This window comes from Pongo abelii, chromosome 15 (genome assembly GCF_028885655.2).
Source record: "Pongo abelii isolate AG06213 chromosome 15, NHGRI_mPonAbe1-v2.0_pri, whole genome shotgun sequence".
Lineage (NCBI taxonomy): Eukaryota > Metazoa > Chordata > Mammalia > Primates > Hominidae > Pongo > Pongo abelii.
Window position 1 is genome coordinate 6,325,685 of NC_072000.2, and position 72,089 is coordinate 6,397,773.

The window sequence follows — 72,089 nt, forward strand, 5'->3', positions numbered from 1 at the left end:
TTCCATTCCATTCCATATTCCATTCCACGTTCCATTGAACGTTGCATTTCACATTCCATTCCACTTACCTTTCCACGTTCCATTCCAAGTTCCATTCCACTCCATTCCACGTTCCATTGCACATTCTATTCCATTCCATTCCCCTTTCTAATGCACATTCCATTCCACATTCCATTCCACATTCCATTCCAATACAGTCTATGTTCCATTTCACGTTCTATTCCACAGTCCATTCCACATTCCATTCCACGTTCCATTCCATTCCATTCCATTCCATTTGATACCACATACTTTTCCACATTGCATTCCATTACATTCCTCATCCCATTGCACGTTCCGTTCCATTCCATTCCAAGTCCCATTCCATATTCCATTCCACATTCCATTCCATGCTCCATTCCACATTCCATACCATTCCATTCCATTCAATTCCGCATTCCATTCCATTCCCTCCCACATTCTATTCCACATTTCATTCCATTCCATTCCACATTCCATTCCATTCCTTTCCACATTTCATTGCATTCCATTCCCCATTCCATTTAGTATTCCATTCCACATTGCATTCCACATTCCATTTCACGTTCCATTCCACGTTGAATTCCAAGTTCCATTCTACGGTACTTTCCATTCCATTCCACGTTCCATTGCAAAATCCATTCCATTCCATTCCACTTTCTATTCCACATTCCATTCCACATTACATTCCTTTCCAATCCACATTCCATTCTATTCCAGATTTCATACCATATTCCTTTATATTCCATTCCACATTCCATTCCATTCCATTCCACATTCCATTCCACATTCCCTGGCATTACATTCCACATTCAATTCCACATTCCATTCCACATTCTCTTCCAATACATTCCACTTTCCATTTCACTTTCCGTTCCACAGTCCATTTCACTTTCCATTCCACCGTCCTTTTCACTTTCCATTCCACGATAGTTTCCCTTCCATTACTTTCCATTCCACATTCCATTCCACATTCCTTTGCACATTCCATTGTATGGTGCATTCCATGTTTCATTTCACCTTCCATTACATCCCATTCCACGTTTCATTCCATTCCATTCCACGTTCCATTCCACATTCCATTCCATAATCCATTCCATTCCATTCTATTCCATTCCACATTCCATTCCACATTGCATTCCGCATTTGATTCCACAGTCTATTCCGATCCATTCCACATTCCATTCTATTCTATTCCCTTACATTCCACATTTCATTACATTCCATTCCACATTCAATTCCATTCCATTCCATTCCACATTCCATTCCATTCGGTTAAATTCCACATTCCATGAATTCCATTCCACAATCCATTCCATTCCATTCCACATTCTATTCCATTCCATTCCGTTCTCTTCCACATTCCATATCACTTCATTCTATTCCACATTCCATTCCTTTCCATTCCACATTCCATACCATTCCATTCCACATTGCTTTGCTTTCCATTATATATTCTATTCCATTCCATTCAACATTCCATTCCATTCCATTCGACTTTCCATTCCATTCTATTCCACATTCCATTTCACAAACCATTCCACATTGCATTCCATTCCATTCCACATTCCGTTCCACATTCCATTCCAACTTCCATTCCATTCCATTCCACATTTCATTCCATTCCATTCCACATTCCATTCCATTCCACATTCCATTCCACTTTCTATTCCTCGTTCTATTCCACATTCCATTCCACGTTTGATTGCAATCCATACCATGTTCCATTCCACTTTCCAATCCACGTTCCTTTCCATTTCATTCCACTTTCCGTTCCACTGTACATTCCATTCCATTCCACTATCCATTCCATTTTCCTTTCCATTCCATTCAACTTTCCTCTCCTCATTCTATTCCATACTCCATTCCACATTGCATTCCATTTCATTCAACATTCCATTACACATTCCATTCCAAATTCCGTTCCATTCCACTCCATTCCATTCCACTTTCCATTCCACAAACCATTGCTCGTCCCATTCCATGTTCCATTCCGTGTTCGATTCCACGTTCCATTCCACGTTCCATTCCACATTCCATTCCATTCCATTCCACATTCCATTCCATTCCATTCCACATTCTGTTTCACATTCCATTACATTCCATTCCATGTTCTCTTTCACATCCCATTCCATTCCATTCCACATTGCATTCCACATTCCATCCACATTTCGTTGCATTTCATTCCACATTCCATTCCACATTCCATTGCATTCCAACTCACATTCCATTCCACATTCCTATCCATTCCATTCCAGTCCACATTCCATTCCACATTCCTTTCTCATTCCTTTGCATTTCATTTCACATTCCATTCCACGTTCCATTGCATTCCAATTCACATGCCAATACACTTTCCATTCTATTCCATTCCATTTCAGATTCCATTCCACATTCCATTCCACGTTCCATTCTGCAGTTCATACCATTCCATTCCACATTCCATTCCATTCTTTTCCACATTCCATTCCAAATTCCGTTCCACATTCCATTCCCTTCTATACCACATTCCATTCTTTCCATTCCATTCCATTCCATTCCATGCTCCATTCCACTTTCCATTAAACTCTATTCCACATTGCATTCCTTTCCATTCCACATTCCATTCAATTCTATACCACATTCCCTTCCATTCAATTCCATTCGACGTTCCATTCCACTTTCCATTAAGTTGTAATACACATTCCATTCCATTTCATTCCACATTCCATCCCATTCCAATCCACATTTCTTTCCACATTTCATTTCATTCCGTTCCACATTCCATTCCACTTTCCATGCCTTTCAATTCCACATTCCATTCCATTTCTTTTCATTCCATTCCACATTTCATTCCATTCCATCCCATTTCATTCCATTCCAAATTCCATTCCAAATTCCATTCCATTCTATTCCATGTTCCATTCCACACTCAATTCCACATTCCATTTTACATTGCATTCCGTTCCATTCCACATTCCATCCCACGTTCAATTCCACAATCCATTCCACGTTCCTTTCCCCGTTACATTCCATGTTCCTTTCCATTCCATTTCAAGTTCCATTACACATTCCATTGCATTCCATTACATTCCAATTTTCATTCCATATTCCATTGCAGTTTCCATTCCATTGAATTCCACTTTCCATTCCATATCGCATTCCACGTTCCATTTCATTCAATTCCGCATTCCATTCCACATTCGATTGCATTGCATTCCAAGTTCCATAACACAGTCCATTCCACATTCAATTCCACATTCCATTCCGTTCCATTCCACATTCCATTCCACAATCCATTCCACATTCCATTCCACTATCTATTCCACATTCCATTAAATTCCACTCCACATTCCATTTCACATTGCATTCCACATTCCATTGCATTCCTTTCCACATTCCATTCCACATTCCATTCCTCATTTCATTTCACTTTCTATTCCACGTTCCAGTAGATTTAATACCATGTTCCATTACACATTCCATTCCATTGCATTCCACATTCCATTCCATATTCCATTCCACATTCCATTCCAGAATCCTTTCAGTTCCTTTCCACATTCCATTCCACATTCCATTCCACATTCCGATCCATTCCATTCCACATACATTCCACATTCTATTCCACTCCATTCCACATTCCATTCTCATTCCATTGCATTCTATTCCACATTTCATCCCACATTCTATTCCATTCCATTCCTCATTCAATTCCACTTTACATTCCACGTTCCATTCCACCTTCCATTCCATACCATTCCACGTTCCATTCCATTCCAGTCCACGTTCCATTTCATTCCGTTCCACATTTCATTCCACATTCTATTTCACTTTCCATTCCACATTCTATTTCACATTCCATTCCATTCCATTCCATTCCACATTATATTCCATTCCATTCCCTTCCGTTCCACATTCCATTCAATTCCTGTCCGCATTCCATTCCATTCCATTCCTTTCCACATTCTATTCCATTCCATTCCATTCCATCTTCCATTCCATTCCATTAAATTCCACATTCCTTACCATTCCATTCCACATTCCATTCCATTCCATTTCGCATTCCTTTCCACGTTCCATTCCATTCAACTCCCTTCCACATTCCATACAATTCCTTTCTGTTCCACATTCCATTTCTTTCCAGTAAACATTCCATTCCATTACATTCCATTCCACAATCCATTCCCTTCCATTATACATTCCTTTCCATTCCATTCCACATTCCATTCCACATTCCATTCCATTCCATTCCATTAAATTTCACATTCGATTCCATTCCTTTCCACATTCCATGGCAATCCATTCCACATTCCATTCCATTCCACTCCATTCAATTCTTTGTTCCACACCTTTCCTCTCTATTCCAAATTCCATTGCTTTCCATTCCACATTCCAAACCATTCCATTCCATTCCTCATTGCGTTCCTTTCCATTCTACATTCTATTCCATTCCATCCCAAATTCCAATCCATTCAATTCCATTCCATTCCACATTCCATTCAATTCCATTCCACATTCCTTTCCATTCCATTCTACATTCCATTAAACGTTCCATTCCACGTTCCATTCAATTCCGTTCCACGTTTCATTCCACTCTGTTTCACATTCCTTACCTTTCCATTCCTTTCCATTCCGCATTCTGTTACATTCCATTCAGCATTCTGTTGTCATTACGTTTCATTCCATTCCACATTCAATTCCACATTCTATTCCACACCATTCCATATTCTATTCCACACCATTCCACATTCTATTCCACACCATTCCACATTCCATTCCATTCCGTTCAATTCCATTCCACATTCCATTCCTTTCCATTCCACATTACCTTACACAATCCATTCCAGTTTATATTAGAAGTTTCAGTCCAAGTTCCATTCCACGTTCCATTCCATTACATTCAATGTTCCATTCCGCATAACATTACTTTGCATTATACTTTCCATTACACATTCCTTTCCACAATCCATTCTACATTCCATTGCGTTTCATTCTACATTCCATTCCACATTCCTTTCCACATTTCATTGCGTTACATTGCACATTCCATTCCACATTCCATTTCACATTCCATTCCACGTTCCATTACATTCCATTACACATTCCTTTCCACTTTCCATTAAACATTCCTTTTCACATTCCATTCCATTCCATTCCTCATTCCATTCCACATTGCATTCCATTCCAGTCCACATTCCATTCCATTCCATTTAAGCATTCCAATCCATTCCTTTCCACGTTTCTTTCCACATTCCATTCCATTCTTTGCTATACCACATTCTATTCCACATTCCATTCCACATTCCATTCCTTATTCCTTTCCACATTCCATTCCACATTCCATTCCTTATTCCATTCCACAACCCATTCCATTCCATTACACGTTCTATTCCACGTTCCATTCCATATTCCATTCCACAATCCATTCCACGTTCCATTCCATTCCATTCTACGTTCCATTCTACTTTCCATTAGACGTTCCAATCCATTCCATTTCACTTTCCATTCTACTTTACATTTGAGGTTCCATTCGGCGTTCCATTCCCCGCTCCTTTCCATTCCATTCCATATTACATTCCACATTCCATTCCATTCCATTACACACTCCATTCCTTTCCATTCAACATTCCATTCCATTCCATTCCACGTACATTCCACGTTCCATTCCACTTTCCACTCCACGTTTCATTCCACTCCATTACACGTTCCATTCCATTCGTTTTCACGTTCAATTTCATTCCATTTCACATTCCATTCCAGATTCAATTTCACATTCCATTGCAACTTCCATTGCATTCCATTCCATTCCACATTCCATTTCAATCCATTCCACTTTCCATTCTATTCAATTCCACATTCCATTCCATTCCATTCCACATTCCGTTGCATACCATTCTGCATTCCATTGCATTCCACTCCATTCCATATTCGATTCCATTAGATTTCAGATTCCATTCCATTCCATTCCACATTCTATTCAACATTCCATTCAACATTCCATTCCATTCCATACCACATTCCATTCCATTCCATTCCACTTTCCACTTAATTTCATTCAACATTCCTTTCCATTCCGTTCCATTCCACATTCCAAACCATTCCTTTGCACATTTCATTCCTTTCCATTCCACATTCCATTACATTCCTTTCCACTTTCCATTCCATTCCATTACACATTCCCTTCCACGTTCCATTCCCTTCCAATCCACATTCCTTTCCATTCCATTCCACGTTCTATTACACGTTCCAATCCACATCCCAATCCACTTTCCATTTCAAGTTCCATTCCATTCCAATCCACCTTCCATTCTACATTCTATTCCGTTCCATTCCACATTCCATACAATTCATTTGCATTCCATTCCACATTCCATTACTTTCCATTCCACATTCCAATCCATGGCATTATGCATTGCATTCCAAATTCCATTGCATTCCACTTCCCATTCCACATTCCATTCCATTCCATTTCACATTACTTTCCACTTTCCTTTCCACGTTCTGTTCCATTACATTCCACGTTCCATTCCACATTCCATTCCATTCCTTTCCACATTCCATTGCACAATCCATTCCTCATTCCATTCCATTCCATTCCACGTAACATTCCACATTCCATTCCATTTCACTGCACTTTCCATTCCACAGTCCATTACATTCTATTCCACATTCCATTCCACATTGCATTCCAAGTTCCATTCCACATTCAATTCCACCTTCCAGTCCATTTCATTCCACGTTCCATTCTATTCCATGGCATAACATTCCATTCCATTCCATTCCACTTTCCATTCCATTGCATTTCATTCCATTCCACATTCCGTTCCATTCCATATTGAATTCCATTGCATTCCAGATTCCATTGAACATTCCATTTCGCATTCCTTTCTAAAATCCCTTCCGTTCCATTCCACATTCCATTCCTTTCCATTCCACTTCCCATTCCACATTCCGTTCCATCTCATTCCACAGTACGTTTCAAATTCCATTGCATTCCATTCCACATTCCATTTCACATCCCATATCACGTTCCATTCCACGTTCCATACCTTTCTATTCCACATTCTATTCCATTACGTTCCACATTCCATTCCATTCCATTCAATTCCATTCCACACTCCATATCATTCCATTCCACATTCCATTCCATTCCATTCCACATGCCATTCCACATCCCATTTATTTCCAGTCTACCTTCCATTCCACATTCCATTCCATTCCATTCCACATTCCAATACATTCCAATCCACATTCCTTTCCACGTTCCATTCCATCCCATTGCCCATTCTATTTCACATTCCATTCTACATTCCATTGCATTCCGTTGAACATTCCATTCCAGAATCCATTCCATTACATTCCACGTTACATTCCACGTTCCATTCTACATTCCTTTCCAGGTTCCATTCAGTTCCGTTTCCCATTCCATTCCACATTCCGTTTCATTCCATTCCACATTCCATTCCATCCCACTCCACATTCCATTCCACATTCCTTTCCATTCCATTCCACATTCCATTCCACGTTCCATTCGATTCCAATTTACGTTCCATTCCACGTTCCATTCCACATTCCATTCCACATTCCGTTCCACATTCCATTGTGTTCTATTCTACATTGCATTCCACATTGCATTCCACATTCCATTCCACTTTCGATTCCATTACATTGCACTTTCCATGCCACATTGTAATCCATTCCATTCCACATTCCATTCCAAAATCCATTAGACATTCCAATCCATTCCATTCCACATTCCATTCATCATTCCATTCCACTCTATTCCACATTCGATTCCATTCCTTTCCACATTCCATTTCACTTTCCATTCCACGTTTCTTTCCCCATTGCATTGCATTCCATTCCACATTCCATTACACATTCAATTCCACATTCCATTCCACATTCCATTCCATTCCATTCCACATACCATTCCACATTCCATTCAATATTCCATTCCCCTTTCCATTCCATTCAGTTCCACATTCTATTCAATTGCATTCCATTCCATTCCACATTCCATTGCATTCCATTCCACATTCCATTCTATTCCATTCCGCATTCCATTCCATTTCATCCCACATTTCATTACACTTTCCATTACATTCCATTCCACATTCCATTCCACGTTACATTCCATTCCATGTCACTTTCCATTCCCCGTTCCATTGCAAGTTCCACGCCATGTTCCTTTCCACGTTCGATTCCACATTCCATTCCATTCCATCCTATATTCCAGACCATTCCATTCAATTCCATCCCAAAATCCATTCCATTCCATTTGACATTCCATTCGCATTCAACTCCACATTCCATTTCGTTCCATTCCACATTCCAATCCACACTCCATTCCACATTCCATTCCACATTCCATTCCGTTCCATTCCGGATTGCATTCCACATTCCATTCCACATTCCATTCCACATTCCATTTTGCATTCCATTCCTTTCCATTCCATTTCATTGCACATTCCATTCCATACCAATCAATATTCCGTTCCATTCCATTCAAACTTGCATTCCATTCCACATTCCAATGCATTGCCCTTCCCATTCCATTCCATTCCACATTCCTTTCCACATTACACACCATTCCATTCAAGATTCCATTCCACATTCCATTCCTTTCCATTACACATTCCATTTAAATGTCTATTCCAAATTCCATTCCACTTTCCATTCCACAGTCCATTCCACATTCCATTCCATTCCATTCCACTTTCCTTTCCACAGTCCATTCCACATTCCAATCCATTCCATCTCACCTTGCATTCCATTTCATTCCATTCCACATTATATTCCATTCCACATGCCATTCCATTGCATTCCATGATCCATTCCACATTCCATTCCACATTAGATTCCCTTACATTCCACATTCCATTCCACATTCCATTCCACATTCCAGTCCACATTCCATTCCTTTCCTTTCCACATTCCATTCCACATTCCATTAATTTCCATTACAAATTCGTTTTCACTTTCCATTCCACGTTACTTTCCACTTTCCATTGCACTTTCCGTTCCACATTCCATTCCATTCCATTCCACATTCCATTCCACATTCCATTCCATTCCATTCCACATTCCATTCCATTCCATATTCCATTCCAAATTCCATTTCATTTCATTCCACATTCCATTGCTCATTCCCTTCCACATAACATTCCATTCAATTCCACATTGCATTCCCTTCCATTCCACGTTATATTCCATTTCATTCCACTTTCCATTCCTCATTCAATTGCACATTCCCTTCCACATTCATTTACATTACATTCCACTTTCCATTCCAGATTCTCTTCCATTCCGTTACACATTCCATACCACAATCGATTCCCTTCTACTCCACGTTACTTTCCATTCCATTCCGCATTCCATTCCACATTGCGTTCCACGTTCCATTCCATTCCATTCCTAGTTCCATTCCACCTTCCATTTGAATTCCATTCCGTGTTCCATTCCACTTTCCATTCCATTCCATTCCAATTTCCATTGCACATTGCATTCCATTAATTATTCCATTCCATTCCATTCCAGATTTCGTTCCATTCCATTCCATTCCAATTTCCATTCCACATTCCATTCCATTAATTATTCCATTCCATTCCATTCCATTCCAGATTTCCTTCCATTCCATTACACATTCCATTCCATTCCTTTCCACATTGCATTCCATTCTATTCTAATTTACATTCAATAGCATTCTATTCAATTGCACATTCCATTCCATAGACCAATCCCTTCCATTGAGAATCCTATTCCATTCCATTCCATTCTGTTCCATATTCCATTAAATTTCATTCTGTTCCACATTCCATTCCCTTCTATTACACATTCCATTCCATTCCATTTCACATTCTATTAAATTCCATTCCACATTCCATTCCACAATCCATTGCATTCCATTCCACATTATATTCCATTCCATTCCACATTTCATTCCAGGTTCCATTCCATTCCATTCCACATTTCATTCCAGGTTCCATTCCATTCCATTCCGCATTCCTTTCCACATTCCATTCCACATCCCATTCCATGTTCCATTCCAGGTTCCATTCCACTTTCCATTCCATTCCATTTCACCTTTCACTCCATTCCATTCCACATTATATTTCATTCCATTCCACATTGCATTCCACATTCCGTTTCACCTTCCATTCCATTTCATTCAATTCCATTCCACATTCCATTCCATTCTATTCCGCATTCCATTATATTCCATTCCACGTTCCATTACATTCCATTCCACATTCCATTCCATATACCATTCCACATTCCATTCAATATTCCATTCCCCTTTCCATTCCTTTCAGTTCCACATTCCATTCCATTGCATTCCATTCCATTCCACTTTCCATTGCATTCAATTCCACATTCCATTCTATTCCATTCCTCATTCCATTCCATTTCATCCCACATTTCCTTACACGTTTTATTCCATTCCATTCCACATTCCATTCCGCGTTCCATTCCACTCCATGCCACTTTCCATTCCATGATCCATTGCGAGTTCCAAGCCATGTTCCTTTCCAAGTTCGATTCCACATTGCATTACATTCCATCCTCTATTCCACACCATTATATTCGATTCCATTACGCAGTACATTCCATTAAATTTGACATTCCATTCACATTCAATTCCACATTCCATTTCATTCCATTCCACATTGCATTCCACATTCCATTCCACATTCCATTCCACATTCCATTCGATGTTCCATTCCTATCCATTCCATTTCACATTCCATACCATTCCATTCAAAATTCCATTCCATTCCATTCCACATTCCATTGCATATTCCTTTCCATTCCATTCCATTCCACCTTTCATTCCACATTCTTTTCCATTGCATTCCACATTCCATTCCATATTCCATTCCACATTGCTTTTCACATTTCATTCCCTGTAATATTCCACATTACATTCCACATTGCATTCCACGTTCCATTCCACGTTCCATGCCATACCTTTCCACGTTTCATTCCATTCCATTCCACTTTGCATATCATTCTATTCCAGGTTCCATTCCACATTTCATTTCCCCATTCTAATCCCCTTTCCATTGCGTTCCATTCAACTTCCAATTCTATTCACTTCCACATTACTTTCCATTCCATTACATTCCATTCTACATTCCATTACATTCCATTCAACATTCAATTCTATTCCATTCCATTCCACATTCTATTAAATTCCATACCACATTACCCTTCATAGCATAACACATTCCATTCCATTCCATTCCATTCAAGTCCACATTCTATAACATTATTTTCAATTCCACATTCTATTCCATTCCATTCCACATTCCATTCCATTCCAATTCATTCCATTCCACATTCCATTCCATTCCAATTCATTCCATTCCATACCACATTCCATTCCATTTCACTTTCCTTTCCATTCCATTCCATTCCATTCCACATTCCATTCCATTCCATTCGACAATCCATTCCTCATTACATTGTGTTCCATTCCACATTTCATTCCACATATTTTTCCACATTTCCTTGCGTTACGTTGCCCATTCCATTCCACATTCCATTTCACATTCCATTCCACCTTCCATTACATTCCATTCCACATTCCTTTCCCCTTTCCATTAAACTTTCCTTTTCACATTCCATTCCATTCCATTCCACATTCCATTTCACATTGCTTTCCATTCCAGTCCACATTCCACTCCACATTCCATTCCATTCCATTTCATTCCACATTCCATTCTACCTTCCATTCCATTCCATTCCACGTTCCATTCCACATTCCATTCCATTCCATTCCACATTCTATCCCATTCCATTTCATTCCACTCCACATTGCATTCTATTCCATTCCACATTCTATTCCACATTCCATTCCATTCCATTCCACATTCCGTTCGACATTCCATTTCATTCCATTCCATTCCACTTTCTATTCCATTCCATTCCACATTCCATTCCACATTCTATTCCACTCCGCATTCCACATTCCATTCCACTTTCCATTCCACGTTTCATTCCACGTTCTATTCCAGGTTTCATTTCATTCCATTCCAAGTTCCATTGCACATTGCATTCCTTTCTATTCCCATTTCTGTTTCACTTTCTTTTCCACATTCCGTTCCACATTCCATTCCAACACATTCCACGTTCCATTTCACCTTCCATTCCACCGTCCATTCCACATTCCATTCCACGTTCCATTCCATTACATTCCACATTCCACTCCACTTTCCATTCCTTTCCATTGCACGTTCCATTCCTCATTCCATTGCACATTCCATTCCACGTTCCATTCCATAATCCATTCCATATTCCATTCCACTTTCCATTCCATCCCATTCCACGTTCCATTCCGCATTCCATTCCATTCCAGTCCACCTTCCCTTCCATTCCATTTCATTCCATTTGGTTTTCCATTCCATTCCATTCGACCTTCTATTCCACATTCCATTCCATTCCATTCCAAATTCCATTCTACATTCCATTCCATTCCATTCCAGATTCCATTCCATTCATTCCACATTCCATTCCACATTCCATTGCAAATTCCATAACACGCTGCATTCCACATTCCATTCCATGTTCTGTTACAAATTCCATTCCATGTTACATCCCATTCCATTCCAGATTACATTGCGCATTTCGTTCCATAACATTCCACTTTCTATTCCACATTCCATTCCACATTCCATTCCACATCCCATTCCGTTCCATTCCACATACCATTCCACTTTGATTTGCATTGCATTCCATATTCCATTCCACATTACATTACAATACTTTCCACGTTCTTCGTCACGTTCCTTTCACAGTCCATTCCACATTCCATTCCACTTTCCATTCTATTCAATTCCACATTCCATCCACTTTCCATTCCTTTCCATTCCACTTTCAATTCCACATTCCATTGCATGTTCCATTCCACGTTCCATTACACACTCCATTCCACGTTCCATTCCCTGTTCTATTCCACATTCCATTCCATTCCATTCCACCTTCCATTCCACATTGCATTCCCTCCCATTCCACGTTCCAATCCATTCCATTTCACGTTGCATTCCACATTCCATTCCACATACTATTCCACAATCCATTCCTTTCCACTCCATTACATTCCACTTTCCATTCCACATTGCATTCCACATTAATTTCCACATTCCATTCCATTCCATTCCACAATCCATTCCACATTCCTTTCCACATTCCATTCCAGATTCCATTCCATTCTACATTCCATTCCACATTCCAATCCATTACTTTCCACATTCCATTCCAAATACCATTCCACATTCCATTACAATAATTTCCACGTTCCATTCCTCTTTCCATTCCATTCCATCCCCTGTTCCATTCCACATTCCATTGCACATTCCATCCCACGTTCCATTCCACGTTCCATTCCACATTCCATTCCATTCCATTCCACTTTGCTTTCCATTCCACGTTCAATTCCACATTCTATTCCACATTCCATTCCACATTGCACTCCATTCCTTTCCACATGCCACTCCACATTCCATTCCACATACCATTCCATATTCCATTCCATTTAATTCCACCTTACATTCCATGCCATTCCACATTCCATTCCGCATTCAATTCCTTTCCATTCCACATTCCATTCCACATTCCATTTCATTCCATTCAATATTCCATCCAACATTACAATCCATTCAATTTCACAATCCATTCCATTCCATTCATATTCCATTCCACGTTCCATTCCACATTCCATTCCATTCCTTTCAACGCTCCATTCGTCCTTCCATTCCACGTTCAATTTCACGTTCAATTCCACTCCATTCCACCTTGCATCCACGTTCCATTCTACGTTCCACACCATTCCATTCTATTCCATACCGCATTCCATGCCATTGCATACCACATTCTATTCCGCAATCCAATCCATTCCATTCTCATTCTTTCCCCTTCCATTACACATTACATTCCACATTCCATTCCACCTTCCATGCCACGTTCCATTCCACATTCCATTTTGCTTTGCATTCCATTCCATTCCGTTCCATTCCGGATTCCAATCCATTCCGTTACACATTCTATTCCACATTCCATTCCATTCCATTCGACTTTCCATTCCACATTACTTTCTATTCCATTCCTTTCGATTCGACATTCCATTCAACATTACATTCTATTGCATTCCACATTCCACTCTTTTCATACCACATTCCTATCCTCTCCATTCCTCGTTACATTCCACTTTCCATTCCACCTTCCATTCAACATTCGATTCCACTCCGTTCCAAATTCCATTCCATTCCATTCCACGTTCCATTCCACACTCCATTCCACATTCCATTCCATTCCATTTGATTACACATTCCATTACATTCCACTTTCCATTCGAATTTCCATTCCACATTCCTTTCCACTTTCCATTCCATGTTCCAATCCATACCATTCCATGTTCCATTCCATTGCATTCCACTTTCTATTCCACTTTCCATTCCACATTACATTCCACAATCCATTCCATTCCATTCCATTCAATTTCAAGTGACATTACACATTCCATTCCACATTTCATTCCGTTCCGTTCCACATGCCATTCCACATTCCTTTCCACATTCCATTCCACATTCCATTCCTTTCCATTCCATTCCACATTACATTCCGCATTCCATTACACATTACATTCCACATTCCATTCCACATTGCATTCCATTCCATTGCACTTTCCATTCCATTTCATTCCACGTTCCATTCCACGTTCCATTCCTCATTCTATTCCACATTACATTCCACTTTTCATTCCATTCCATTCCACCTTCCATTCCTTTTTCCATTCCATTACATACCACGTTCCATTCCAAATTCCATTGTCCATGCCATTCGAAGTCATGCAACATGACATTTCACTTTCCATTAAACGTTACTTCCAAGTTCCATTCCGTTCCATTCCACATTCCATTGCACTTTCCATTCCACATTCTGTTCCACGTTCTGTTCCACGTTCCCTTCCACATTCCGTTGTACATTCCATTCCAATTTCCATTCTGCATTCCATTCCATTTTCCATCCCAAGTTCCATTCCAGGTTCCATTCCGTTCAATTACATTCCCATTTCCGTTCCATTCCATTCCAAGTTCCATTCCACATTCCTTTCCACATTTCATTCCACGTTCCATTCCACATTCCATTGCACATTCCATTCCACATTCCCTTCCACATTCCATTTCACATGCCATTCCATTCCATTCTATTCCACTCCATATTCCATTCAATTCCATTCCAAATTCCATTCCATTCCTTTCCACATAACATTCCATTCAATTCCAGATTTCATTTCACATACCATTCCACATTGCATTCCATTCCATTCCACATTCCTATCCACATTCCATTCCACATTTCATTCCATTCCATTGCACATTCCATTCCATTCCATTCCACATTCCATTCCACATTCCATTACATTCCACATTCCATTCCACTTTTAAATTGTAGTTCCATTCCTCATTCCATTCCACGTTCCGTTCCAATCCATTCAATGTTCCATTCCACGTTCCTATCCACGTTCCATTCCATTCGATTCCACTTTCCATTCCACATTCCTTTCCATTCCCTTCGACGTTCCACTCCACATTCAATTGCATTTTCCATTCCACATCTCTTCCATTTCATTCAACATTCCATTCCACATTCCATTCCCCATTCCATTCCATTCCACTCCATTGCATTCCACTTTCCTTTCCACATTCCATTCCCCACCCCATTCCACGTTCCATTCCATGTTTGATTCCACGTTCCATTCTACATTCTATTCCGTATCCATTCCACATTCCATTCAATTCTATTCCACATTCCATTCCACATTCCATTTCATTCCATTCCACATTCTATTCCACATTCCATTCCACATTCTATTCCACTTTCCTTTCCATTCAATTCCACGTACCATTCCACTTTGCATTCCAACCCTTTCCACGTTCCATTGCACATTCCATGCCACGTTCCATTACACATTCCATTCCACCTTCCATTTCACATTCCATTCCACATTCCATTACGTTCCATTCCACGATGCATTCCATAATCCATTCCATTCCATTCCGCTTTCCATTCCATACTCCATTGCACGTTCCATTCCGCGTTCCAATCCATTCAAATCCACGTTCCATTCCACATTGCATTCCATTTCATGTTCCATTCCACATTCCATTCCACATTCCATTCCACATTGCACTTTGTTCCATTCCACGTGCCAGTCCACATTCCATTCCACATTCCATTACACATTCCTTTGTATTCCATTCCACATTCTATTGCATTCCATTCCACATTCCATTTCACATTCCATTCCATTGCGTTCCACATTCCATTCCACATTCCATTCCATTCCATTCCACATTCCAATCCATTCCATTCCACATTGCATTCCATTCCATTCCACATTCTAGTCCACATTCCCTTCCACATTCCATTCCATTACATTTCACCATCCATTCCATTCCATTCCATGTTCTATTCCACGTTCCACTCCAGATTTCATGCCACATTCCATTAAACATTCCGTTCCACATTCCATTCCATTCCATTCCACATTGCATTCCACTGCAGTCCACTTTCCATTCCACATTCTGTTCCATTTCATTCAAACTTTCCAATCTATTCCATTCCAAATTCCATTCCAACTTCCGTTCCATTCCACTTTCCATTCCACATTCCATTCCACACTCCATTCCACACTCCATTCCATATCATTCCATATTCCATTTCACATTCCATTCCATTCCATTCCACGTTCCATTCGACATTCAATTCCACATTCCATTCCACATTCCATTCCACATTCCATTCAGTTCCACATTCTGTTCCACATTCCATTCCATTGCATTCCACATTCCATTCCACATTCAAATCCACATTCCATTGCACATTCCATTCAATTCCGTTCCACGTGCAATTCCATTCCATTCCATTCCACTTGCCATTCTACTTTAAATTCCCCATTCCATTCCACTTTCCATTCAACATCGCATTTCATTCCATTCCACTTTCCATTCCACATTCCATTTTACACTCCATTCGAAGTTCCATTCAACATTCCATTCCACGTTCCATTCCACTTTCCATTACATTCAACTTCCATTTCACTTTCCATTTTATTCCATTCCATTCCACATTACATTCCAAATTCCATTCCACATTCCATTCCCCGTTCCATTCCACATTCCATGGCCCATTCCATTACACGTTCCATTTCACATTCCATTCCATGTTCCATTCCACGTGGCATTCCATGTTCCATTCCAATCCATTCCACCTTCCATTCCATTCCATTCCAATTTCCATTCCACATTCCATTCGACATTCCTTTCCATTGCATTCCACATTCCATTCCACATTCAATTCCATTCCATTCCATATTCAATTCCATTCCATTCCACATTAGTTTCCAAATTCCGTTCCATTCCATTACACTTTCCTATCTACATTCCATTCCATTTTATTCCACTTTCCATTTCACATTCCATTCCACATTCCATTCCACATTGCATTCCACATTCCCTTTCACATTCCATTCCGTTTCATTCCACATTCCATTCCACATTCCATCGCATTCCATTCCACTTCTCATACCACATTCCATTCCACATTCCATTCCATTCCATTCCACATTCCATACCACATTCCATTCCATTCCATTCCATTCCATTCTATGTTCCATTCCATTACATTCCACATTCCATTCCACACTCCATTCCGCGTTCCATTCCATTCCATTCCACGTTCCATTCTACTTTGCATTAGAAGTTGCATTCCATTCCATTCCACGTTCCATTCTACATTCCATTAGAAGTTCCGTTCCACGTCCCATTCCACGTTCCATTCCATTGCATTCCACATTACATTTCATATTCCATTCCAGTCCATTCAACATTCCATTCCATTCCATTCAATATTCTATTTCATTCCATTCCATTTCATTCCATATTCCATTGCATTCCATTCTATTCCACATTCCATTCCATTCCGGTCCAATCCACTTTCCATTCAACGTTCCATTCCACGTTCCATTCCATTTCATTTCACTTTTCCTTCTATTCAATTCCATTCCATTCCACATTCCATTCCACATTCCATTCCCTTCCATTCCACATTCCATTCCCTTCCATTCCACATTCCATTCCATGTTCCTTTGCAAGTTCCATTCCATGTTACCTTCCAGTACATTCCATTCTATTCCATTCTGAATTCCTTTCCATTCCATTCCAAATTATATTCGAGATTCCTTTCATTGCATTCCACATTCCATTCCATTCCATTCCACATTCCATTACTTTCCATTCCACATTGCATTCCAGGTTCCATTCCTCATTCCTTTCCACGTTCCATTCTGCGTTCCACTTCATGTTCCATTCTACGTTCCTTTCCATTCCATTCCAAGTTCCATTCCATTCCATTCCACGTTCCATTCTACTTTCCATTAGACCTGATATTCCATTCCATTCCAAGTTCCTTGTTACTTTGCTTTAGTGCTTCCATTCCATGTTCCATTCCACGTTCCGTTCCATTCCATTCTACGTTCCATTCCATTCCATTCCAAGTTCCATTTCATTCAATTCCACTTTCCATTCCACATTCCATTTCACATTCCATTCCACCATCCGTTACATTACATTCCGTTCCACATTCCATTCCTTTCCTTTCCACTTTCCATTCCTTTCATTTCCAAATTCCATTCGATTCCATTACATTGCATTCCACTTTCCGTTCCATACCATTCCACATTCCATTCCATTCCATTCCACTCCACACTCGAATCCATTCCATGTTCCATTCCACGTTCCATTCCAGTTTCCATTATATTGCATTCCATTCCATTCTGGTGTCCTTTCCATTCCATTCCAAATTATATTCAACATTCCGTTCCATACCATTCCACATTCCATTCCATTCCATTCCACTCCACACTCGAATCCATTCCATGTTCCATTCCACGTTCCATTCCAGTTTCCATTATATTGCATTCCATTCCATTCTGGTGTCCTTTCCATTCCATTCCAAATTATATTCAACATTCCGTTCCATTCCATTCCACATTCCATTCCTTTCCATTCCAAATCCCATTCCATGTTCCATTGCACTTTCCATTCCACGTTCCATTCCACATTCCATTCCATTCTATTCCACGGCCCATTACACTTTCCATTCCATCTTCCAATCCACGTTCCATTCCATAACATTCCACATTCCATTCCATTCTATTCCATTCCACATTCCATTCCACATAGCATTATCTTCCTTTCCACATACTTTTCCATTCAATTCCACATTCCATTCCATTCCTTTCCATATTCCATTCCACATTTCATTACCGTCCTTCCCACATTCTTTTCCATTGCATTCTACATTCCTTTCCATGTTCCATTCCACGTTCCATTTTGCGTTCAATTCCATTCCATTCCATTCCATTCCATTGAATTCCATTCCGAATTCCGTTCCATTCCATTCCAGATTCTATTCTACAATCCATTCCATTCGATTCCACATTCCATTCCACATTCCTTTCCATTCCATTCCATATTCCACTCCGTTCCATTCCACATTGCATTCCTTTCCATTCCACGTTACATTCCACATTCCATTCCACCTTCCATTACACATTCCATTCCATTGCATTCCAAATTCCATTCCTTTCCATTCCACATTCCATTCAAATTTCCATTCCATTAAATTCCACCTTCCATTCCACATTTCATTGCCCATGCCATTTCACATTCCATGCCACATTCCATTTCGTGTTCCATTCCACGTTCCATTAAGAGTTCCAATCCATTCCATTCCACGTTCCATTCCACATTGCATTACTTTCCATTCCACATTCCATTTCACTTTCCATTCCACATTCCATTTCATTGTATTCCGCATTCTATTCCACATTCTATACCATTCCATTCCACATTCCATTCCACATTCCATTCCGTTCCATTCCACATTCCAGTTCCTTCCATTTCACATTCCATTCTACATTCCATTCCACTCTGCAGTCCCCATTCCTTTCCACTTTCATTTGCATGTTCCATTCCAAGTTCCATTCCACGTTCCATTCAATTCCATATGACGTTCCATTGCACATTCCATTCCATTCCACTCCAATTTCTATTCCACATTCCATTCCGTTACATTCCAATTCCATTACATTCAATTCCGCATTCCATTCCACATTCCATTCCACTCCAATGCATATTCCATTCCACATTGCCTTGCATTCCATTACACATTCCATTCCACATTCCATTCCAATACTTTCCAAGTTTCATTTCACGTTCCATTTCACAGTCCATTCCACATTACTTTCCACGTTCCATTCCATTCCATTCCACGTTCCACTTCAGTTTCCATTCCTTTCCATTCCACGTTCCATTCCACATTGCATTGCACGTTCCATTCCACGTTCCATCCCGTGTACCATTCCACGTTCCATTCCATGTTCCATTCCACGTTCCATTCCCTTCCATTCCACGATCCATTCCACTTTCCATTCCATTCCATTCCACGTTCCATTCCACATTGTATTCCATCCCATTCCTAGTTCCATTCCATTCCATTACACGTTCCATTCCTCATACCATTCCACATTTGATTATACAATACATTCCATTCCATTCCATGTTCCATTCAGCATTCCATTTCACATTCTATTACTCATTCTATTCCGTTCCTTTCCACATTCCATTCCACATTCCTTTCCTCATTCCATTGCACATTCCATTCAATTCCATTCCATTCCATTAAATTCCATTCCATTCCTTTCCACATTCCATGCTACATTCCATTTCACAGTCCTTTCCACATTCCTATCCATTCCATTGCACATTCCATTCCACATTCCATTCCACTTTACATTCCACTATCCTTTCCATTCCATTCCACTTTTCATTCCACTTTCCATTCCATTCCTTTCCACGTTCCATTCCACATTCCATTGCACATTGCATTCCACGTTCCATTCCACATTCAATTACATGTTCCATTCCACGTTGCATTCCATTCTATTTCACAATCCATTACACAGTCCCTTCCATTCCATTTCACTTTCCATTCCACATTCCACTGCACGTTCCATTCCACATTCCATTGCATGTTCCATTCCATTCCATTCTGCATTCCATTCCACATTGCATTCCATTACACATTCAATTTCCCATTGCATTCCACATTCAATCCCACATTGCACTCCTTTCCATTCCACGTGCCACACCACATACTATTCCACATTCCATTCCACATTCCATTCCATTTCATTCGACATTCCTTTCCATTTCATTCCACATTCCTTTCCGTTCCATTCCACATTCCATTCCACATTCCAATCCATTCATTTGCACATTCCTTTCCATTTCATTCCACATTCCATTCCACTTTCCATTCTACGTTCCATTCCATTCCATTCCAGTCTCCATTCCACCTTCCATTCCACGTTCCATTCCAAGTTCCATTCCACGATCCATTCCATTACATTCCACCTTCCCTTCCACGTTCCATTCCAGATTTCATACCACATTCCATTGAACATTCCATTCCACATTCCATTCCATTCCATTCCACATTCCATTCCACATTTCATTACGTTCCAGATTCCATTCAAAATTCCATTCCACATACCATTACACAACCCATTCCATATCATTCCACATTCCATTCAGCATTTCATTTCATTCCATTCCACGTTGCTTTCCACATTACTTTCCACATACAATTCAACATTCCATTTCACATTCCATTTCATTAAATTCCATTCCATTCCACTTTCCATTCCATATTCCTTTCCACATTCCTTTCCATTCCATTCCACTTTCCATTCCACATTCCATTCCACATTCCATTCCATGTTCCTTTACATTCCATTCCACTTTCCATTCCATTGCTTTCCACATTCCATTCCACGTTCCAGTCAACGTTCCAGTACACTTTCTATTCCATTCCATTACATGTTCCATTCAACGTTACATTCCATGTTCCATTCCATTCCATTCCATTCTGGATTCCTTTCCATTCCATTCCACATTATATTCGCATTCCATTCCACATTGCATTTCACATTCCATTCCAATACTTTCCACGTTTCATTTCACGTTCCATTTCACAGTCCATTCCACATTACTTTCCACGTTCCATTCCATTCCATTCCATGCCCCATTGCACATTCCGTTCCATTCCATTTCACATTCAATTCTACATTCCATTCCACATTCCATTCCAGATTCCATTCATCATTGCATTCCACATTCCATTCCATATTCCATTTCATTCCATTCCACATTCCATTCCACAGTCCATTCCATCCCACATTGCATTCCATTCCATATTCCTTTCCTTTCCATTCCACATTCCATTGCACATTCCTTTCCATTGCTCATTCCATTCCAATCCACATTCCGTTCCATTCCATTGCACATTCCATCCCGTTCCATTTCACATTCCATTCCATTCCACACCACTTTTCATTCCATTCCAGATTCCTTTGCATTCCATTCCACATTTCATTCCATTCCATTCCATATTGCCTTCCATTCCATTCCAAATTCCATTCCATTAAATTGCACATTCCATTCCACATTCCATTCCATTCAATTGCACATTGAATTCCCCATTCTATTGCCTTCCATTCCACATTATATTCCATTTCAATCCATTCCATACCTCATTCCATTCTATACCAATAAATTCCACATTCCATTCCTTTCCATTTCACATTCCATTACATTCCATTCAATTCCATTCCATTGCACATTCCATTGCATTCCACATTCCATTCCTTTCCACTCCATTCCACATTCCATTCCACATTCCATTTCATTCCATTCCACATTCGATTCCATTCCATTCCACATTCCATTTCATTCCATTCCATATTCCATTCTACTTTGCATTCCATTCCATTCCACATTACGTTGCACACTCCATTCCATTCCATTCCATTCCACATTCCACTCCATTCCGTTCCACATTCCATTCCATTCCATTCCACTTTCCATTTCTTTCCTTTCCACATTACATTCCACTTTCCATTCCACGTTCCATTCCACAATCAATTCTACGTTCCATTCTATGTTCCATTCCAAGCTCCATTCTACGTTCCATTTCTTTCCATTACACGTTCCATTCCATTCCATGTCACGTTCCATTCCACTTTCCATTAGACGTTCCATTGCTTTCTATTCCACGTTCCATTCTACATTCCATTAGAGGTTCCATTGCACATTCCATTCCAGATACCATTCAACTGCATTCCATTCATTTCCATTCCATTCCATTACACATTCCATTCCATATTCCGTTCCCGTCCATTCCACATTCCTTTCCATTCCACATTCCATTCAACATTTCATTCCACATTCCATTCCATTCCATTTAAATGTTCCATTCGTTTCCATTCCACCTTCCATTCCATTCCACATTTCATTCAACCTTCCATTCCACATTCCATTTCACATTCCATTCCAAACCATTCCACATTCCATTCCACATTCTGTTCCATTCCATTTCACCTTCCATTCCATGTTCCATTCCACATTTAATTCCACATTTCATTCCGCCTTCCATTCCATTCCATTCCACTTTCCATTTAAAATTCCATTGCATTGCATTCCACATTCCATAACTTTCCATTCCATTCCACGTTTCAAACCATTCCATTCCATTCCACATTCCATTTTTTCAATTCCACAGTCCTTTCCATTATATTCCAAAATCAATTGCATTCCATTCCATTCCGCAATCCATTCCACGTTACTTTCCCTTCCATTCCACATTCCATTCCATTCCATTCCATTCCTATCCACATTCCATAGCATTGCATTCCATTCCACATTCCATTCCATTCCATTCCACATTCCATTACACATTCCATTCCACATTCCATTCCGCAGTCCATTCCATTCCATTCCACTTTCCATTCCATTGCAATCCACGTTTCATTCCACATTTCATTCAATTCCATTCCACATTCAATTCCACATTCCATTCCACATTCCATTACATATAATTCCTTTCCATTGCACATCCCATTCCATTCCATTCCACTGCATATTCCATTCCATTCCATTCCACTTCCAATTCCTTTCAATTCCACATTCCATTCCATTTCATTACTTTGCATTCCACCTTCCACACTATACCATTCCGCATTCAATTCCATTCCATTCCATTCCATATTCCATAACGTTCCATTCCACATTCCATTACATTCCATTCCTTTCCACATTCCATTCCATTCCACTCCATTCCATTCCACTTTCCACATCATTCCATTCCATTCCACATTCCATTAGTTTCCATTCCACATTCCATTGCATTCCATTCCACGTTTCATTGCATTCCGTTCCATATTCCATTCCACATTCAATTCCCTTCCATTCCACATTCCATTCGATTCCATTCAGCATTCCATTCCACGTTGCATTCCTTGTTTCATTTAATGTTCCATTCCATTCCATTCAAGATTCCAGAACACAACGTTCCTTTCCATTCCGGAATCCATTCCTTTGCATTCCACATTCTGTTCCTCATTCCATACCATTCCATTCCATATTCCATTCCACATTCTATTCCATTCCATTCAACTTTCCATTCCATTCCATTCCACATTCTATTCCTTTCCTTTCCACATTTCATTCCACATTCCATTCCACGTTCTATTCCTTTCCATTACACATTCCATTCCCCTTTCCATTCCATCTCATTCCACTTTCAATTCCACATTCCATTGCCCATGCCATTCCACGTTCCATTCCACATTCCATTGCACATTCCATTCCACGTTACAATCCAAGTTCCATTCCATTCCAATCCCGATTCCATTCCACATTCCATTAAATTCCAGGTTGCATTCCATTACACTCCATTCCATTCCACTTCACATTCCATTCCACATTCTATTCCACATTCCATTCCATTACATTCCACTTTCCTTTCAATTCCATTCCACGGTACATTCCCTGTTCCATTCCACGTACCATTCCATTCAATTCCACATTCCATTCCGTTACATTCCACGTTCCATTTCACATTTCACTGCACATTCCATTTCATTTTCCTTTGCATTCCATTCCACATTCCATTCCATTCCTTTCCACATTCCATTCCATCCCACATTGCATTCCATTCCATCCGCATTCCATTCCTTTGCTTTCCACTTTCCATTCCCTTCCACAATCCATTCCACATTCTATTCCACATTCCATTCCATTCCACTCCATTCCATTCCATTCCATTCCGCATTCCATTCCATTCCATTCCATTCTGCATTCCACTCCATTCAATTCCACATTCCATTCCATTCCATTCCACATTCCATTCTTTTCCATTCCACATTACATTCCACTTTCCATTCTACGCTCCATTCCGCATTCCATTCCACGTTCCATTCTACGTTCCATTCCATTCCATTCCACTTTCCGTTACCTTCCATTGCATTTCCATTACCTTCCATTCCACATTTTTTTCATTCCATTCCACATGCCATTCCACATTACCTGACCATCCATTCCACATTTTTTCCATTCCATTACACATTGCATTCCATTCCATTCCACTTTCCATTCCACATTCCATTACCTTCCATTCTCATTCTTTTCCATTCCATTTCACATTCCATTCCACCTTCTATTTAACATTCCACATTCCACATTCCATTCCATTCCATTCCGCATTCCATTCGACATTCTTTTCCACATTCCATTCCATTCCATTCTATTCCACATTCCATTATATTCCATTGCTCGTTGCATTCCATTCCATTCCATATTGCATTCCACATTCCATTCCACATTCCATTCCACGTTCCATTCGTTTCCATTACATTCCACTTTCCATTCCCTTCCATTCCACATTCCATTCCATTCCATTCCATATTCCACTTGACATTCCATTCCATTCCACATTCCATTTCACAATCCATTCCATTGCATTGCACAGTGCATTCCACTTTCCATTCCACATTCCATTCCACACTCCATTCCACGTTCCATTCCACATTCCATTGCCTTCCAATTCACATTCCATTCCACATTCCTTTCCATTCCATTACAAATTCCATTTCACATTCCAATCCTTTCCATTGCATTCCACATTCCATTCCGCATTATATTCCCCATTCCATTCCACATTCCATTCCACTTTCCATTCCACGTTCCATTCTCATTCCATTGAATTTCGTTCCACGTTCCATTTCATTTCGTTCCACATAGCATTCCACAATCCATTGTATTCCAATTCACATGCCATTCCACATTCCATTCCATCCCATTCCACATTCCATTACACTTTTCATTCCACATTCCATTCCGCCATCCATTCCATCCGATTCCACTTTCCATTCCATTGCAATCCACATTTCATTCCACATTTCATTCCATTCCATTCCACATTCCATTGCACATTCCATTCCACATTCCATTCCACATTCCATTCCATTCCATTACATAATCCATTCCACATTTCATTCCATTCCATTCCACATTACATTCCATTGCATTCCATTCCATTCCACATTCCATTCCATTCCATTCCATTCAAATGCACTTTCCATTCCAATTTCCTTTAAATTCCATTCCACATTCCATTCTATTCGATTCCACATTCCATTCCATTCCAATCCACGTTTCATTCCACATTTCATTCGTTTCCATTCCACTTTGCATTCCACACTGCATTAAAATTTCCTTACCAGGTTACATTCCACATTGAATTCCACATTTCATTCCACATTCCATTTCACTGCACATTCCACTCCGCATTCCATCCCATTCCACTCCACATCCCATTCCTCATTCCATTCCATTCCTTTCCACATTCCATTCCGCATTCCATTCCACTTTCCTTTCCACCTTCCATTCGGTTCCATTCCATGTTCCATTCCACATTCCATTCCATTCCATTCCACATTTCATTCCATTCCATTCCACATTCCATTGCACATTCCATTCCACATTCCATTCCACATTCCATTCCATTACATTACATAATCCATTCCACATTTCATTCCATTCCATTCCACATTCCATTCCATTGCATTCCATTCCATTCCACATTCCATTCCATTCCATTCCACATTCCATTCCACGTTCCATTGCACTTTCCATTCCACAATCCATTCGATTCCTTTCCACGTTCTATTCCACATTCAATTCCACATTCTTATCCACATTCCATTCCGTTCCGTTGCACATTCCATTCCACATTCAATGCCACCTTCAATTCCTCCTTTCTTTCCAGGTTCCATTCCACGTTCCTTTTCATTCCATTTCACGTTCCATTCCATTCCATTTCAACTTTCATTGCACATTTCAATCCACTTTCCATTCCACGTTCCATTCCATTCCATTCCATGTTGCATTCGATTCCATTCCACGTTCCATTCGACATTCCATTGCATTCCATTTCAAGTTCCATTCCACATACCATTCCACATTCCATTCCACATTCCATTCCACCTTCCATTCCGTTCCATTCCACATTCCATTCCAGAATCCATTGCACATTTCATTCTACTTTGCATTCCACATTCCATTAAAGTCCATTCCACATTACATTCGGTTCCATTCTACATTCCATTCCACATTCCATTCCATTCCGTTCCATATTCCATTCCATTACACTCCACATTTCATTGCACATTTCCTTCCATTCCATTCCACATTTAATTCCAAGTTCCATTCCATTCCATTCCACGTTCCTCTCCACGTTTCATTCCACTTTCCATTCCACATTCCCTTCCGTTCCATTGCGCATTCCATTCCACATTCCATTCCACATTCCATGTCAGTCCATTCCATATTCCACTGTCATTCCACTGCATTACATTCCACATTCTATTCCACATTCCATTCCATTCCATTTCACTTTTCATACCACATTCCATTCCATTGCATTCCACATTCCATTCCACATTCCATTGCATGTTCCATTCCGCGTTAAATTTCACGTTCCATTCCATTCAATTCCACGTTCCATTCCGTTCCATTCCACGTTCCATTTCATTCTGTTCCACATTCCATTCCACATTCCGTTCCACATTCTTTTTCAATTTCCTTTCCATTCCATTCCTTTCCATTCCACATTCCATTCCATTTCATTCCACATTCCTTTCCACATTTCATTCCTCATTCATTTCCATTCTATTAAACAAACCATTAAACAAAAGAATCCATTCCACATTCCTTTCCACATTCCATTCCATGTTTCATTCCATTGCATTCCATATTCCAATCCATTCCATTCCACATTCCATTCCATTCAAATCAACATTCCATTCCATTGCATTCCCTTCCATTCCAAATTCCATTCCATTCCATTCCACTCAATTCCACAATCCATTACATTGCATTCTGCATTCCATTCCATTCCATTCCTTTCAATTCCACAATCCAGTCCATTCCTTTGCATTTCACCTTCCATTCCATTCCATTGCACATTCCTTTCCATTCCTTTAAACAATCCATTCAACATTCTATTCCATGTTCCATTCCGTTGCATTCCGCATTCCAATCCATTCCATTCCATTCAAATCCACAATCCATTCCATTGCATTCCATTCCATTCCACATTCTATTCCATGGCATTCCACATTCCTTTCTATAACATTCCATCCAATTCCACATTCCAGTCCATTCCATTGCATTCCACATTCCATTCCATTCCATTCCACAATCCATTCCATTCCACAATCCATTCCATTACATTCAATTCCATTCCATTCCACATTCCATTCCACTTTCCATTCCACGTTGCATTCGATGTTTCATTCCACGTCCCATTCCATATCCCATATTCCATTTCTTTCTATTCCTCATTCCATTCCACTCCATTACAAATTCCATTCCATTCCATTCCACATTCCTTTCCACGTTCATTCCATTCCATTCAACGTTCCATTCCATTCCATTCAAAGTTCCATTCCATGTTCCATTGCAAATTGCATTCCTTTCCATTCCACATTCCATTCCATTTCATTCCACATTGTATTCCATTGCATTTCACATTCCATTGCACGAACCATTCCACGTTGAGTTCCATGTTCCATTCCACGTCACATTCCACGATCAATTAATTTCTGTTACAGATTCCATTCCATTTCATTCAGCATTCCTTTCTATTTCATTCCACGTTCAATTCCACCTTCCATTCCACTTTCCATTCTACATTGCATTCCAAATTCTCTTCCATTTCTTTCCACATTTCATTCCATTCCATTCCAGGTTCCATTCCACGTTCCATTCCATGTTCCATTCCACATTCCATTCCACATTCAAATCCCTATTCCATTCCATACTTTCAAAGCACCATCCCACAATTTCCAAATTCCATTCCACTTTCGATTCCATTCCATTCCACGTTCCATTCCATATTCCATTGCTCATTCCACTCCACATTACATTGCTCGTTCCATTCCATTTTCAATTCCACATTCCTTTCCATTCCATTCCACATTCCATTCCTTTGCATTCTACATTGAATTCCACATTCCTTTCCATGCCATTCCACATTCCTTTCCATGCCATTCCACATTCCTTTCCATGTCATTCCACATTCCCTTCCGCATCCCATTCCACATTCCATTCCATTCCATTCCACATTCCATTGCATTTCTCTCCACATTCCATTCCATTTTCCAATTCACATTCCATTCCTTTCCCTTCCACTTTCCGTGCACATTCGTTTGCATTCCAGTCCATATTCCATTCCTCATTCCATTCCATTCCATTCAACATTCCATTCCATTCCACATTCCATTCCATTCCAAATCACATTCCATTCCATTCCATTCGACATTCCATTCCACATTCCATTCCAAATTGCATTCCACTTTCCATTCCACATTCCATTCCACTATCTATTCCTCCTTCCATTTGACGTTCCTATCCATTCAATTCGACTTTCCTTTCCACTGCCATTCCATTCTATTCCACTTTCCATTCCACATTCCATTGCACACTTCATTCCAGTTTCCATTCCACATTCCACTCCACGTTTCATTACACGTTCCATTCCAAGTTCCATTCCACGTTCCATTGCATTCCATTCTGCGATCCATTCCGCATTCCATTCTATTCCATTCTACATTTTATTCAACATTCCAGTCCATATTCCATCAAATTCCATCCCACCTTGCATGCCATTCCACATTTCATTCCATTCAATTCCACATTTCATTCCTTTCCATTGCAATCCACATTCCATTAAATTCTATTCCGCTTTCCATTCCATTCTATTCCATTTCATTCCGCATTCCATTCCATTCTATTCCATTTCATTCCGCATTCCGTTCAATTCCATTCCACATTCCATTCCGTTCCATTCCACTTTCCATTGCACATTTCATTCCACATGCTATTCCAAGTTCCATTCCATTTCATTCAATATTCCATTTCAGTCCATTCTACTTTCCATTCCACGTTCTCTCCCATTCCATTCCACATTACATTCCATTCCATTCCACATTACATTCCATTCAATTCCTCATTTCATTCCATTCAATTGCATTCCACATTCCATTCCATTCCATTACACATTCCATTAAGTTCAATTCCGCATTTCATTCTATGCCATTGCATTCCACATTCCATTACATTCCATTCCCATTCCATTCCATTCTATTCCATTTTGTTCCACATTCCATTTCATTCCATTCCACATTCAATTCAATTCCATTCCACATTCCATTCCACATTCTATTGCACTTTCCATTCCATTTCAGTCCACATTCAATTCCATTCCATTCCACCTGCCATTCCATTCCATTCCACATTCCATTCCTTGTTCCATTCAATTCCTTTCCACATTACATTCCTTTCCATTGCACATTGCATTCCGCATTCCATTCCATTCCATTCCACATTCTATTCCACATTCCATTCCATTCCATTCCACATTCCATTCCACATTCCATTCAACATTCCATTCCACATAACATTCCCTTCCATTCCCAATTTAATTTCACATTCCATTCCATTCCATTGCACACTCCATTACACTTTCCGTTCCTCATTCCTTTCCCTTCCATGCCACATTACATTCCAAGTTCCAATCCATTCCTTTCCACGTTCCATTATATTCCATTCCAGTCCACTTTCCATTCCACGTTTCATTCCACATTCCATTCCACATTCCATTACATTCAATTCAACATTCCATTCCTTAACATTCCACTTTCAATTCCACATTACATTCAGTATTCCATTCCACGATACATTCCACATTCCATTCCACATTCCATTCCACATTCTATTGGATTCCAATCCACACTCCATTCCACAAATCATTCCACATTCCATTCCACTTTCCATTCCACATTCCATTCCACATTCCAATCCACATTCCATTCCATTCCATTCCACATTCCATTACATTCCATTCCACATTCCATTCCAAATTCCATTTCATTTTCCATTCCATTAAATTCCATTCCTTTCCATATTTCATTCATTTCCAATCAACATTGAATTTCATTGCATTCCATGTTCCATTCCATTTCACATTCCATTCCATTCCATTCCAATTTCCATTCCATTCTCTTCCACATTCTATTGTACATTTCATTTCACATTCTATTCCCCATTCCATTCCACATACCTTTCCATTATATTCCACATTCCATTCCATCCCAGTCTGTTCTTATCCACATTCCATTCCATTCCATTCCAAATTCCCTTCCAAATTCCATTCCACATTCTATTCCATGTTCCATTCCTTTCCATTCCACATTCCATTGCATTCCATTCCAGTTCCCATTCCATTCCATTCCTCATTCCATTCCACATTTCATTCCATTCCATTGAACTATCCATTCCATTGCATTCCACATTCCATTCCACATACCATTCCCCATTCCATTCCACATTCCATTCCACGTTCCATTCCATTGCATCCCACATTTTATTAAATTCAATTCCACATTCCATTACATTCAATTCCACATTTCTTTCCATTCCATTGCAATCCACATTCCATTCCATTGCATTCCCCATTCCATTCCATTCCATTACACATGACATTCCATTCCGTTCCACTTTCCATTCCATTCCATTTTGCTTTCCATTCCACATTCCATTCCACATTCTACTCCACCTTCCATTCTACATTCCATTCCATTGCATTTCACATTAAATTCCATTCAATTATTCATTTCATTGTACTGCATTGCTTTTCAAATTTCATTCTATTCCATTCCCATTCCGTTCCATTCAATTCCATTCTTTTCCACATTCCATTCCATGCCATTAGGCATTCCATTCCATTCCATTCCACATTCCATTCCCCATTCTCTTCCACTTTCCATTAAATTTCATTCTGCATTCCATTCCATTCCATTCCACAAGGCATTCCATTCCATTCCACATTCCATTCCATTCCATTCCACATTCCATTCCTCATTCCATTCCATTCCATTCCACATTCCATTCCATTCATTTCAACTTTCCATTCCACATTCCATTCCACATTCCATTCCATTATATTCCACATTTCATTCCATTCCACATTCCATTACACACTACATTTTATGTTCCGTTCCATTCCACTTCACATTCCATTCCACAGTCTATTTCATTCCATTCCACATTCCATTCCATTCCATTCCACGTTGCATTCCACATCCCATTCCATTCAATTACACATTGCATTCCACATTTCATTCCATTCCATTCCGCGTTCCATTCAACGTTCCTTTCCACATTCCATTCCATCTTCCATTCCACTTTACATTTCATTACACATTCCATTCCACATTCCATTCCACATTCCATTCCTCTTTACATTCCATTCCATTCCATCCACTTTCTATTTCATTCCATTCCACATTGCATTCCTTGTTTCATTCCACATTGCATTCCACATTTCATACCATTCCATTACAAATTCCATTCCATTCCTTTCTACATTCTATTGTTCATTCCATTCCACTCCATTCCATTCCACATTCCATTCCACTTTCCATTCCATTGCATTCCACATTCCATTCCACTTTCCATTCCATTGCATTCCACATTCCATTCCACATTCCCTTCTAAATTAAATTCCACATTCCATTGTACGATGCATTCCACATGCCACTCCACGTTCCATTCCAATTTCCATTCCAGGATCCATTTCATTCCATTCCACGTTCCATTCTACGTTCCATACCATTCCATTCCACTTTCCATTCCATTGCATTTCACGTTCCATTTCATTCCATTCCATGTTCCATTCCAGATTCCATTTCACATTCCATTCCAGCTTCCATTCCTTTCCATTACCCATTCTGTTCCCCATTCTTTTCCATTTCATTCCACCTCACATTCTATTCAATTCCACATTGTTTCCATTCGATTCCATTTCATTCCACATTCAATTAAGTTCCATTCCACTTTTCATTCCCGTCCATTCCACATTCGATTCCGTTCCAATCCATTCCATTGCATTCCACATTCCATTCCCTTCCATTCTACATTCCATTTCATTGCATTCCACATTTCATTCCATGTTCCATTCCACGTTCCATTCCACGTTCCATTCCATTCCATTCCACATTCCAAACCAATCCATTCCATTTCATTCCGGATTCCATTCCATTCCATTCCTCATTCTTTTCCAAACACCATTCCATTCCACTCCACATTCCATTCCATTCATTTCCACATTCCATTCCTTTCCAATCCACATTATATTCCACATAACATTCCGTGTTCCATTCCACAGTCCATTACACGATCCATTCCATTCCATTCCACGTTCCATTCCACGTTCTATTCCTCTTTCCATTGTACATTCCAGTACACGTTCCATTCCATTCCATTCCTAGTTCCATTCCATTTTTCAATCCATTGCATTCCACGTTCCATTCCACATTGCATTCCATTCTATTCCACATTAAATTCCATATTCCATTCCATATTGAATTACATTCTATTCCACATTGCTTTCCACATTCCTTTCCACATTCAATTCCATTCCATTCCACTTTCCATTCCAGATTGCTTTCCACTCCAGACCACATTCCATTCCACATTCCATTCCATTCCATTCCATTCCAAATTCCATTCCACATTGCAATCCATTCCATTCCACCTTCCATTCCTCGTTCCATTCAAGGTTCTATTTCACATGCCATTCCGTTCCATTGCACGTTGCATTACACATTCAATACCAATCCACTCCACATTGCAATCCACGTTCCATTCCACATTCCAGTCCAATTTCGATTACATTCCATTCCATAATACATGGCGTTCCATTCCATTTCACATTCCATTCCATTCCGTTTCACATTCCATTCCATTTGATTACATTCCACATTCTATACCATTCCATTCCACATTCCATTCCATTCCATTTCATTCCAAATTCCACTTTATTTATTCCACATTGAATTCCATTACATTCCACATTGCATTCCATTCCATTTTACTCCACCTTCAATTCCATTCCTTTGCATTCCATTCCAAATTCCATTCCAGATTCCATTCCATATTCCATTCAATTCCATTCCATTCCATTCCACATTCCATTTGACATTCCATTCCACATTCCGTTACATTCAATTCCACATTCCATTCCACATTCCTTTCCATTGCATTCCACAGTCAATTCCACATTCCATTCCATTCCATTCCACATTCCATTCCGCATTCCATTCCATTTCATTCCACATTAAAGTCCACATTCCATTCCACATTGCATTCCAAATTCCCTTTCATGTTCCATTCTACAGTCAATTCCTCATTACATTCCAATATATTTCACAGTCCATTCCGAATTGCATTCCATACCATTCCAGTTTCCATTCCATTCCTTTGCACGTTCCGTTCCATTCCATTCCACGTTCCATTCCACATTCCATTCCACATTCCATTCCACAATCCATTCCGTTCCATTACATTCCATTCCACTTTCCATTCCACATTCCATTCCACATCCCATTCCACATTCCAATCCATTCCATTCCACATTCTATTCCACATTCCATTCCACATTCCCTTCCACATTCCTTTGCATTGCATTACACATTCCATTCCACGTTCCATTCTATGTTCCATTCCACGTTCCATTCCAAGTTCTATTCCATTCCATTCCCCGTTGCATTCCATTGCATTCCACGTTCCATTTCATCCCGTTCCACATTTCATTGCACATTCCTTTTCACATTCCATTCCACATGACGTTTCTCCTTCCATTCCATTCCATTCCATTCCATATTCCATTCCATTCGATTCCACATTCCCTTGCATTCAATTCCGCATTCCATTCCATATTCCATTCCACCTTCCATTCCATATTCCACATTCCATTCCATTCTTTCCATTCCATTCCACATTCTATTCCATTCCTTTCTCTTCAAAATTCCATTCCTTTCCATTCCACATTCCATTCCATCATATTCCACATTCCATTCCATTCCATTCCACATTCCACTACATTCCATTACATTCCAAATTCAATTCCATTGTACAGTCCATTCCATTCCATTCCAAATTCTATTCCATTCAATTACACAGTCCATGCCACATTCCACTCCACGTGGCATTCCACGTTCCATTCCTCGTTCCATTCCACTTTCCATTCCCTTCCATTCCACATTCCATTAAATTCCATTCCACTTTCCATTCCACGTTCCATTCCACGTTGCATTCCACGTTCCATTCCTTTCCACTCCACATTCCATTCCATTTCATTCCACATTTCATTCCTTTCCATTCCACTTCATTCCACATTCCATTCCGCATTCCATTCCCTTGCATTACAGATTCCATTTCATTCCATTCCACATAACATTCCACGTTCCATTCCAGTTTCCATTCCAAGTTCCAATCCATTCCATTCCACATTCCATTCCACACTGCTTTCCATCTCAGTCCATATTCCATTACACATTGCATACCATTCCATTTAAACATTCCATTCCATTCCATTCCACATTGCATTCAACATTCCATTACATTCCACATTCCATTCCACATTGAAATTCGTTCCATTCCAGATTCCATACAAAACAATTCCATTCCATTTCACATTCCATTTCATTCTATTACGCATTCCATTACACATTCCAATCCATTCCATTCCACATTGCATTCCACCTTCCATTCCACTTTCCATTGCATTCCACTTTCCTTTCCACATTCCATTCCATTCCATCCCACATTGCATTCCACATTCCATTCCATTCCTTTCCACTGTCCATTCCATTCCATTCCACTTTCCATTCCACATTCCATTGCATTCCATTCCACTTTCCATTCCAACTTCCTTTCCAAATTCCTTTTCACATTCCATTCAATTTGATTCCATATTACATTCCTTTCCATTATACATTCCATTCCACATTCCATTCCATTACCTTCTACATTCCATTCAACATTCCATTCCTTTCCGCTCCATGTTCAATTCCATTAGGTTCCATATTCCATTATATTCAATTCCATTCCACATTCCTTTGCATTCTATTCCATTGCACATTTTATTCCACTTTCCATCCCATTCCATTCCAAATTCTATTCAACATTGCATTCCGCTCAATTCCACATTAATTTCCTTTCCATTCCACATTCCATTCCATTCCATTCCATTCCATTCCATTCTCTTCCACATTCCATTCCATTCCATTGCAATCCATGTTCCATTCCATTCCATTCCACTTTCCACTCCATTCCGTTAAACATTCCATTCCAAACCATTCAATTCCTTTTCACCTTCCTTTCCTTTCCATTCCACATACCATTCCATTGTATTCCACTTTCAATGCCACATTCCATTCCACGTTCCATTCCATTCCATTGCATTCCATTCCATATTCCACTCCGTTACATTACGCATTCCATTTAATTCCATTCAACATTCCATGGCATTCCTTTAAATATTCCATTCCAATCCATTCAACATTCTATTCCGCATCCCATTTCATTCCATTCTTCATTCCATTCCACATTCCATTCCATTCTATTCTATGTTCCATTCCATATTCCATTCCATTCCACATTCCATTCCATTCCATTCCAGAGTCTATTGCAGATTGCATCCCATTCCATTCCACGTTCCAATACACAATCCTTTCCATTCCATCTCACATTCCATTCCATTCCATTCCATTCCACAATCCGTTCCATTACATTGAATTCCACGTTCCAGTCCATTACATTGAATTCCACATTCCATTCCATTCAATTCCACATTCCATTCCATTCCATTCCATTCCACATTCCATTCCACATTCCAATTCATTGCATTCTATATTCCATTCACATTCCATTCCTTTCAATTTCTCATTCCATACCACATTCCATTCAATTTCATTCCACATTCCATTCCACATTTCATTCCATTCCATTCCACTTTCCATTCCATGTTTCATCCCATGATCCGTTCCATTCCATTCCACATTCCATTCATTTCCATTCCATTGCACTTTTCATTCCATTCAACATTCCATTTCTCATTCCACTCCATTCCATTCCACATTCATTTCCACTTTCCTAGCCTTTCCATTCCATTATGTTCCACATTCCATTAAACCTTCTAGTCCACTTTCCTTTCAACTTTCCATTCCACACTCCATTCCATTCCATTCCTCTTTCCATTCCATGTTTCATCCCATGATCCATTCCTTTCCGTTCCACATTCCATTCATTTCCATTCCATTGCACATTTCATTCCATTCAACATTCCATTTCTCATTCCACTCCATTCCATTCCACATTCGTTTCCACTTTCCTAGCCTTTCCATTCCATTACGTTCCACATTCCATTAAACATTCTAGTCCACTTTCCTTTCAACTATCCATTCCACACTCCATTACATTCCATTCCACATTCCATTCCATATTCCATTCCATTCCATTCCACATTCCATTAAATTCCAATCCACATTGAATTCCATTCCATATCCATTCCATTCCACATTCCATTCCATTTCATTCCACATTCCATTCCACATTTCATTCCATTTCATTCCACATTCCATTACATTGCATTCCTCATTCCATTCCATTCCATTCCATTTCCCATTCCATTCCGTTCCAAGTTCCATTTACATTCTACATTCTACATTCCATTCCACATTCCATTCTACATTCCATTCCACATTCCATTCCTTTCCATTGCATATTCCATTCGACTTTCCATTTTATTCCATTCCACATTCCATTTCACATTCCATTACTTTCCATGCCACATTCCATTCCTTTCCATTCCATTCCATTAAACATTGCATTCCACTTTCTGTTACTTTCCATTCCACGTTCCATTCAACATTCCATGCCACATTCCATTAAAATCCATTCCACGTTCCATTCCATTCGATTCCACGTTCCATTCCGCATGGAATTCCTGTTTCCATTCTAAGTTGCATTCCATTCTATTCCACGTTCCATTCCGCATCGAATTCCTGTTTCCATTCCAAGTTGCATTCCATTCTATTCCACGTTCCATTCCGCATCGAATTCCTGTTTCCATTCCAAGTTGCATTCCATTCTATTCCACGTTCCATTCCATCTTCCATTCCATTCCATTCCATTCCACATTCCATTCAACATTCCATTCCACATTCCATTCCACGATCCATTCCATTCCACCATCCATTCCACATTCCATTTCATTCCATTCCACCATCCATTCCACATTCCATTTCATTCCATTCCACCATCCATTCCACATTCCATTTCATTCCATTCCACATTCCATTCCACATTGCACTCCACATTCCACTCCACATTGCTCTCCACATTCCATTCCATTCCATTCCATTGCAATTTCCATTACACTTTCCATTCCACATTCCATTTCATTCCATTCCACATTGCACTCCACATTCCATTCCATTCCATTCCATTCCAATTTCCATTCCAATTTCCATTCCACATTCCATTCCACATACCATTCCATTCCATTCCACGTTACATTCCACGTTCCATTCCATTCCATTCCACTTTCGATTCCACATTCCATTTCTCTTTCCTTTCCATTCCACATTCCATTCCAAATTCCATTGCATTCCTGTCCACATTTCATTCCGCTTTCCATTGCATTCCATTCCGCATTCCCCTCCATTTAAATGCACATTCCTTTCCACATTCCATTCAATTACATTGCTCATTCCATTCCACATTCCATTCAATTCCATTCCACATTTCATTCCACTTTCCATTCCATTGCATTCCACATTCCATTCCACTACCAATTCCACATTCCATTACACGTTCCTTTCCATTCTATTCCACTATTATTTCCAAGTTCCTTTCCATTCCATTCCACGTTCCATTGCGCATTCCATTGCACATTCAATTCCACCTTCCATTGCACCTTCCTTTCCACGTCCCCTTTCATTTCATTCCACGTTCCATTCCATTTCACTCACGTTCCATTTCACTCAATTCCACGTTCCGTTCTACATTCCATTTCACATTCCATTCCACATTCCATTTCAAATTCCATTCCATTCCATTCCATTCCACATTACATTCCATTCCAATTCACTTTCCCTTCCATTACATTCCACATTCCATTCCGCGTTCCATTCCACGTTCCATTCCACTTTGCATTCCACGTTCCATTTCACTTTCCGGTCCATTAAATTCCACATTGCATTCCACATCCAATCCCATTCCATTCCACATTCCACACAAACCAATTCAATTCCATTCCACATGCCATTACATTCCATTCCACATTCCATTCCACATTCCAGTCCATTCCATTCCACATTGCATTTCATTTTCCATTCCACATTCCATTGCATTCCAATTTCCATTCCACATTCCATTCTATTCCATCCCACATTGCATTATACATTCCACTCCATTCCTTTCCACATTCCTTTCCATTCTATTCCACTTTCCATTCCACATTCCACTGCATTCCATTGCACGTTTCATTCTACTTTCCATTCCACGTTCCATTCTACCTTCCTTTTCACATTCCATTCCGTTTATTTCCACGTTGCATTCAACACCATTCCACCTTCCACTTCATTCCATTCCACATTCCAATCCACATTCCATAAAACTTTCCATTTCTCCTGCATTACATTCCATTCTATTCCATTGCACATTTCATAAAATACCATTCCGCATTCCATTCCACATACCATTCAATTCCATTCCACATTCCATTCCATTCCATTCCACATTTCATTGCATTCCATTCCAAATTCCATTCCATTTCATTCCACATTCCATTCCATTCCATTCTATTCAACATTCCATTCCATTCCTTTCCACTTTCCATTCCACATTCAAGTCCATTCCATACTACATTCCATTCCACATTGAACTCCACGTTCCATTCCACATTCCATTCCTCGTTGCATTCCATTCCATTCCACGTTCCATTCCATTCCATTCCACGTTCCATTCCATGTTCTCTTCCATTCAATTCCACATTCGATTCCACATTCCATTCCATTCCATTCCACATTCCATTGGACATTCCTTTCCTTTCCACTTCACATTGCATTTCACTTTCCATTCCATTACATTCCATTCCACATTCCATTCCACATTCCATTCCACGTTCCATTGCATTCCTTTGAGCGTTCCACTACCCTCCATTCCTCGTTCCAATACATTCCATTGCACATTCGTTTCCACATTCCGTTAGACTTTCCATTTCACATTCCATTCCATTACATTCTAATCCACATTGCATTCAATTCCAATCCACATTCCATTCGCTTCCATTCCACGTTCCATTCCATTCCACATTCCATTCCATTCCATGCCATATTCCATTCCGTTACATTCCACATTCCATTCTATTCCATTCCACATTCCATTCCACATTCCATTCCACATTCCATTCCACATTCCATTCCACATTCCATTCCATTCCATTGTATTCAACATTCCATTCCATTCCATTTCACTTTCCATTCCATTCTTTTCCACATTCCATTCCATATTCCATTTCACATTCCATTCCACGTTCCATTCCTTTCCATTCTACATTCCATTCCATTCAATTCCAAATTCCTTTCCATTCCATTCCATTCCTCATTCCATTCCATTCCATTCCACATTCCATTCCATTACATTGTATTCCATTCTACATTCCATTCCATTCCATTCCACGTTCCATTCCACATTCCTTTCCACGTACCATTCCACGTTCCATTCCACGGTCCATTTCACGTTGCATTCCACATTCCATTCCATTCCATTCCACGTTAAATACCATTCCATTCCATAGTCCTTTCCACGTTCCATTCAATTCCATTCCACTTTCCATGCCTTTACATTTTACATTCCATTTCACTTTCCTTTCCATTTCATTCCATATTCCATTCCTCATTCCATTCCATTAAATTAAACATTCCATTCCACCTTCCATTCCACATTCCATTTCACATCCCATTCAATTCCAATCCACTTTCCTTTCCATTACTTTCCACATTCCATTCCACATTCCATTCCATTGCATTCCACATTCCACTCAACATTCCATTCCATTCCATTCCACATTCCTTTCCACATTCCATTCCATTCCATTACACATTCCATTCCATGTTCCATTCCAATTTAAATTCCATTCCGTTCCATTCCGTTGCACTTTCCATTTCATTCCATTCCACATTCAATTCCACATTCCATTTCACATTCCATTCCATTCCATTACACATTCCATTCAACATTCCATTCCACATTCCATTTCTTATTCCTTTCCACCTTCCATTTCCCATTTGCTTCCATTACATTCCATTCCACATTAAAGTCCATTTTCCTTTCCATTCCATTCCACATTCCAGACGACTTTCCATTCCATTTCATTCCACATTCCATTCCATGTTCCCTTCTATGTTCCATTACACGTTGTACTCCATTCCATTCCACATTCCATTCCATTCCATTCCATGTTGCATTTCATTCCATTCCACGTTGCATTCCACATTACGTTTCACATGCCGTTCCAAATTCCATTTCACATTCCACTCCATTATATTGCATTACCATCCACATTCCATAACATTCCAATGCACATTCCATTCCTTTCCATTCCACGTTACATTCCATTCCACATTCCATTCCATTTCATTCCACATTCCGTTCCATTGCATTCCACATTCCTTTTCACATTACATTCCGCATTCCATTCCACTCCATTCCACATTCCACTCCATTCCATTTTGCATCCCATTCTATTCAATTCCACATTCCATTCCATTCCATTCCAATCTGAATTCCATTCCAATTTAAATTACACGTTCCATTCCATTTCATTCCACCTTCCAATGCAATCCATTCCACTTTCCAGTGAATTCAATTCCACATTCCTTTCCATTCAATTCCATTCCATTCCATTCCATTGTGCAATCCATTCCCTTCCATTCCGCATTGCATTCCATTCTATTCCATTCCATTGCCTTCCAAATTCCATTCAATTCAATTCCATTCCTTTCCATTCCACATTCCATTGCATTCCATTCCACATTCCATTCCATTCCATTCCACTTTCCATTCCATTCCATTCCACATTCCATTCCCTTCCATTCAATCCCATTCCGCATTCCATTCTGTTCCATTCTGCACTCCATTTCATTCCATTCCTTTCCATTCTAAATTCCGTTTCATTCCATTCCATTCCACAGTCCATTCCATTCGTTTCCACATACCATTCCATTCCATTCCACAATCCATTGCATTTCATTCCAAATTCCATTCAACATTCCATTCCATTTCGTTTAATTATCTTCTATATTCCATACCATTACATACCATATTCCATTCCATTCCATTCCACATACCTTTCAAATCCACTGCACATTCCATTCCACTTTCCTTTACACATTCCATTGCACTTTCCATTCCACGTTCCATTCTGCATTGTATTCCGTTTGAATCCACATTCCATACCATTTCCTTCCATTACATTCCACATTCCATTTCATTCCATTCCATTCCAAATTCCATTCCATTCCATTCCATTCCATTCCATTCCATTCCATTCCAGATTCCATTCCATATTCCATTCCATGTTCCATTCCACATTCCATTCCACGTTCTTTTCCACGTTCCATTCCAGGTTCCATTCCGCATTCTATTTCACATTCAATTCCATTCCATTCCATGTTCTATTCAACGTTCCATTCCTCATTGAATTCCAGTTTGCATTGCACGTTCCATTCCATTCCATTCCACGTTGCATTCCATCTTTCATTCCATTCCATTCCATTCCATTCCAGATTCCATTCCATATTCCATTCCATGTTCCATTCCACATTCTATTCCACGTTCTTTTCCACGTTCCATTCCAGGTTCCATTCCGCATTCTATTTCACATTCCATTCCATGCCTTTCCACATACCATTCCACATTCCATTCCTTTCTATTCAGTATTCCATTCCACATTCCATTCCCCGATCCATTGAATTCCACATTCCATTCCATTCCATTCCATTCCATTCCACATTCCATTCCACATTGCACTCCACATTCCATTCCATTCCATTCCTTTCCAGTTTCCATTCCACTTCTCATTGCACATTCCTTTCCCCATACCATTCCGTTCCATCCCACTTTACATTGCCTGTTCCATTCTATTCAATTCCACTTTCGATTTTGCATTCCGCTCCACGTTGCTTTCCATTCCACTTTCCAATTCCAATTTCCATTGCATTCCTGTCCACATTCTATTCCACTTTCCATTCCATTCCATTCCACATTCCCCTCCTTTCCAATCCACATTCCATTCCACATTCCATTCGATTTCTTTGCTCATTGTATTCCACATTCCATTCCATTCCATTACACATTCAATTCCACATTCCATTGCATTCCTTTTCACATTCAATTCCAAATTCCATTCCATTCAATTTCACTTTCCATACCACGACAATTTCCACATTCCATTACACGTTCCTTTCCATTCCATTCCACGATCCGTTCCACGTTCCATTCCAATGCATTCCACGTTCCATTCCGCATTCCATTGCACATTCCATTCCATGTTCCATTCCAACATCAATTCCACGTCTCATTTCATTCCATTCCACATCCAATTTCATTCCATTACACGTTCCATTCCATTTCATTCTACGTTTGGTTTCATTCAATTCCAAATTCCATTCTACATTCCATTTCACATTCCATTCCACATTCCATTTCACATTCCATTCAATTCCATTCCATTCCATTCCACATTCCATTGCATTCCAATCCACACTCCCTTCCATTACATTACACATTCCATTCCACGTTCCATTCCACTTTCCATTCCACGTTCCATTTCACTTTCCATTCCATTCCATTCCACATTCCATACAAACAAATTCCATTCAATTCCACATTCCATTACATTCCATTCCACATTCCATTCCGCATTCCAATCCATTCAATTCCACATTGCATTCCACTTTCCATTACACATTCCATTGCATCCAATTTCCTTTCTCCATTCCATTCCATTCCATCCGTCATTGCCTTCCACATTCCGTTCCATTCCTTTCCAGATTCCATTCCATTCTATTCCACTTACCATTCCACATTCCATTGCATTCCATTCCAGTTTCCATTCCGCATTCCATTCCATTCCAATCCACATTCCATTCCATTCTTTTTCACGTTCCATTCTGCGTTCCATTCCATCTTCCATTCCACAATCCATTCCATTCAATTCCACGTTCCTTTCCATACCATTCCGCGTTCCACTTCATTCCATTCCACATTCCAATCCACATTCCATTACACACTCCATTCCACATTTCATTTCGCATGCAATTTCATTCCATTCTATTTCATTGCACATTCCATTCAATTCCATTCCACATTCCATTCCAAATACGATTCAATTCCATTCCACATTCCATTGCATTACATTCCACATTCCAATCCATTCCATTCCAAATTCCATTCCATTCCATTCCATTCCACATTCCCTTGCATTCCATTCCACTTTCCATTCCACACTCAATTCCATTCCATACCACAATCGTTTCCACATTGCACTCCACGTTCCATTCCACATTCCATTCCACGTTTCATTCCATTCCATTCCACTTTCCATTCCCTTCCATAACACGTTCCATTCCATGTTCTATTCCATTCCATTCCACATTCGATTCCACATTCCATTCCCTTCCATTCAACATTCCATTCGACATTCCATTCCATTTCACTCCACATTCCATTTCACATTCCATTCCATTCCATTCCATTCCACATTCCATTCCACATTCCATTCCACATTCCAATCCACGTTCCATTGCATTCCGTGCCACGTTACATTACACTCTCGTCCACGTTCCAATTCATTCCACTGCACATTCGTTTTCACATTCAATTACACATAGCATTTCACATTCCATTCCATTTCATTCTATTCCACATTGAATTCAATGCCAATCCACATTTCATTCCATTCCTTTCCACGTTCCATTCCATTCCACATTCCATTCCACATTCCATTCCCTTCCATTCCACAATCCATTCCATTCCATTCCACATTCCATTCCACATTCCATTCCATTCCATTCTATTCCACATTCCATTCCATTCCATTTCACTTTCTATTCCATTCTATTCCACTTTCAATTCCACATTCCATTTCACATTCCATTCCACATTCCATTCCTTTCCATTCTACATTCCATTCTATTCAATTCCGCATTATTTTCCATTCCGTTCCATTCCTCATTCCATTCCATTCCATTCCACATTCCACTCCATTGCATTTTATTTCACTCCACATTCCTTTCCAATCCATTCCACTTTCCATTCCACATTCCATTCCACGTTGCATTGCACGTTCCATTCCACGTTCCATTCAATGTTCCTTTCCACATTCCATTCCATTCCCTTCGACATTTCACACCATTCCATTGCATAGTCCATTCCACGTTCCATTCCATTCCATTCCACGTTGAATTCCACCTTCCTTTCCCCATTCCATTTCACATTCCATTCAATTCCATTCCACATTCCACTCCTTTCCATTATACATTCCATTCCACATTCCATTCCATTCCATTCCATTTTCCATTCTTCGTTCCATTCCATTGCATTCCACATTTCATTCCACCAACTATTCCGCATTGCATTTCATATTCCATTCCATTCCATTCTATTCCACACTGCATTCAATTCCAATTCACATTCCATTCCTACTACTTTCCATTCCATTCCACATTCCATTCCACGTTCCAATCCATGTACCATTCCATTCCATTCCACGTTCCACTACACTCCATTCCACGTTACAATTCATTCCATTCCACATTCGTTTCAACATTCCGTTACACATTCCATTTCACATTCCATTCCTTTCCATTCTATTCCACATTCCATTGAATTCCAATCCACATTCCATTCCATTCCATTTGACTTTGTATTCCATTCCACATTGCATTCCATTCAATTCCACATACCATTCCGTTCCATTCCACGTTCCATTATATTCAATTCCACATTCCATTCCACATTCCATTCCACATTCCAGTCCATTTCATTCTATACCACATTTCATTCCATTCCATTCCACTTTCCATTCCATTCTATTCCAAATTCCATTCCACATTCCTTTTCACATTGCATTCGACGTTCCATTCCATTCAATTCTACATTCCATTCCATTCAACTCCAAATTCCATTCCATTCCATTCAATCCCTCATTCCATCTCATTGCATTCTGCTTTCCATTCCATTCCGAATTCTATTCCACATTTCATTCCAGTTTCCATTCCATTCCATTCCACATTCCATTCCACGTTTCATTCCACATTCCATTCCATTCCATTCCACATTCCATACCACCTTCTTTTCCGCATTCCATTTCACATTCCATTCAATTCCATTCCACATTCTGTTCCATTCCATTCCACATTCCAATCCACATTCCATTCCATTCCATTCCACTTTCCATTCAACATTCCATTAGATTCTATTCCACTTTCCATTCCACATTAAATTTCACATTCCTTTCTACTTTCCATTTCGCATTCCTTTCCATTCTATTACACATTCCATTGAATATTACATTCCACATTGTATTTCACATTCCTTGCATCATTCCATTTCACATTTGATTCCATTCCATTCCATTCCACATTCCATTCCACCTTCAATTCCACTTTCCTTTCCACATTCCATTCCACGTTCCATTCTATGTTCCATTACACGTTGCATTCCATTCCATTCCACTTTCCATTAAATTCCATTCCACGTTGCATTTCTTTCCTTTCCACATTGCATTGCACATTTCGTTTCACATTCCATTCCAAATTCCATTTCACATTCCGTTACACATTCCATTCTATTACATTGCATTAGAATCTGCATTCCTTTACATTCCAATCCACATTCCATTCCTTACCATTACACGTTACATTCCATTCCACATTCCATTCAATTGCATTCCACATTCCATTCCATTCCATTCCACATTCCTTTCCAGATTCCATTCCACATTCCATTCCACGATCCATTCTATTCCATTCTACATAACATTGCATTCCATTACACATTCCATTCCATTCCTTTCCACTCTCCATTCCATTCCATTCCACATTCCATTCCAAATTCCATTCCGTTCCATTCCACATATCATTCCACACTTCATTCCACATTCCATTACATATTCCATTCCATTCCATTCCACATTCCATTCCACAATTCATACCACATTCCTTTGCACTTTCCATTTCACACTCCATTCCACATTACATTTCATTTTCAATTCCATTCCATTGTCCAATACATTCCATTCCATTCCACAATCCATTCCACATTCCATTCCTTTCCTTTCCACATTCCTTTGCACATTCCATTTCACTTTCCATTTCATCACATTCTGAGTTCCATTAAACGTTCCGTTCCACGTCCCATTACTTTCCATTCCACGTTCAATTCCACATTCAATTCAATTTCATTTCACTTTCCATTCAACTTTCCATTCCACATTCCATTCCGGTCCATTCCACAATGCATCCCACACGGCAATCCTTTCCATTCCACATTGCATTCCAAATTCCATTCCACATTCCATTCCACATTCAGCTACACATTCCATTCTGTTCCATTCCACATTGCATTCCACACTGCATTCCACATTCCATTCCACATTCCATTCGGTTGCATTCCTCATTCCTTTCTGCATTCCATTCCACAATCCATTTCATATTCCTTTCCATTCCATTCCATTCCACATTCCATTCCATATTCCTTTCCATTCCATTCCATTCCTTTCCACATTCCATTCCCTTCCATTGCACATTCCTTTCCACATTGCATTCCAGGTTTCATTCCAATTTCCGTTCCACGTTCCATTTCATTCCATTCCACATTCCATTCCATTCCATTCCGCATTACATTCCATTTAATTCTACATTCCATTTCACATTCCATTCCATTCCATTCCACATTCCATTACACATTCAATTCCACATTCCATTCCACATACAATTACATTCCATTCCAGATTTTATTCAATTCCATTACATATTCCATTTCATTCCAATCCGCATTTCATTCCACATTCCATTCCATTCCATTCCACATTCCATTCCATTCAATTCCATCCCACATTGCATTCAAATGCATTACATTGCACATTCCATTTCAATTCTTTCCATTCAACATTCTGTTCCATTCCATTCCACATTCCAATCCATTGCATTCCATTCCACATTCCATTCCATTCCATTCCAGATTCCATACCATTAAATTTCACATTCCCTTCCATTCCATTCCACATTCCACTCCATTCCATTCATCATTCCATTCCATTCCATTCCATTCCACATTCTATTCCACGTTCCACTCCACGTTACATTCCATGTTCCATTCCTTCTTCCATTCCACTTTCCTTTCTACATTCCATTCCATTCCATTTCATTCCATTACACATTCCATTCCATTCCATTCCACGTTCCAGTCCATTCCACATCCCATTCCACATTGCATTCCACTTTCCATTCCACATTCCATTCCACTTTCCATTCCACATTCCATTCCATTCCATTATACTCCATTCCATTGCATTCTATTCCATTCCATTTCATTCCACATTGCATTTCATCCCATTCCAACGTCCCTTCCATTCCACTGCATTCCAGTCCACATACCATTTCGCATTCCATTCCACGTTCCTCTCCACTTTCCATTCCAGGTTGCATTCCATTCCATTACATTCCATTGCACATTCCATTACATTCCTTTCCTTTCCATTACGCATTCCTTTCTACTTTCCATTCTATTCCATTCCACTCCATTCCACTCCATTCCATTTCAAATTCCATTCAACATTCCATTCCATTCCATTCCACCTTCCTTTCTATTCCATTCCACATCCCATTCCACCCCATTCTCTTCCATTCCACATTCCATTCCACTTTCCAGTCCCCATTCCATTCCACATTCCAATACATTCCAATCCATTACACATTCCATTACATTTTTCTTTCCACAATCCATTCCACATTCCATTCCATCCCATTCCACATTCCATTCCATACCTTTCCATTCCATTCCATTTCAAATTCCATTCTAAATTCCATTCTATTCAATTACACATTCCATTTCATTCCATTCCATTCCATTCCACATACCATTCCATTCAATTCCACATTACTTTCCACTTTCAATTCCACATTCCATTTCACAATCCATTCCATTCGTTTCCACATTCCATTCCATTTCCTTCCATTCCATTCCACATTCCATTCCACGTTCCATTTCACATTCCATTACATTCCATTATAATTTTCCATTCCATTTTGCAATTCAATCCATTCAATTCCACATTCCATTCCATTCCATTCCACATTCCATTCCACGTTTCATTATACTTTCCATTCCACGTTCCATTCCACTTTCCGTTTGACATTCCTTTCCATTCCTTTCCACGTTCCACTCCTGTGCATTCCACGTTCCATTTCATTCTATTCCACATTCTATAACACATTCCATTTCACATTCCAATCGTCATTCCATTTCGCATTCCATTCCTTTCCCTTACATTCCACATTCCTTTCCATTCCAATCCATATTCCATTCCATTCCATTCCACGTTGCATTTCATTCCAGATTTCATTGCATTCCACATCCCATTCCATTCCATTCCACATTCCATTCCTTTCCTTTCCATGTTCCATTCCACATTCCATTCCATTCCTTTCCGTTACACATTCTATTCTACATTCCATTACATGTTTGATTCCATGTTCCAGTCCACATTCCATTCCACCTTCCATTCCATTCCATTCCATTCCATTCCGCATTCCACATTCCATTCAATTCATTTCCACTCAACATTCCATTCCACATTCCATTCCATTCCATTCCACGTTCCATTCCACATTCCATTTCATTCCATTCCACTTCCCAGACCATTCCATTCCATTCCAAATTCCATTCATTTCCATTCCACTTTCCATTCCATTCAATTCCACATTCCATTGCATTCCATTCCACATTCCATTCCATTCCATTCCACATTCCATTCCACGTTCCATTCCACATTGCTTTCCACGCTCCATTCCACGTTCCACTCCTGTCCATTCCACTTTCCATTCCACCTTTCATTCCACTTTCTATTCAATATTCCACTCCATTCCATTCCACGTTCCATTCCACATTCCATTCCACTTTACATTCTACATTCCATTCCATTCCTTTCCACATTCCATTCCACATTCCATTCCACATTCCATTCCACTTTCCTTTCCATTCCATTCCATTCCACATTCCATTCCACATTCCATTCCACATTCCGTTCCATTCCATTACACATTCCATATCATATTCCATTTCACATTCCATTCCTCATTTCACTCCATTTCATTCCACCTTCCATTCCATTATACTGCACATTCCCTTCCATTTTGCATTCCATTCTTTTCCATGTTCCATTTCTCATTCCATTCCGCGTTCCATTCCACATTCAATTTCACATTCCATTCCACATTCCATTCCATTCCATTCCATATTCCATTATTGCATTCCATTCCTCTTTCTATTCCACTCCATTCCACGTTCCTTTCCGTGTTGCTTTCCACGTTCCGTTCCACTTTCCATTCCATTACTTTCCATGTTCCATTCCATTCCTTTCGACATTTCTTTCCACATTCCATTTCACATTCCATTCCAAATTCCATTTCCCATAACGTTACATTCCCTTCCACATTCAATTCCACATTCCACACCATTCCATTCCATTCCAAATTCCATTCCTTTCCATTCCACGTTCCATTCCATACCATTCCAAATTCCATTCCATTCCATTCCACATTCCGTTCCACATTCAATACCATTCCATACCACATTCCATCCACAATCCATTCCAGGTTCCATTGCATATTCCATTCCACGATCCTTTCCACATTCCCTTACACATTCCATTCCATTCCACATTCCATTTCTTTCCGTTCCACATTCCATTCCACACTGCACTCCACGTTCCATTCCACATTCCATTCTACGTTTCACTCCCTTCCATTCCGACTTCCATTTCATTCCATTCCACCTTTCATTCCATGGTCCAATCAATTCCATTCCACATTCCATTCCACGTTCCATTCCACATTCCATTCCACGGTCCATTGCTTGTTCCACTCGATTACATTCCACATTACATTCCACGTTCCATTCAACATTCCAATCCATTCCAGTCATCATTCCATTCCACATTCATTTCCACCTTACATTCCACATTTCATTTCATTCCTTTCAACATTCCATTACACATTCCATTCCATATTCCTTTCCATTGCTTTTCATTCCATTCCTTATTCCATTCCACATTTCATTCCATTCCATTCCATTCCATTCCACATTCCATCCCACATTCCATTGCATTCCATTCCACTTCCACATCATATGCCATTTTACATTCCATTCCTCATTTCACTGCATTTCTTTCCATCTTCCATTCCATTCCATTCCACATTCCATTCCACATTGCATTCTGTTCCATTCCATATTCCATTTCTCATTTCTTTCCACGTTCTATTCCACACTCCATTTCACATTCCATTCCATTCCATTCCACTTCCCATTCCATTCCATTCCACATTCCTTTCCACTCCTTTCCACGTTGCTTTCCACTTTCAATTCCACTTTCCATTCTACGTTCCATTCCATTACATTCCATGTTAAATTCCATTCGTTTTAACATTTCTTTCTACATTCCATTTCACATTCCATTACAAATTCCATCTCACATACCGTAACATTCCCTTCCACATTCCATGCCACATTCTAATACATTCCATTCCACATTCCATTCCACATTCCATTCCACTCCATTCCACATTCCGTTCCATAGTACATACTATACCATTCCACATTCCATTCCACGTTCCATTCCACTTTCCATTTCATTCCGTTCCACATTCCATTCCACGTTCAATTTCACATTCCATTCCATTCCATTTCATTCCACATTCCATTCTACATTCCATTCCATATGACTTTCCATTCCATTCCACATTACTTTTCCTTCCATTTCATTCCATTCCACATTCCCATCCACATTCCACTCCACATTCTATTCCATTCCATTTCAGATTCCCTTCCACATTCCGTTCCACATCCCATTCCGTTACATTCCACATTCCATTACACACTGCATTCCACATTCCATTCCACATTCCATTCCATTCTATTCCACATTCCTTTCCACATTCCATTCCATATTCCCTTCCTTTCCATACCATTCCACATTCAAATTTCAGATTCCATTCTATTCCATTTCACATTCCATTCTGTTCCATTCCACATTCCTTTGCACAATCTATTCCACATTCCATTGCATTCCATTCCGCATTCCATTCCACATTCCATTCCACATACCCTTCCATTCCATTCCACATTCCATTCTATATTCCATTCCACATTCCATTCCATTGCTTTCCACTTTCCGTTCCACATTCCATTCCACATTCCATTTCATTCTGTTCCACATTCCATTCCATTCCATTCCACATTTCATTCCATTCCATTCTACATTCCATTCCACATTCAATTCCATTCCATACCAAATCCCATTCCACATTCCATTCCACGTTCCATTGCACGTTCCATTCCCAGTTCCATTCCACATTTCATTGCACATTCCATTACATTCCATTTCACATTCCATTCCTTTCCATTCCACATTCCATTCCTCATTGCACTGCACGTTCCATTCCTTATTGCACTCCGCGTTACATTCCGTTCCATTCTGCCATCCATTGCATTCCATTCCAAGTTTCATTCTATGTTCCCATCCATTCCATTCCACATTCCATTCCACATTCCATTCCACTTTCCATTCCACATTCCATTCCACGTTTCATTCCACGTTCCATTCCATTCCATTCCACGTTCCATTCCACGTTACATTCCACATTCCACCCCATTCCATTCCACTGTCCATTCCACATTTCATTCCACCGTGCATTACACATTCTATTCCATTCCTTTCCACATTCCATTCCACATTCCATTCCACATTCCATGCCACTTCACTCTATTCCATTCCACATTCCATTCCAAATTCCTTTCCATTCCATTCCACATTCTATATCATATTCCATTTCCCATTCCATTCCTCAATCCTTTCCATTTCATTCCACTTTCCATTACATTCCTTTCCACATTTCATTCCGCATTGCATTCCGTTCCATTCCATATTCCATTTCCATTCCATTCCACGTTCCATTCCACATTCCATTTCACATTCCATTCTACATTCCATTTCATTTAATTCCACATTCCATTCTACATTCCGTTCCATTGCATTCCACGTTCCTTTCCACTTTCCATTCTACCTTCCATTCCAAATTCCATTCCATTACATTCCACGTTAAATTCCATTCCTTTTGACATTTCTTTCTACATTCCATTTCACATTCCATTCCAAATTACATTTCACATACCGTTACTTTCCCTTCCACTTTCCATTCCACTTTCCAATCCATTCCATTCCACAATTCATTCCACATTCCATTCCATTCCATTCCGCATTCCATTCCATATTTCATACCATTCCATTCCACATTCCATTCTACTTTCCATTCCACTTTCCATTTCATTCCATTCCACATTACATTCCACTTTCCACTTCCCATTCCATTCCACATTCCATTCTAATTTCCATTCCACTTTCCATTTCATTCCATGCCACCTTACATTCCACTTTCCATTTCACATTCCATTCCACATTCCATTTCACATTCCATTCCATTCCATTCCATTCCACATTCCATTCCACATTCTATTCCATGTTACATTCCACGTACCATTCCACGTTACATTCCATTCCATTTCAAGTTGTATTCCATTGAATTCCACGTTCCATATCATGGTGTTCGACGGTACTTTCCACATTCCATTTCGCATTCTAATCCAATCCACATTCCATTCCAGTCCAATCCAAATTCCATTCCATTCCATTCCAGTCCAATCCAAATTCCATTCCATTCCATTCCACATTCCATTCAACATTCCATTCCACATTCCTTTCCACATTCCATTCCTTTACACTCCACATTGCATTCCAAACTCCATTACACATTCAATTCCACATTCCATTCCATTTTCCATTCCATTCCATATCACCTTCTATTCCATTGCATTTCACATTCCTTTCTACATTCCATTCCACATTCCATTCCAATCCATTCCACATTCCATTCCACTTTCCATTCCACGTACGATTCAGTTCCATTCCACATTCAATTCCATTACATTCCATTCCATTCCACATTCCATTCCATTCCATTCCATTCCATTCCACATTCCATTCCACATTCCATTCCAATCCATTCCACATTCCACTCCACTTTCCATTCCACATACGATTCAGTTCCATTCCACTTTCCATTCCACATTCCATTCCACATTCCATTCCATTCCATTCCATTCCATTACACATTCCATTCCACATTCCATACAAACAAATTCCATTCATTCCACATTCCATTACATTCCATTCCACATTCCATTACACATTTCATACCATTCCATTCCACTTTCCATTCTACTTTCCATTCCACTTTCCATTTCATTCAATTCCACATTACATTCCACTTTCCATTTCACATTCCATTCCACATTCCATTTCACATTCTATTCCACATTACATTCCACGTTCCGTTCCACGTCACATTCCATTCCATTCCATGTTGTATTCCATTGCATTCCACGTTCCATTTCATGCCGTTCCACGTTCTTTCCACATTCCATTTTGCATTCTATTCCAATCCACATTCCATTCCTTTTTCCATTCCATTCCATTTCACATTCCATTCCATTCTATTTCACATTCCTTTCTACGTTCCATTCCACATTCCATTTCAATCCATTCCACATTTCATTCCACATTCCATTCCACATACGATTGAGTTCCATTCCACATTCCATTCCACATTCCAGTCCACATTCCATTCCGTTCCATTCCATTCCACATTCCATTCCACATTCCATTCCACATTCCATTCCACATTCCATATCATAGTCCATTTTACATTCCATTTCTCATTCCTTTCCATTTCATTCCAAATTCCATTCCATTCCATTCCACCTCCCTTTCCATTCCATTCCACATTCCATTCTGCATTGCATTCCGTTCCATTACATATTCCATTTCCCATTCCATCCACGTTCCATTCCACATTCCACTTCACATTCCATTCCACATTCCATACCATTCCATTCCACATTCCATTCTAAATTCCATTCCATTCCATTCCACATTCCTTTCCACGTTCCATTCCATGTTCCGTTCCACGTTCCATTCCATTATATTCCCGGTTAAATTCCATTACTTTCGACATTTCTTTCCACATTCCACTCTAAATTACATTTCACATTCCGTTATCATCCCTTCCACATTCCATTGCACATTGCAATCCATTCCATTCCACATTTCATTCCACATTGCATTCCATTCCATTCCACATTCCTTTCCATTCCAATCTAAATTCCATTCCATTCCATTCCACAATCCATTACACATTCCTTTCCACATTCCATTCCGTTACATTCCACTTTCCTTTCCACACTCCATTTCAAATTCCATTCCACATTCCATTCCATATTCCATTCCATTCCATTTCACATTCCATTCCGTTCCATTTCACATTCCTTTCTACATTCCATTCCACATTCCTTTCCATTCCATTCCAAATTCCATTCCACATTCCATTCCACATACGATTCAATTCCATTCCACATTCCATTCCATATTACATTCCATTCTATTCCACATTCCATTCCATTCCATTCCACATTTCATTCCACATTCCATTCCACATTCCATTCCACATTACTTTTCACATTACATTCCATACCACTCCCCATTCCATTCCATTCCACATTCCATACCATTCAATTCCATTTCATTCTGGATTCCATTCCATTACCTTCCACTTTCTAATCCACCCACCATTTCATTCCACTACACATTCCATTCCATTCATTTCCACATTCCATTCCTTTCCAATCCGCATTATATTCCACATAACGTACCGTGTTCCATTCCACATTCCACTCCACGTTCCATTCCATTCCGTTCCACATTCCATTGCATGTTCAATTCCACTTTCTATTCCACATTTCATTACGCTGTTCATTGCATTCCATTAGAAGTTCCATTCCACTTTCTGTTCCATTCCATTCCACGTTCCATTCCACATTGCATTCCATTCCATTCCACATTCCGTTCCAAATTCCTTTCTGTTCCATTTCATATTCCATTCCACATTCCATTCCACATTCCATTAAATATTCCATTACATTCTATTCCACATTGCATTCGTGATTCCATTCCACATTCAATTGCATTCCATTCCACTTTCCATTCCACATTGCATTCCATTCCAGACCACATTGCATTCCACATTCCATTCCATTCAATTCCACATTCCATTCCAAATTCCAATCCATTCCATTCCACGTTCCATTCCATGTTCCATTCCACAGTCCATTCCAGATTCCATTCCACGTTCCATTCCATTCCACGTTCCATTACACTTTCCATTCCACGTTCCATTCCACATTCCATTGCCCATTCCATTCCACTTTCCATTGCACATTCCATTCCACATTCCATTCCACGTTACATTCCACGTTCCATTCCAAGTTCCATTCCACTTTAGATTCCAATCCATTCCACGTTCCATTCCACCTTCCATTGCCCCTTCCATTCCACGTTCCATTCCACATTCCATTCTACTTTCCATTCCATTCCATTCCCCATTCCATTCCACATTATATTCCAATTTATTGCAATTTCCATTCCACATTCCATTCCACGTTCCATACCATTCCATTGCACATTCCATACCATTCCTTTCCATTCCATTCCACCATCCATTCCGTTCCTTTCCACATTCCATTCCACTTTGCATTCAATTCCATTCCACATTCTGTTCCATTCCATACCACATCCCATTCCATTCCTTTCTATTCCACATTCCATTCCACATTGCATTCCGCGTTCCTTTCCACATTCCTTTCCTCTTTACATTCCACGTTGCATTCCTCTTTCCATTCTACGTTCAATTCCTTTCAATTCCAAGTTGAATTCCACATGCTATTCCACTCCACTCCACTTTCCTTTCCACATTGCATTCCACATTCCATTCCATGTTACGTTCTCTTCCACTCCACATTCCATTCCACATTCCATTCCGCATTCCATTCCATTCATTTCGACGTTCCATTCCACATTCCCTTCAACTATCCATTGCACATTCCATTCCATTCCTTTCCACATTCCATTCCACATTCCATTCCACATTCCATTCCATTCCATTCCACGTTGTATTCCACATTCCAATCCATTCCTTTCCATATTGCTTTGCACATTCCATTCCATTCCATTCTACGCTCCATTCCACTTTCGATTCCATTACATTCCTAGTTCCATTCCGCGTTCCATTCCACATTCCATTCTGCAATCCTTTCCACGTTCCACTCCATTCCATTCCACGTTGAATTCAACATTCCATTCCATTCAATTTCACGATCCGTTCCATATTACATTCCAGATTGCATTCCAAATACCATTCCACGTTCTATTTGGGGATCCATTCCACGTTCCATTCCACGTTGCATTCAATTCCATTTCGTGATCCGTTCCACTTTCCATTCCACGCTCCATTCCACATTCCATTCCATATTCCATTCCACATTCCATTCCATTCAATTCCATATTTCATTCCACATTGCATTCCATTCCATTCCACCTTCCATTTCATTCCATTCCGCATTCCATTTGACATTCTATTCCACATTCCATTCCATTCCATTCTATTCCACATTCCATTACATTCCATTCCTCATTGCATTACATTCCATTCCTCATTGCATTCCATTCCATTCCACATTCCATTGCACATTCTAATCCACATTCCATTCCACTTTCCATTCGATTTCATTCCATTCCACTTTCCATAACATTCCAGTCCACATTCCATTCCATTCCGTTCCATATTCCATTGTACATGACGTTGCTTTACATTCCATTACACATTCCATTTCATAATCCATTCCATTGCATTCCACATAGCATTCCACCTTCCATTCCACTTTCCATTCCAAGTTCCATTCCATTCCATTCCATTCCACTGCATTCCATGTTCCATTTCATTAGATTCCGTGTTCCATCGTACCTTCCATTTCACATTCCATTCCACCTTCCATTCCTTTTCAGTCCCCATTCTATTCCCCATACCATTCCATTCCTTTCTACTTCCCATTCCATTCAATTCCACATTCCATTCCATTCCATTACACTCCATACCACATTCCATTCCATTCCATTCCGCATTCTATTCCATTCCATTCCTTTCCATTCCACATCCCATTAAGTTTGATTCCACATTCCATTCCATTCCATTACACATTCCATTCCATTCCATTCAATTCCACATTCTATTCCATTTAATTCCACATTCCATTCCGTTCCAATCCATTCCATTCCATTCCACATTCCATTCCACATTCCATTCTCTTCCATTTCACATTCCATTCCATTCCATTCCACATTCCATTCGTCATTCAATTACACGTTCCATTCCACGTTCCATTACATTCCATTCCACATTCCATACCATCGCATTCCATTTCATTCCGTATTCCATTCCATTCCATTCCACATTCTATTCCAAATACCATTCCACTCCATTCCACATTCTATTTCATTCAATTCCACTTTCCGTTCCTTTCCAATCCACATTAAATTCCACATATCATTCCGTGTTCATTTCCACATTCTATTAAACGTTCCATTCCACGTTCCATTCCACTTTCCATTCCACATTCCATTCCATTCCATTGCACATTCCAATCCATTGCATTTCACATTCCATTTCACATTCCATTCCACATTCCATTCCATTCCTTTCCAGTTTTCATTCTACATTACAATGCATTCCATTCCACGTTCCATTCCACGTTCGATTCTGCAGTCCATTCCAAATCTCATTCCATGTTCCATTCCATTCCATTCCACGTTCCATTCCACTTTCCTTTCCATTACATTCCCCGTTACATTCCACGTTCCATTCCACTTTCCATTCCACGTTTGATTCCATTCCATTCCAATTTCCATGCTATTCCATTCCATTAAGCGTTCCATTCCTTTCCATTCCACACTCAATTCTATTCTATTCCACATTCCATTCCATTCCATTCCACATTCCATTCCACATTCAATTGCATTCCACACCACATTCCGTTTCACATTCCATTCCACGTTCCATTGCAAGTTCCATTCCACTTTCCATGCCCCTTTGAATTCCACGTTCTATTCCACATTCCAATCCAAAGTCCATTACATTCCATTCCACAATCCATTCCTTTGCATTCCACATTCCATTTCACATTGCACTACACTTCCCATTCCACTTTCTATTCTACGTTTCATTCCCTTCCATTCCAATTTCCATTCCATTCCATTCCAATTTCAATTCAATTTTCCATTACATTCCATTCCACATTCCATTCCAATCCATTCCACATTCCATTCCACGTTCTATTCCACATTGCATTCCGAGTTCCAGTTCACCTTCCATTCCACTTTGTTCCACGTTCCACTCCATGTTCCCTAGCACGTTCCAGTAGACGATCCACTCCACGTTCCATTCCATTCCATTCCACGTTCCATTCCTTTCCATTCCACCTTTCATTAAACATTCCCTTTCACATTCCATTCCACTTTCCATTTCACATTCCATTCCATTCCATTCCACTTACCATTCCATTCCATTCCACATTCCATTATACATTACACTACTTTCCATTCCACTTACCATTCCATTCCATTCCACATTCCATTCTACATTCCACTCCATTCCTTTCCTCGTTCCATTCCACATTCCATTCCACAACCCATTCCATTCCACTCCACATTCCATTCCACAATCCATTCCATTCCATTCCACATTCCATTCCATTCCGCATTCCATTCCATTCCATTCCACTTTCCATTCCATTAAATTGCATTCCATTGCACATTCCAAACCAATCCCTTCCAATCCACATTCCATTCCTTTCCATTCCACAGTCCATTGAATTTCATTCGACATTCCATTGCATTCTATTCCACATTCTATTCCACATCAATTCCTTTCCATTACAGATTCCATTCCATTCCCTACCACATTCCATTCCATTCCATTCCACATTCAATTCCGTTCCACATTCCATGCCATTCCATTCCGTGTTGCTTTCCATTCCTTCCAGATTGTATTCCACATTCCGTTCCATTCCATTCCACATTCCATTCCATTCCATTCCATTCCACATTCCATTTCTTTCCATTCCACATTCCATTACATTCCATTCCACATTCCATTTCATTCCATTCCACATTCCATTCTATTCTGTTCCACAGTCCATTCCATTCCTTTCCTTTTCATTCCACATTCCATACCCCTCCGTTCCATTCCACATTGCATTCCTTTCCATTCCACATTCCATTCCATTTCATTGTACATTCCATTCCATTCCTTTCCATTCCATTCCATATTCCACTCCACATTCCATTCCCTTCCATTCCACCTTCTGTTCCATTCCATTCCACGTTCCATTCCATTCCATTCCACGTTCCATTCCACATTCCATTTCAATTTCCATTCCATTCCATTCCATTCAACTCCACATTCCATGCCATTCCTTTCCGCATTCCATTCCACGTTGCATTTCACTATACATTAAACATTCCATTCCACATTCCATTCAACTTTCCATTACACATTCCATTTCCTTCCGTTCCACATTCCATTCCTCATTCCATTTCACTCCATTCCACATTCCATTCCATTCCACTCTACATTCCATTCCACATTCCATTCCATTCCATTCCGCATTCCATACCAAATTTCATTCCACAATCTATTCCCTTCCATTCCGCATTCCATTCCACATTCAATTCCATTCCAGTCCACGTTCCATTCCACGTTTCCTTCCACATTCCATTCCATGATCCATTTCACGTTCCTTTCCATTGCATTTCATGTTCCATTCCACTCCATTCTATGTTCCTTATAATTCCATTTCACATTCTATTCCACATTGCATTTCATATTCCATTCCATTCCACATTCCTTTGCATTCCATTCCAATTCATTCCACATTCCATACCATTCCATTCCTTTCCGCATTCCATTCTTTCCATTCCACATTTCATTCCATTGCATTCCACATTCCATTGCGTTCCATTCCGTTCCACATTCCATTCCACATTCCATTCCCTTCCATTGTACATTCCATTCCATTCCATTCTTTCCGTTCCACGTTCTGTTCCACTTTCCATTCCACATTCCATTGCAGAGTACATTCCGTTCCATTCCACACTGCTTTCCACATTCCATTCCACAATCCACTCCATTCAATTCCACATTCCGTTACACATTCCATTCCACTTTGCATTCCATTGCATTTCACATTCCAATCCACATTCCATCCCGTTCTATTCCACATTAGATTCCACATTCCATTCCTTTCCGTTGCATTTCACATTTCATTCCATTACGTTCCGCATTGCAGTCCATTCCATTTTATTTCATTCCACATTCCATTCCACTCCATTCTATTCCATATTTAATTTCATACTATTCCACATTCCATCCCTTTACATTCCAAATTCCATTCCATTTCATTCCACATTCCGTTTCACTCCATTCCATTCCATTCCACATTCCACAGCATTCCATTCTTTTCCACACTGCATTACTTTCCGTTCAGCATTCCGTTCCTTTGGATTCCACATTGCATTCCACATCCCTTTCCATTCAGTTTCACATTCCATTCCACATTCCATTCCACTGCATTCCACATTCCATTCCATTCCTTTCCATTCACTTGCACATTCCAATCCACATTACATTCCATTCAATTGCACATTCCATTCCACATTGCGTTCCCTTCCATTCAACATTCCATTCCATTCCAATCCATTTTATACCACATGCCATTACGTATTCCATTCCATTCCTTTCCACATTCCATACCATTCCATTGCATTCCATTCCTCATTTCATTCAATTACATTCCATATTCCATTTCTCATTCCATTGCATTCTAATCCACATTCCATTCCATTCCATCCAACATTCCCTTCCATTCCACTTTCCATTCCATTCCATTCCACATTCCATTTCATTAGATTCCACATTCCATTCCATTCAATTCCACTTTACATTCCACATTCCATTCCACAATCCATTCCATTACATTCTATTCCACATTCCATTCCATTTCACATTCCTTTCCAATCCATTCCAGATTCCATTCCACATTCCATTCCGCACTGCATTTCATGTTGCGTTCCATTCCACTCCACATTCCAGTCATTTCTTTCCGCGTTCCATTCCACATTCCAATCCTTTCCGTTCCATTCCGCATTCCATTCCACAGTCCATTCAACAGTGAATTCCACCTTCCATTCCACTTTACATTCCACGTTCCATTCTGCAGTGCATTCCACATTCCATTCCACTTTCCATTCCATGTTCCTTTCTCATTCCATTGAATTTCTTTCCACATTCCATTGCATGTTGTTCCACATTCCATTCCACAATCCATTGCATTCCAATTCACATGCCATTTCACATTCCATTCCATACCATTCCATTCCATTCCACATTCCATTCCACATTGCATTACACATTCCATTCCGAAGTCCGTTCCATACCACTCCAATTTCCATTCCATTGCAATCCACGTTTTATTCCACTTTTCATTCCATTACTTTCCTCATTCCATTCCATATTCTATTACACATTCCATTCCACGTATCATTCCATTCCATTCCATATTGCATTCCACATTCCATTCCATTCCATTCCACATTCCATTCCATTCCATTCCACATTCCATTCCATTCCATTCCATTCCATATTGCATTCCACATTCCATTCCATTCCTTTCCACATTCCATTTAATTCCATTCCATTCAAATGCACGTTCCATTCCAATTTCCATTAAATTCCTTTCCACATTCCATTCAATTCCATTCCACATTCCATTCCATTCCAATCCACGTTTCATTCCACATTTCATTCCATTCCATTCCACATTGCATTCCACATTCCATTCCACTTTCCTTTCCACGTTCCATTCCACATTGAATTCCACATTCCATTCCACATTACATTCAATTCCACATTCCATTCCACATTCAATCCCATTCCATTCCACGTCCCATTCCACTTTCCATTCCATTCCTTTCCAGATTCCCTTCCATTCCATTTCACATTTCATTCCCCCTTCCATTCCACTTTACTTTCCACAATCCATTCGATTTCATTCCATGTTCCATTCCACATTCCATTCCATTACATTCGACTTTCCACTTCACATTCTGTTTGACATTCCATTCCACACTACATTCCACATTCAATTCTCATTCCATTGCATTTCATTCCACATTTCATACCACATTCCATTGCATACCAATTCACAATCCATTCCACATTCCATTCCATTCCATTCCATACCACATTCCATTCCACATTCCATTACGCAGTCCATTCCAAATTCCTTTCCACACTCCTTTCCACATTCTATTTTCATACCACTGCATTTCTTTCCACTTTCCGTTCCACATTCCACTGAATTCCAATTCACATGCTATTCCACATTTCAGTCCATTCCATTCCATTCCATTCCACATTCCATTCCATATTCCATTCCACAGTCCATTCCATTCCATTCCACATTCCATTCCTTTCCAATAAACATTCCATTTCACAATTCATTCCATTCAATTCCATGTTCCATTCAATTCCATTCCACGTTCCATTTCATTCTCTTACACATTCCATTTCACATTCCATTTCACATTCCGTTCCACATTCTTTTTCAATTTCCTTTCAATTCCATTCCTTTCCATACCACTTTCCATTCCATTTCATTCCGCATTCCTTTGCACATTCCATTCCACATTACATTCCATTCAATTCTATTCCACATTCCATTCCATTTCATTAAACAATCCATTCCACATTCCATTCCACATACCATTCCACGTTCCATTCCGTTGCATTCCATATTCCAATCCATTCCATTCCACATTCCATTCCATTGAAATCCTCATTCCATTCCATTGCATTGCATTCCATTCCACATTCCATTGCATTCCATTCCATTCCATTTCATTCCATTCCATTCCACCTTCCATTCCATTGCATTCTGCACTCCATTCCATTGAATTCAACATTCTAGTCTATTCCATTGCATTCCACATTCCATTCCATTCCATTCCACATTCCACTCCATTCCATTAAACAATCCACTCCACATTCCATTCTACATTCCATTCCTTTGCATTCCACATTTCAGTCCATTCCATTCCACATTCCATTCCACTCAAATCCACATTTCATTCCAATGCATTCGATTCCATTCCACCTTCAATTCCCTTCCATTCCGTTCCATTCTACATTCCATTCAATTGCATTCCGCATTCCATTCCATTCCATTCAATTCCACATTCCAGTCCATTCCATTGCATTCCACATTCCATTCCATTCCATTCCACAATCCATTCCATTCCATTCTATTCCACATTCCATTCCACTTTCCATTCCTTGTCACATTCGATGTTTCATTCCATGTCCAATTCCAAGTTCCATTCCTTTCCATTCCACCTTCCATTCTATACCATTCCAAATTTCATTCCATTCCATTCAACTTTCAATTCCACATTACACTTCACATTCCATTCCACATCACATTCCTCCTTCCATTCTATTCCATTCCACGTTCCATTCCACGTTTCATTCCACATTGCCTTCCTTTCCATTCCACATTCCATTCCATTCCATTCCACATGCCAATCCATTGCATTCCACATTCATTTCCATGGTCCATTCCACGGTGTGTTCCATGTTGCATTCCACATCCCATTCCACGTTGAATTAATTACCATTGCAGATTCCATTCCATTCCATTCCAGATTCCATTCCATTTCATTCCACGTTCAATTCCACCTTCCATTATACATTGAATTCCAAGTTCTATTCCATTCCTTTCCATATTCTATTCCATTTTATTCCCCGTTCCATTCCACGATCCATTCCACATTGCATTCCACATGCCGCTCCTTGTTCCATTCCATGCTTCCAAAGTTCCATTCCACATGCCAATGCACATTCCAATCCTTGTTCCATTCCGTACTTTCCAAGTTCCATTACACTTTCCATTCCGTTCCATTCCACGTTCCATTCCACTTTCCATTGCCCATTCCATTCCACGTTATATTCCTCGTTCCATTCCATTTTCATTTCCAAATTCCATTCCACCTTCCATTCCATTCCATTCCACTTTCCATTCCACTTTCCTTTCCAGATTCCTTTCCACATTCCATTCCATTACATTCCACATTCCATTGCACATTCCATTCCTCATTCCATTCCATTCCACGTTCCTTTCAACATTCCATTCCATTCAATTTCACGTTCCATTCCATATTCCATTCCACATTCCATTACACATTCCATTTCACTTTCCATTTCCTGATCAATTCCACATTCAATTCCACGATACATTGCACGTTGCATTCCACATTGCATTCGATTCCATTCCTTTCCACGTTCCATTCTGCATTGCATTCCATTCCGTTCCATTCCATTTCACATTCCATTCCACAGTGCATTCCACATTCGAATCCATTGAATTCCACATTCCATTGCACATTCCTTTACATACCTTTCCACATTTCATTCCACATTCCATTACGCATCTCATTCCACATTCTAATCCATTCCATTCCACATTCCATTTCATTCTATTCCATTCTATATTCTATTCCAGATTCCATTCCATTCAATTCCACATTCTATTCCACATTCCATTCAATTCCATTCTACATTCCATTCCATTCCTTTTCATTCTTGTCAATTCCGCATTCCATTTCTCATTCCATTCCTTTCCATTCCACATTCCATTCCACGTTCCATTCCATGTTCCATTACATTCCATTCCACATTGCATTACATTCCATTCCACATTCCATACCATTCCACATTGCATTCCATTCCATACCACATTCAATACAATTCCATTCCATTCCATTCCGCATTCCATTCCATTCCATTCCAGATTCCTTTCCATTCCATTTCAGAAGCAATTCCACATTCCATTCAATTCGATTCCACTTTCCATTGCACTCCTTTCCACATTCCATTCCATTCCACATTCCATTCCATTCCATTCCATTCCGCATTCCATTGCATTGCATTCCTCATTGTATTCCTCATTCCATTGCATTCCATTTCACATTCAATTCCACAATCCATTCCATTCCATTCCACATTCCATTCCATTCCATTGAACATTCCATTCATTTCCACTCCACCTTCCATTCCACTTTCCATTCCACGTTCCTTTCCACTTTCAATTCCACGTTCCATTCCACTTTCCAGTCCATTCCATTCCACCTTCCATTCCATGTTCCATTCCACATTCCATTCCACATTCCGTTCCTTTCTTTTCCATATTCCTTACCATTGCATTACATTCCTTTCCGCATTCTATTCCTTACCATTCCACATTCGACTCCACTTTCCACTCCATTCGATTCCACATTCCATGCCAGATTCCATTCCATTCCATTCCACATACCATTTAATTAATTTCCACATTCCATTCCATTCCATTCCACGTACAATTCCATTCCTTTCCAAACTGTATTCCTTTCCATTACACATTCCATTCCTCTTTGGTTTCCACTTTCTATTCCACATTTCATTCCACATTCCAAACCACATTCCCTTCCATTCCACATTCCACTACACTTTCCATTCCATTCCACAGTCCACTCCACTTTACATTCCACGATCTATTCCACATTCCACTCCACGTTCCATTCCATTCCATTCCATGTTATATTCCACTTTCCATTCCATTCCTTTCCAAGTTCCATTACACATTCCATTCCGCATTCCATTCCATGTTCCATTCCACTTTCCATTCCGTTCTATTCCACATTCCATTCCACATTCCTTTCCACATTCCATTACACATTCCATTCCATTCCACATTCCATGCCACATTCCATTCCAAATTCCATTCCACAGTCCATTCCACATTCCATTCCACATTTCATTCCACATTCCATTGTCTTTCCAATGAATTTCATTCCACATTCCATTCCACATTCCATTGCATTTCAATTCACATGCCATTGCACATACTATTCCAATTTAAATTCCATTATATTCCCTATTCCATTAAACATTCCATTCCACATTCCATTCCGATGTCCATTCCGTTCTCTTCCACAATCCATTCCATTCCAATCAACATTCCATTCCACATGTCATTCCATTACCTTCCACTTCCCATTCCACATTCCATTCCACATTCCATTCCATTCCATTCCGCATTCCATTTAATTCCATTCCATTCCATTCCACGTTCCATTCCAGTTTCCATTAAATTCTGTTCCACATTCCATTCCACATTCCAGTCCATTCCATTCCACATTCCATTTCATTCCAACCCACATTTCATTCCACATTTCATTCCATTCCATTACACCTTCCATTCCAAATTCCATTCCAGACCATTCCACATTCCATTCCACTTTCCATTCCATTCCATTCCACATTCCATTCCGTTTCATTCCACGTTCGATTCCACATTCCATTCCATTCCATTCCACATTCCATTCCACACTCAATTTCACATTTCATTCCACATTCCATTCCGTTCCATTCCACATTCCATTCCACATTCCACGCCACGTTCAATTCCACATTCCATTCCTCGTTCCATTCCAAGTTACATTCCATGTTCCATTCCATTCCATTTCACGTTCCATTCCACATTCCATTCAATTCCATTCCAAGTTCCATTCCATATTCCACTCCACTTTCCAATCCATTCCATTCCACATTCCATTCCATGTTCCATTCCACGTTCCATTCCAATCAAGTTACATTCCACGTTCTATTCCATTCCATTCCACTTTCCATTCAACATTCCACCCTACATTCCATTCCACTATCCATTCCACGTTCCATTGCACATTGCATTCCACGTAACATTCCACATTCCATTCCACGTTCCATTCCACATTCCATTCCATGTTCTATTCCGTCGAATTCCACGTTCCATTCCACATTCCATTCCACTCCATTCCACCTTCTATTCCACATCTCATTCCACGTTCCATTCCACATTCCATTCCATTCCATTCCACATTCCATTCCATTTCAATCCACATAACATTCCACATTCCTTTCCATTCCATTCCAGCTATCATTCCACATTCCATTTCATTCCATTCCACATTCCATTCCACATTCCTTTCCAATCCATTCCACCTTCCTTTCCACATTGCATTCCATTTCATTCCACATTCCAATCCACATTCCATTCCAGATTGCGTTCCACATTCCCTTTCACACTCCATTCGACATCCCATACCACATTCCATTCCACATTCCATTCCAGTCTATTCCACATTCCATAACACATTCCATTCCATTCCATTCCACGCTACTTTCCATTACATTCAACATTCCATTCCACATTGCATTCCACTTTCCATTCCATTCCATTCCACGTTCCATTCTATTTTCCATTTCATGTTCCATTCTACGTTCCATTAGAAGTTCCATTCCGCGTTCCATTCCACGTTCCATTCCTTTCCATTCCATGTTACTTTCCATATTCCATTCCATTCCATTCCACATTCCATTCCTTTCCATTCAACATTCAATTCCATTCCATTCCAAGTTCCATTCCATTCCATTGCACGTTCCGTTCCATTCGTTTTCACGTTCCATTTCATTCCATTGAACTTTCCATTCCAGATTCAATTTCACATTCCAATGCGCCTTCCATTCCATTCCATTCCATTCCACATTGCATTTCAATTCCACTTTCCATTCCGTTAAATTCCACATTTCATTCCTTTCCATTCCATTCCATTCCATTCCACATTCCATTGCATAACATTCTGCATTCCATTGCATTCCACTCCATTCCACATTCGATTCCATTCCATTCTAGATTCCATTCCAATCCATTCCACATTCTATTCCACATTCCATTCCACATACCATTCCATTCCATTCCACATTCCTTTGCCTTCCATTCCTCATTCCATTCCATTACTTTCCACATTCTATTCAACATTCCATTCAATGTTCCATTCCACTTTCAATTCCATACCATTCCATTCCATATTCCATTCCACGTTCCATTATGTTCCATTCCATATTCCTTTCCACCTTGCATTCCACATTCCATTTCACATTCCATTCAAATCCATTCCTCATTCCATTCCTTTCCATTATTCATTCCATTCCACATTCTATTAAATTCCATTGCATATACCATTCCACTTTCCATTGCATTCCATTCCATTCCACGCTCCATTCCACTTCCAATTCCACATTCTTTTCCACATTCCATTCCACATTCCATTTCATTACATTACAAATTCCATTACACTTTCCTTTCGATTGCATTCCACATTCCATTCTATGTTCCATTCCACATTAAATTCTATTCCATTATATTCCATTCCACTTTCCAATCCATTCCATTCCACATCCCATTCCACATTGCATTTCACATTCCTTTCCATATTCCTTTTCACATTCCATTCCATTCCACTTCACATTCCATTCCACGTTCCATTCCACGTTAAATTCCATTCCGATCCATACCTTTCCACTTTCCATTTCATTCCAATCTGTATTCCATTCCACATTCCATTTCACATTCCTTTCCACATTCCATTTCACGTTCCATTCCACATTCCCTTCAACATTCTATTTCACATTCCTTTCCACATTCCATATGACATTTGATTCCCTTCCATTCCATTCCACATTCCATTCCACATTTAATTCCATTCCATTCCACATTCCACCCCACATTCCATTCCATTCCATTCCACGTTCCATTTCACATTGCATTCCGCATTTCATTTCACGTTCCATTCTACGTTCCATTACACATTGCATTCCACATTCCATTCCATGTTCCATTCTGCATTCCATTCCACGTTGCATTCCATTCCATTAGACGTTCCATTACTTTCCATTCCACATTGCCTTTCATTCCATTCTACATTGCATTTCACATTCCGTTTCAGATTCCTTTCCGAAGTCCATGTCACCTGCCATTTAATATTCCATTCCATTCCTTTACATTACATTCCATATTCTATTCCATTCCATTCCACATTCCATTCCTTTCCATTGCACGTTACATTCCATTCCACATTCCATTCCTTTCCATCCGCATTCAATTCCACTACATTACACATATCTTTGCACATTCCATTTCACGTTCCATTAAACATTCCATTCCATTCCACTACACGTTCCATTCCACGTTCCTTTCCACGATCCATTCCACGTTCCATTCCATTCCATTCCAAGTTCCATTCCATTCCTTTCCACCTTCCATTCCACATTCCATTTCACATTCCATTTCACATTTCATTTCACATTCCATTCCATTCAATTCCACATTCCATTCCATTGCATTCCAGACTCTATTCCATTCTATTCCACATTCGATTCCACTTTCCATTCCTTTCCATTCCACATTCCATTACATTCTACTCCACATTCCATTCCAGTTTCCATTTCACGTTCCATTCGACTTTCCATTGCACGTTTCTTTCCATTCCATTCCACTTTCCATTCCACATTCCATTCCATTCCATTCCACTTTCCATTCCACATTCCATTCCATTCCACTCCACTTTCCATTTAACATTCCATTCCACATTCCATTCAACATTCCATTCCACATTCCTTTCAACATTCCATTCCACATTCCATTCCACATTCCATTCCATTCCATTCCACATTCCATTCCTCATTCCATTTCATTCCATTCCACATTCCGTTCCATTTCACTCCACATTCCATTCCATTCCATTCCAATTTCCATTCCAAAATGCATTCTAAATTCCATTCCATTCCATTCCACTTTAAGTTCCACGTTCTATTCCATTGCCTTCCACGTTACATTTCACGTTCCATTTCACGTTCCATAGAATAAAACATTCTATTCGGTTTTATTCCTAATTCCATTCCACATTCCCCTCTACATTCCATTCCATTCCATTCCTCATTCCATTCAACAGTCCATTCCATTCCTTTCCACATTCCATTCCAAATTCCATTCCATTCCTTTCCACATTCCTTCCACATTTCACTCCATGTTCCATTCGAAGTTTCACTCCACTTTCAATTCTATATTCTATTCCATCGCATTCCATGTTCCATTCCATTCCACTCCACGTTCCTTTTCTTTCTGTTTCACATACCATTCCACATTCCATTTCAGATTCATTTCCACATCCCATTTCACTTTCCATTGCATTCGATTCCATTCCATTCCACATTCCTTTAGATTCCAATCCACATTCCTTTCCATTCTTTCCACATTCCATTCCATTCCATTTCACATTCCATTCCATTCTATTCCACATTCCATTCCATTCCATTCCATTACATTCAACATTCCATACCATTCCATTCCATTCCACATTCCATTGCATTCCATTCCACATTCCATTGCATTCCATTCCATTCCACATTCCATTCAACATTCTTTCCCTTCCATTCCAGATTCCTTTCCATTCCATTAGATTCCATTCTGTGTTCCATTTCACGTTCCATTCCACGTTCCGTTCCACATTGTATTCCA